We start from the raw sequence: 67,951 nt of genomic DNA on the forward strand, positions 1-67,951 counted from the left end.
CCCGCCAAGAAGGTGGCCGGGCCGCCAAAGCCACCTCTGTCTTCCGTCTCATCGGGGCCTTCATCTTCCTCAGCCCCTACCAGATGCACCATCCACAGGAGGAAGACCAATGAGGGAAAGGACAGGCAGGTCCTTCAGCAGGTCGACCTGGACAACCCTAGCGGCCAGATGAAGCCTGGTGACCCCTGCAATGAGTGTGGTCTTGCCAGGAGGGCGGAGCAGGGCCATGCCTACTATAAGGGCCGGTTCTTCTGCGCCGCTACAGACGGCCCACGTGGTTGGACACGGCAGCGGTGGCTGGAGGTACAGGAGGCACCCGGGGAAGACATACTGGAGGGGACTTACTCCAGGACCACAGCCTGGAGGAAGGAAAAGGAGAGACAAGAGGGTGAGAGCAGCTGCAGAAAAAGAAAACCTAGAAAAACGCCATGTACCATGTGTCAGCTGTGCGGCCAGCCAAAGCTGAAGGACTTTGGACACAGCCAATACGGCTCAGAGCGCTTTTGTGCGATGTACTCGTACAAGTCAGTGGAGCGGTGGCTGGCTGAAAAGAGACAATTTGCTTGTAGGCTTGATGTGTGCGTTTAATGTTTGATTCTTAATATATTTTTGATTTGTGTGTTTGTTTTCTTAAATAATTTATTTCGCCTCCTCGTCCTTTCGTGTTTTGGCTACTCTGCTTACGACTCTGGGAGTTCGATAAACTCATATCCAAGTATTCTTACACCATATATGAGGGAGGTTGCCAACACAAGTGTATGGTAAGTAATAATATCTTATGTACTGTAGGGTTGTTAGAATGCACCGATCTCGCTTTTCTGTTTCGGCCAGTGACTCACAGCACAGGTAACTACATCCACTCCTATTCAAACTGTTGTGATGTGTATTTGATGTACACGAATAATATGGCAATAATGAATTGAGTGCAAATAATACAAGCTTCCCAAACAGTCAGCAGGCACTGCAGGTAATCAAACCCTGTCCTGTTTTCCCAGTGCTTTAATACCAGTGGTTCTCATCTCAACCTATGGATTGGGACCCCCCTGACACAAAAAGATCTTTACTAGTCTACATCAAATGCAATCAACATAGACAGGGCCAGGGGATAGACTATCTACAAGCTCACAACGCCTCGCAGCTTGATCTGCTACATCCACAATATTTATCTGTGAAACCAAATCAAACCAATATGCCTCAACTCCCAACAGTGCTCATCAGGGTGGTGGGGGGTCCCTAGTCCAAATACTATTTTGGAGGGTCACGGCCTGAAAAGGTTGAGAACCACTGCCTTATACCGCACTTTTTCCACACGTAGAACGATGGTTCTCAAATTGGGTCCGGGCACCCCACAGAGTCTTTGATAATAGTATCCCAATAATACTTTTAACCACTTTAGTGTTTTGAATGTTTTCGAAAAAATATCAAATGTTTGGGAAATTTTGAATACCCTTTATTTGCTGAAATACTAAAATGTTCGGAACATTTTGGATAACTTGGACAATTCTTTTAACATAAATCTTCTCTTCTGGGGGTCCTGGCAAGATCTTTTCAGATGGGGGTCCGTGGCCAAATGGAATCAATTTGGGGGTCCTTGACATGAAAAGGTAGTAGGCATACCTGCTCACATTGGACTGGGAAATAAAGGGAGGATTTCTGGGATATCAGCAAATACCCTCAACACCCCCACCCCATATAACCCATACTGCAGATGAATAGAATATAAATACTATATATAGGCTATGAAATAAAGTAACGCATTGTGAGCTTGTAGCTCTGCTATTTTCAACAACAACAAAAAGAATACTTGTGCATTCTGCATAATGAGTATACTTTCTACTTTTGGTGCATTTTGATGCCAATACTTTTGTACTTTTATATGAGTACATTTTGAATTCCAGACTAGTATTTTTACATTGCAGCATGCTTGTAGCTCAGATATTTTCAACAACAAAATAATAATAATACTTGCGAAATGGGACATTCTGCATAATGAGTATAGTATACTTTCTACTTTTGGTACTTTAAGTACATTCTGATACCAATACGTTTGTACTTTTATATATCAGTGTACATTTTGAATTCCTGACTTTTAGTTGTAACAGAGTATTTCTGCATTGCAGTATTGATACTTTTACTTAAGTGACATGATCAATAGGCCTATTGGTAAATTGTTAAGTAGCTAATTGTTTGAGGCACTTCGTAAATTAACTGCAATAAACTTTAAGAAACAACCTTTTTTTTGTGAGTGTTGGCAGGATCAGGGGCTAATAATGGACAATGTCTTAAAAGTACTACCATGCATCATGCACAGGCCTATTCTATTGATTTGATTAGATTCAGCTGGGTTGCTTTTTACATCATCACTGTACTGCAGGTCAGTCTTATATTCAGCCTGCCATTGTTTCCCCCCTGCTGTGGTTTTCCAAATGCACAGCAATGCCCACAACGGCGAGTTTTATTAACCAACAAGGGTTGGAAGTGGGGTGTGCTGCATGGCCATAGATATATATGGGTCAGTGACGTGACGCCCCAAAAAATGTGTTTTTAAAAAAACTTTAAATTGCAGGCATAAAAGTTATTTACTTTTGTTCTACTCACTCTCAACCTTATGGAAATACATTTTGTTTTTAGATATTTTATTGGAATCAGACTTTATTCAGCAGTTTGTTGTACTTGTGCCTAAAATCGTCATATGGTGTGACATGAAAATAATTGTTCATAAAATGAAAATGGAGTACATCTTTCTTAAGTTACTCACTTTATCAAAGTCCTTTATCATAACTAACCAGTGATCCACTATAGTTTTTTGAAAATTAATTATATCTGTATGTTTTTTTCATAATCGACACTCTGTGTGAGGCCCATGTTCATGATCTTACAACATATTTTAAATGTATTCTGTCAAAACTTTCTCTAAAATTACACAAATATTTGTGACTCTTCCTGATAATATTCTCTATGTAATGCATAAACATTTTTTTGGTTTAATCATTAATAAAGGTATGATTTTTCACTATTTGGAATGTCACACCAAATGATTTAGTGTCACACCGTATGATCATATCTTCATGTGTCAAAGCAAACTGTGTTTAACCTACCTATTAGTGAGTACTGAACTTTACTGATTGATTAAACAATTACCCAGGATAACATGGCCTTAATATTTCTGAACAGGATATTATTGTAGGGCTTTAACATGGGATAAGAAAGAATTGTAGTAGTAGATGGATGATGAGGATGTGCACAGGATTGCTACACACACCTAAGTCTTCTGCCGGCCCACGGCAGAAGGATCCTAAAGAGACAATAAGGCGCATAGCCACACTTGGAGCCAAGGCAACATTTTATTAACACCAATTAGTGGAAACAGAACTCAGCATTCAGGTAAATTGCTTTTTTCCGAAGTCTCCTGAACTTGAACACAGCATTTTGTGTTGAACAAATGTAATTAGGAATCATGACATTACACCACATCTCCACAACTCCAAAAATAGCTGATCTACAAGCTCTCGCAGCACAACGTGTTGAGAGCTTGTAGATCAGCTATTTTCGCTAGTTTTGTCTCGGGTCCTACCTTAACACTGTCCACTGTCCAGTCCAGTGAGTGAAAGTACAAAAGTATTAGATCAGATTAGATTATACATTTAGACTGTATTGTACATCAGCCAGTCGTATTTGGTGAGGGTAGCAAACCGGCTGCCTTGTTGTGGTTCTGCTATGCCACAGACAACCTCCTGCTCTTCTTAGAAAATGCAGTCTCGCCCCTTTGGCTCCTCTCTCCTTGCTGGGTCATTGTTTAGTTTCTCCCTGTACTTTCTCGTTCTCTCAGCACTTGTCATTTTCCAGCTGACAAAAGAAAATGGAATGTATAGTTTAAGACAAAGAGAAAATATTGTTTAGATTGAAACAATATGTTAAGGTTTCTGTGAAGGGGTTTCTGCTCTGTCTGATGAATTTGAAGTATCACTGAATGAAGCTAAATTACATTTTATGTAAAAATGTTTAAAACAAATGTTTAAATGTACAAAAGAAACATGGAACTTTGTTATTTATTGTTATATCTGTAGTTAAATACAGTATAAATCATATGGTGTGACAATCAAGTCATATGGCGTGACAAGCAGACATGTCACACCATATGATTAAGTGTCACACCATATTACTGTTTTCTCCATTTAGGTTTACCTTGAGGCTACTATGTACACATTAGCATGCTAACAGCATGCTAGCTATAACAAAGCAGCCTAGATCTACATGGAAATATGACCAAAACTTCAAATAACTTAAGCTTTTTTTAAAGAAAAGGTGTCACACCAAAAGACATCCAGAATGGTGAGTTTGTCAACGTTTCAACAAGATGGCATTTCATGAAAATGTTAAAATCATAACTCACCTCAGACACCTGTCTTGCAGTTGTGCTGGGAGTGCTGAATAGCCTTACAGAAGAAGGACCTCTCTAGCCAATAGGTGTCCAAATAATTGCCTGTTTAATTCTTCCAAACTAGTGTCACACCAAATGATTTTGGGTTGGGGGACAAAATGTTTTTGATCAGAAATGACTGAAAACATTATGCTTTGACTTTGAAAAGATATAGGCTCAAAATAGACATTTTTTTTTGCCTAAATTCATTTTCAAATGATTTTTAGCAATTCTTTTTCTTAGTTTTATTCAAGTTCCCACTTTGAGAAACAAGGTCAGGACAGTCACACCATATGAGTTTTGCCATGTTTGGTTGAAGATTCTGAAGAAATGAGGAATGAAATGTTTTAATCTTGAGTAAGTTCACATAAAGCTTAATGTCCTGCACAATATTCAGAAGGTTTTTGACAAATATATTTTTTATTTATACATGTTTGACACCGAGGACAGCGAAAACGTTACGTCACGTCACCCACCCATATAAAGGCTAGATAGCTCACGCCCGCTGTTGGCCAATGGGGACTGACGACGCTACAGGTCGGCCATCTTGGGACAGGACCGATCGCCCAGTTTAACATTCATTTCTATAGTGCATGAACTATTTAAATGACCAGAGCTTGCTCAATTTTCAACCTATTTTGAAACGGATTGGTTTGTTATAAACCTAAGAAACGTAGCTACGTTACTGTATACTTAGAATAATTATAACCATGGATTTCCATATGAAATAACATTAAGTATATAGGTAAAGTAAAGCAATTAGCTATACACACTGTATTTATATTGTAAATATAACATGTAATAGTTCCATTATTAGTAATATTTATATTATTTAATACATTATGTATTAAATGTATCAATGTATTTATTTAATATAAAAAACTGTCTCATTTGGCTTATATTTATTTCATATAAAATAGTCTCATGTTGCCATTCTGTAAAATATGAGATTAGAGATGGGGCTTCAAGGTTATTTTATTAAGGACATAACAAAACCAAATAAACCTCTTTTTTAACTAAAATAATACATTTTATTTCAGCACTGCAACTGCAAGTCATTTCCCAATCAGTAACATGACCAATCCTCCCCTCCCTCTGAAATCAGACCACTAACAGCTAGACGAGTACATACATAATATATACCAACTATAGTCATAACAGCAATAATCATGATATATAAATAATCTTTTTTTTTTGTGTTAAACCCCATGCTGCACAGGTAGCTTTTGGTGGCCCTTGATATTGAAGTAGGCTACATGCAGTACACCTGTTTGAAGGTTCAATGGACCAATATTGTATTGAACAGCTCAACAATGATCAATGAGGTTGGGGGTTAGACTGGAACTGTTGGGGGCTGTTGAGAGGGCGGTGGTGTGGCAGTGTAGAGAGACAGACAGGATTTACCATCATCAAGTATACCTGTAGCATTAACTGAATAGCAAAATCACAGTGGGTTCCTTTTCTCAGATGGCATTCAGTGCACTACTCATGGGCTCATACGTTCTTGCTTGGAGTCAACTTTAAATGTAAAGCCTAAAAAGGAGGTAAACCAGACTCAAATACATTCATTGGGGGAAAAATGACCCATTATTTAACATCTGCATTACTTACAAGAAGACTACACAATTATAGAATGTAGAAGAATGTTTTATTTGATCATTGTTTGCCTGTTATCTCTCCTATGGTACCAGATCAATACAGCATGGAATTGTGGATGAAATGTTTCCATACATATATATATATGTTACAGTATGTTTGGGTAACTCAGGACGTTCATTGTAAGAGCGCTTGTTTCGTTCACCACACACTAATCACCACCAGATGGCGACGACAGCCCATAGACAGCCATTCACTAGTGCAGGCGCTGACGTCACTCGTTTGCGACTCCCTTTCTTTATTTACTAGCCTAGCTGGGCGGTGTTTAGCCATTAGCTTAGCCATTAGCTTAGCCATTAGCTTACTATGAGCGTTTATCTTGGGCTTGCCCAGGCCTTACGGCCTGGGCATAAATATAACGATTGCATTCACCACGGCTTCGTAACTCGCGCGGCGCTCCGCCGGCCGCGCGGCCCTGGCCCGCTCTTCGCGGCCACTCGCGCCTGCGGCGCTCGGGGGCGAAGAGCAGGACCAAGGTCCGCTGGCCTTCGCGCCGCTTGCAATGTCGTGGACAATCGATGGGCTCCGCCTGGAGGACGTTGTTGTGGGCGACCGCTTGTTCCGCCCCGTGCGGCACCGCGAGTGCTCCGTTTCTCGGCCGTCCTGTTTCTCTAACATCCGGTGACATATATATACACACATATATATATATATATATATATATACAGTATAAACCACTGAGGAACATTGGCTCGAAGCCAAAATTAGGCTTCCGTATGTGCACACAGAGTTTCAGCGAATGGCCTTTAAAAAGGACTGTTTTGGGTAGTCATTTTAGCAATATGGTGCAGCCTCAGCTTAAAAAACAGGGACATAACTAACTTCATCAGTGTATGGTGGTGACTGTCAATGCCTGAGCAAAAACACATCCTCTGAACCTATCCTCCTATCCTATGGGCTGTTTTCATCTGGATTCTGCAGATGCCTGGCGAACGACCCACTCTGCTGCCTTCACCATGCCTTCAGAACAGATGGTATCACCAGACCTCCATTGCTTTTCAGGGTCAGCAGGTGGTAGCTCTTGTCCTTACAGGCAGATTCAGCATCGGTCACAAGGCTGGCCCGGCAGACATCACAGGACAGCTTCTTCAAAGAGCGTCGCACAACAAATCCTGAAATTAGCAGTAGACAGATTATTATAATATTATTAATATTATTATTACCCCAATAAATTTACCCCCATTGATTCCGGAAGGGGACCCAAATGCATTCGTCCCCATCCGGAATCAATGGAGGTAAATTTACTATAATCATTTTTTTGTGAAGAATGTGACAAACACAAAAAGAAATTATTGAACTCAAGTCTCCATGGTGTGAATAATCTATATATAAAAAAGTCGTTTTGGGGGTGAACTACTCCTTTAAGGATTTATGTAGGATGTATGTAGGCCTATGTACACTATGTATGTATGCATGTATGCATTAGCCTATGCAAACTTTGAGAATAAGACAACCACAATAAAAGAGTTAAAAAGTGTGTAAACAGGTGGTAGAAATATTTCTAAAAGCCAGGGTCAACAACACTCTTGCAATGTTATTATCTCACAGCCCTGTTGTTCCTGTGAAGCAGAACTTGTATTGTACATAATGATTATCCTAATTATAATATAATATTGTCATATTTGTGGCAGGTGATCCCACAGGTTCCATTTGGATAGGCCTACTCCTTTCATTGGAGCAGCCATAGGCATTAGGCAGCAAAACAATCAGGCATCTTCACAACAGACTTAAGTTCACATACAGTAGCCTAGGCCTATTTCTGTAAACAAAAAGCCAGCAATTCCCTGTATCAATGTATCTAAATGTAAGATATTTTTAACAAACCAAACCGCTTGGAAATCATGTAATTCTGCCTCTCCCACCATTGTAACTTTGCTGTCAACTTTGTAATAAGATATAGGTCTAGCTCACACTCACAGCCTCTTTCTTGTCTCTTAGCCTGCAGCTAAAAAATACAACAATATCCACACAAAGAAATGTAATTTAGACAAAAGATTAGTTGTCATGAAATCGTTATTGGTCTCAGGAAAACCTGATAATATTTGAAAATCTCGATTGTTGTTGTCTTGATGAACTTGTGCAAGCAGCCATGTCACTTAACTATGCTGCATGCTCTTTTTTCGAAATGAAAAGCTTCAATTTCAACATGTCAACCAGCCTGAGCTCATAGCCACGCTAATAATGTTTGTAATAATCCAAACCGTTAGTAAATCGGTCAAGATTTCAGAGAGTAGAGAGTATTTAAGTGTGCAGATCACTCACCTTACAGGCACAATACAACGGCAGGACGCGGGGGATGGTCCTGTCCTAAGATGGCCGCCAGTGAACGACGCCGCCGACTCCGCCTTGCGCCATCTAGCCTTCTTATATATATCTATGTGCATGGCTGCCACGGCCCACAACACTGATGGGGCTGTTAAGTATGACATCATTTTGTAGGCAGAGGAGAATTTCTGCCCCCAGTTTCCGTGAGTCTTTTTACTATTTACACATTTTTCTTCTCTTTGTTGTTGAAAGTTAAGTGTTAGAATTATACTTTAGTCGTTATTTTTGTCTCGGATCTGTTGAAATAGCGAGGGACAGAAAATGCTCTGGGGGCAGAGTTCTCCTCTGCCTACAAAATGATGTCACGGCTTAAAAGCCCAGGGCTCCGAAGAGGAGAGGAGTAAGTTCCCCAACACCAGGGACGTGCTGGCCATTGGGAAAAGCGGGACAACTCCCGAATGGCCGGTTCATTCCCGGCCGGTCCAGGACGGCCATTAGGAAAAAAATACAAATAAAATGTCGGCCTTCGTTCCATTTTGGGGGCTGGGCGGCCAACAAAGTAAATCGTCACTGTCGGGCAGAAACCTCGTATCTCCAAGTTTCAAATTTGTAATTTTTTTCACAAAGCAAAGCCCTGCTTCATCATACAAGGCTGTTGCACAAAAGTAGTGAAAACAGCCGATCTGCTTGTAGATCGGCTGTTTTCACTAGTTTAAATCATTATTTAAATGATAAATACTAAACATACGGTTTTGGACATACAAGGTTTCCACCCGACAACGATGAAATATAACTCATGTAATTGGCCCACTGGCTTGTCACTTTGTCACAAATCTTTGAGTAGCAGCAGTGCTATAGGGAGAGATCTCTCTTTATAGCGCGCAATGAGGGCCTCTCCAACTCTTTCCTGGGCTGAATCAGGGGCCCAGCACGTCCCTGCATTTGAACTTACCTCTATTACAGACAAAAAGAGTGTAATCCACACATTGTGATACATATAAATCGGGATACTTTATTGAAGTAAAAGGGTGTACAGTGACAAGTCTGAAAAGAGGAAAGAACTACAACAGGCCTGTTTACTGTACTGGGAGAAAAAGAAAATCAACAATTTCATCAGATGCCAAGATAATTCTCTCTAGACATTTTATATTGCTGGCTACCATTTTAGATATAGGCTACTACTGTGTGGTGGTAAAGTTAAGAGAAAGTGGTTTAAAAAAAATCTGACTTTGGAGATGTGTGAGAGTTTGTGGCAAGAAACTCCAATTTTTCAATTAAGTAATCAAGCAGCTTACAATAGCTTAATACACAAAAAGCACAAGTAAATGGTGTCACAAACACAAGTGATACACACAAAAGCAGTTATGTGTACATATCTGACATTTCAGTACAGTACCAATGTGAAAATCCGGTACACAATGTTCAATAGTACCAACGGTGGACTCACTTAAAGGGAATACAGGCCAAACTTAATTTAAATTACAGCCTACTGTAGATTAATTTGAATTTTATATTATTATATTTTTATTGACAGATAAAATTTGACTGAACAGGAAAAAGGTGACAGAACAGGGAAAAATAAAGGATCAATACATTGATCAATAAGTATGTTAACAATGTGTTAACGTTCAATAAACCACAGATTTACAAACAATGTAAATATTGGGAGATAGTGAACACACCATTAGAGTGAGTATTTGGACCTGGTAGTTTGATTTTGCCCATGTGAGTGTCCATCTAGCCTGTATGACATTAACTGCATCAGCATGAAAAGGGGGTGAAATCATGGATAGTGCATTATAAAGTGTAGAATGTTTCCTATTCACAACTGGTACAATTATACTGCACAATGATAAACCAGTAAAGATATATGGAGGTAGAATCAGGAAGAATAGGATGACAAACATAGCTACGTACTGTACTGTATGTACACTAGCTGCACCTGTCGCTGCAGTAGACTGGGCAATTAAAAAAACAAAACAAGGATGAGGCATGAAATTGTCAGCAGCAAAAAACATAACGCCACTGATATGCAAACAATAACATAAGAAGAAATAAGCAAAAGGAATGGCACTGGTGTGCAAATGATGACAAAGAAGTGCAAGAACAGGAATGGCACTGATGTTTAAACAATAAAGAAACGGGGGGGGGGGGGGGGGGGGGGGTGGCACTCATGTGCAAACAGTGACAAAGAAATGTAAAAAGGGAATGGCACTCATGTGCAAAGTAAGTAACAGCGTGCCTTATTTAGTGGTTTGCAGAGTGGTTCCAAAATCAAATCAGGGCAATCACTCCACCATAGGCATGTTATTATTGGCTCATGTAGTATTTGCTGCATTTCCACGTTGAAACTCATTCTGTTAGCAAAGTGTTCAATAAAACATAGCAGATGTCACGCATGGAATATTCATAGAATGGATGGAGATCAATTTACAGTACTATTAAAACCAGAATAAGTATAAAAAAATAAATCAAGAGGAAATAGGAGCATCTCACAGTAAAACAATGGCTTTGTAGATGATCTTTTTTCACTTGACTAGAGCTTTACCATCAATCACGTCTTACAACATTAAGACATCTAAGTTAAGGATGGAATGGGGGATATAACTTGTTTCACATTGGTAAATATCGGAGTGGGGTGCTGAACAAGTGCACTGAATAATACAGGTAAGTACCAAAATAAAGGAAACACCTAAACCAATGTGTAAAACTCCCATGGGACAATACCATATAGTTGTTTCGATATTTGCTATACACTGTACATGGCTTTAGACTCCAATGCCATCAGCAGAGGTACAGTGTGCTTCACCATACATAGTTAAATCCACATTCTGCTAATGTGCATAGCATCCGTCCTTAACCATTGAGTTTCATTTGTTTTGGTATCCACCTGTAATATCAAAGAAAGCTCAGCTCTGCTATGTTCTTTTTAAGGGGAGATATATAGGATGCAATGTGGCATTAGGACGAGGAAAGGGCTCAGGCCTTCAGGACTGAGTCGTACACCTGGTAGACATACTGGGACACCTCAGGGGCCCGGCACTTCAGTGACAACTACAGAGAGACAGAGAGAGAGACGGACAGAGAGAGAGAGACAGAGACAGAGAGAGAGAGAGAGAGAGAGAGAGATCAGAGGATGTGAGAATCCGAAAACGTCTCTTTAAAAAGTAAACTAATGACTTCCTGGAGTTCAATTTGTGCTATTTTTTCACTTTACTGAAAGTACACAATGACCACTTAATAGTAACTTAGTCACATTATAATGCATTATACAATTACTAAAATGTACCACCCCAACTATGATCATTTAAATACAGTATGATGATTGCCAAAAGAAAGAATATACATTCCCCTGAATATTTCCAGATGATCAGTTTCGTAATACTACTAATAGTAATAAATATCTTTCAAATAGAGTTACATAGTACTGCAAAACAGATAAAATGATAAAATCATATGAACATAAAATAAAATACAGGCACAATCAAGCATCAAGTAATTGAAAGGCCAATGGGCTTCGTGAAGTGAGCAACGTAACTGATAAATCTATTGTCCCATGGCATTGTAAGTTATATATTGTCTGTACACTTCTCATAATTGACAGTTGTTGAGAAGATGTCAGCACCCTTACCGTGTAGTTGGGATTGCCGGGCTGAATTCGAAGCTCAGCCAAGATCCAGATGCCATTGGTGAGTTTGAGGGACTGGTAGAGCATGTCCTGTCCCTCCACGTTCCTCTTGGCAATAGTGTAGATATTGCTGCTCTGCAGCTTCCCCGACACAGTATCTACAAGACCAGAGTCAATGATTCAATACTAGCACACTACTGTATATCACCTGGTAAAGTTGAACATTCAGTTCAATGAATACTCAGGATGTTTACAGGGAATGCGAGACTGACACTATTTGGGGACTAGTCTGACTCAACTGGACTGGTCTAGTGGGATTACATGTTACATTACTGTTTTGAGACACATTACTGGTCTAATGGGATTTCAACCACACATGCTACAACTACCAGAAAACCTGACGGTGGAGCCATTGTTGTTCTGCGGTTTATGTGCTATAGCAAGACTTCTAAGAACTGCAGCCATTGCGTTGCCATCCACTCAGCTGTTAGGATAAACACTAGCCGGCTTAACCCATTAGGCCTAGAATTATTGAATGCTTTAACCAGTGAAAAATAGCAGATATACAAGCTCACAGCGCGGCACCGAGTGCCGCGCTGCGAGCTTGTAGATCTGCTATTTTTGAATAAAAGTCGTGAAAATGTGTGAAAATCTTTGAATATATGTATTTTCAAAGCGAACGTTTGTAACTCAAATTTTGCTTCTGGGTGGTCCCTGGAACGAAATATTTTGAGATGGGGGTCCGTGGCGAAATACATATCATCTTGTGGGTCCCTCACATGAAAAAGTTTGAGAACCACTGACATAGTAGTCTCTCAAGAACAGACTAACTGAGCTCCAGTTAAGTGAAAAGGACCTTTTCTTTGACGATGGCTGGCCAGATTGCTGACATAGAAACATAGGTTTTTTTTCCAAAAATCTTAGAAGGATTCAAAAGACACTTATAGAATCGGGTCAAAATTCAAATTTTCACGATTTTTCAAAAATAGCAGATCTACAAGCTCGCAGCGCGGCACTCGGTGCCGCGCTGTGAGCTTGTATATCTGCTATTTTTTTATATTTAAAGCATAAAATATTGCGTCATAATGTGTTCAGGCCTAAATGGGTTAAGAGACGCTTCTGAAAGGAGGGGGTTTGAGGCCTCCTTCAGGCAGAGGAGAAGTGAAAGGTCACCAAGACATGCATGTGGATGGAGAGAGAACAGAAGAAAAACTAAATCAAGATTGTTTTCTGACTACAGCGATCTCTGTGTGTCCATCATTGTTAAAGGGTCACTCCACCACTTTTCAACCTATGTTCATATAATTGGTCCTCACTCAAAAATAGCTTTTCTTTTTTTTCTTTTCACAGAGGAGGGCTGTGGGCAGGTCAGAAACCCATCGTCTTGTGACATCATCGATTGCCAATCCAGCTTATAGAAACTGCAGGCTTTCTATTCCTGAAAAGTTGCAATTTTAAAGTGGAAGCCATTGTTCTCGCGATAATAAAAATCGAAATATTTTTTTCAAAAATATTGATTACATTTTTTTTTTTTGGAAAATGATGATGTCACAAGACGATGGATTCTGAACTTCCCACAGCTCTCCTGGGAGACTTGGACTGAGTAGAAAAAAATTGTGATATTTTATCATGAACATTAGTGAGGACCTATTATATGAAGACAGGTTGAAAAGTGGTGAACTACTCCTTTAAGCACCTCAGCAACAAAACAACTGGTAACACTATAATAACTATTGTTTGTTCAAACAATTGTTAATTAAAATGCTAATAAAACAAGTACTGCATGTACTACAAAGTAAATAGGGCTGCAAGTACATATTCTATCTAGATACTATATTGTTTAGGCCTGCCCTCATAAGATATTTCCTACAAAGACTATAAGTTTTACAGAAAGACATACCTGCATTTAGGTGACACTCCTTAATCTGGTACTGCAGCTCATTTTCATTGGGGATGTCCTTCCAGGTGGCTAGGAACACCTGGCGCTCTGTAAAGGAAAGGGACAACACGATGAGAGCAATGAATGAGGCACAAGCAAAACCCTTTCCCCTGAGTATTAACAAAATAGTAACTGAATTTAGAGTTGGGTTTAATATAGACTTTACAGTGATTAAGAAGGATATCTAGCTCATTCCATCAAAAGATGTAACAAGCGGCATTAAATCTCTCTCTCTCTCTCTCTCTCTCTCTATAATGAGAGAGAGTGAGAGATTAGCAGATAAATAAATAAAATGTTATAGTGAATTTGAATGATAGTGAACATGAACCTTTCGGTTTGGCACAAAGGTTATGGTAAGGATGACTTTTTCTTAACACATGTGATGGTGTGATGGTCAAAATAAAGATGAGACACTGAAAACTCGTCATACCCATTTTTCCATCTTCTACAAAGAATATATTGAGAGGAATAAGCCCACTGAAGTAGAAGACATCTATGTTGTTCTTCACTGCCACCTGTAGATGTGGTAAACAAAACCGTTATATGAAATTGACATTCATAACTAAAGTCTAACCCCATTCCATAGGAATGGTGTTCTGTGTGTGAAAACTAAGTGCATGTTAAAGGCATACCTGAAGATTATTGAGAGGGTCCATCTTCATGACAGGACCGATGGTGTTGAGAGGAAGGGACAGTTCGATGCTCTGACTGGGCATCAGTGGAGTGTGGACGGGCAGAGGGCTGGTGGGTATCATCCCAAAACTAGACACACAGAGCAACCACAACATCAATCAGAGATGGGCTTTCAATCTGCAACCATTGTCGGAGATTGAAGAGGTCAAATTATATTCATGCTTATGCAAGAGGGTTAGGGTTAGGTTTTGTGTTATAATCCTGTCAGCTATTTGTCTACATATAATTTATATGACTTAAGGGGTTAACTACACACTATATGATGATGGAAAATGCTGTTTCAGTTTGTCCCCCAAAATGGTTTGTTTTACATGTAGTTTATATTACTGAAACTTTATGCACACAAACCTATTCTTGTTGAACTGGACAGCGAAGTCAGTCATGTGTTGCAGTGCCTTATTGGTAAAGGTCATGTCCATATACATGTGGCCTTGGCGGCGAGAGAAGGTTCCAGAGATTTCTAGCCCCTTGGCTTTCACTGCTGGCAGCCACACCTAGTAAAAGGGACCAAAGAAATACTCTTAAATCTATCTAGTATCATAACAGGAATTCTGATAAATGTACAACCACACTTTGCTTGCTTAACCACAAGAACCCTAGTGTCCCTATACTGGGAATGTCATAATGGGTGAACATTCGACAAATAGAACATGTTGTGGGCTTTTTTGTAGATGGGCTATGTTTAGCAAAGAGATTTGATGTAGATGGAAATAGACCCCAGAGGTCAGGGAAGTCAAGGAAGTATATGTGTTCAGTGGTTAAACACGTTTACACTTTAGTTTACATTAAAATCCCTTCATGGTCAGCGATTTGTGACGGCCACGGATTCTTATTTGTGCATACCATTTCCCTGCATCATTTAGAAAACATAAATGAAGACCCTAACCAAAGCAAAATTATTTATGTCCCGAGCCGAGATTGCAAAATACATGGCTGACGTGCTATCCAACCAGCCAGCAACACACCCCTGCATTAATGCTGAAAAATATCATGTGACTGTATCATAGTTAACTCACTTACTGCCAATTAAAAATGCCCTCGAGTGGCATTAGTGCCAGCCCTCTCCATAGACTTCCATGTAATTTGTAGTGCACAGATCATGCACACCCATGCACAGATCATGCACCATGTTTGTGCAGGCTATTCACAGCTTTCAAACAAAAAAAAAAGATTGGAAATCCGTTCAGGCATTCTTGAGATAATAGCCATTATGTTTTCCTAAAATGTAAACAAAGATGGCTGCCATGTTTGATAGATGGGGTTGCTATGGGGGTTAAACATGCAATTTCGCGATTTCTATCACGCCTACTACATTTTTTGGGGTCCAAAATTTAAAAAAAAGTAAAAGTCGCCCAAAGTCGCTTGGCAGGGAAGCCCATAGTGAGAAAGTTGCTCTAAAAGTCGCCTGGCACTGTATGAGTTAAGCTGTGTGAACTCACAGTTTTGGGTGCCGTGTAGCCTCCAGTGGTGATGGCCATGCCTGTGGAAAGCTCAAACAGATCGTTGAGACCGCTGCTGCTGACCGCTGCTGCAGGTGCTGGCGTGGGAGAGGGTGCAAATGTGTTGGGGACAGACGAGGGGATAAAGTTCTGTCCCACCTGAATCAACAGACAACACACACCAAATGTCAGCATCAAAAAGTTACCTTCAATGTGCTTGGCTGGCACACCGGAGATTTCAACAAGCTACAGAGAGGATCTGAAATGAAAGTGGATCATTCAAGTTAAAAATCGGCACTGTTGACAAGCGTCTGGTGAGCTACAAATTGTGACTACTTTCACTAATCATCCCAAACTCCAATCCCATACTGACGAGAATAACTTCCCTGTGAGGTCCCCACACCCCAATCAAATGCCGTGGAAGGCCAAAAGGTGCGGCGGCATGCGGAACTGGAGTGACACTACATTAGGTCATTCAGCTCCTAGGGTGGCTGTCTTTGGTGGGTTAAGAGTTCAAGGCTAGCAACTAAAAGCATGCAGCATGCAGAGAGGCGAGCAGGCGGCTAAAGGAAAGGGCTCAACTTACTGCTGGACTTCCCCCAACACCTCCGCCCAGGTCTCCCCCGAGCTACAGGAGAGAGTGAGAAGAGAGGCGCCCATAGCCAGCGTCCAGAACAACAAAAAGACAGGACAGATGGATAACAGAGACAAAGACAGACAGGGAGACGTACTTAGCAACAGCAAACCACCATTAGGAGGGTCCCTCACCTCATGGGAAAACATTACCTCCACATATTGTTAAGACATGAGGATAAGAGTACAAATGTGTCCAAGCTGTTCCATCAGTTTGGAGAAAACAAAACCTGAATGTTAAAGGTGGAAGTGGAAGATTATCAAAATATATTAGTACTGTGGCGTGAGTGAGTGAGCTAGATGTCAAAGGATAGAACTGTCAAAAGGTCTGGAAAATGGCCTGAACGCCCCACCAAAATCCATTTCTGGAGAACAATTCCACCTAGAAAGTAATCCATAACTATTTGTATTAGATGCTTTTTTGTTGTTTATTAAAGTAATCCTAATAGAAACCACATTAAAAAATATTATATTTACTGAATATACCATAGCCTATGATCGCAACACCTGTACACCCTAATCCAGGGGTCTTCAACAGGGGGTCCGGGACCCCTAGGGGGTCCTCAGAGTTACTACAGGGGGTCCTCCAAATCTTTGTGAGATAGAAACTTTTTTTTTCCTGCGAACTTTAGCCAAAAATAGCAGATCTACAAGCTCACAAGGCCTCGCGCTGCGAGGCGTTGTGAGCTTGTAGATCGTCTATTTTAGGCAAAGGGGTTTAGTTTAGAGGGGGGAGAAAACAGACTAAGTACAAAGTGAAAGGTCAGGTTTATATAAGTATTGACGGTTCAAGTGGTTAAATATCTGAAAACTCAAATTGACATGAATCCAAAATACACTGATTGTGCTGTCAAATGATGAAACTATATGGAATATATGAACATGTTGTGGGGGTCCCAGCTTCATCTCTCTCTCAACTAAGGGGTCCTTGGCCTGAAATGTTGCCCTAATCTAATCCTCCCGTAGAGAACCTCCCTGTCCCCTTATCGCCTGACGTCGCACAATATAATGATGTGGAAAGTAAAGAAACACAAGTTAATTCAGTCAAACAGCTGATAAAAGTTTTGTTTGTATTAAAACTTAGTAATGTGTTGTTCATGCATGGGAGCTGTAGATCTTGCTGTGGTGTGCAAGCCATAGGAAATAATGGATTTTAAAGAGAAGAGGTGGACTCGTGAAGCTGGGCACAAAACACCCTATACTAGCCAGCCAGTGCAGAGCACAGCTTGAAAGCAGGCAGGTACTTTGCTTTATGAAAATCTAAACTGAACCATCTGCTGATATTGCTAACATTTGTGACAGATTGCATTTGAACATTTCCAAAAGAGAATAACAATAGAAACAGAATAAAGTAAAAGGATGCTTTTATAAACCCGTTTAGGCCTGAGGCCGATTCTAAAAACACCTTCTAAATCCTGACCTAGGTTTTCTGAAAAAAAAAAAAAAAAAAAGTAATTTCATTAACAAATATTTAAGAAGTAGTGAAAATAGGGGATCTACAAGCTAACAACAAGATTTTACAAGTTGTGAGCTTGTAGATCTGCTATTTATGGTACCGGGCAAACCTCTAATTTCTCCTTTGGGTCTCGACCTGAAAAGTTTGGAAACCACTGCTGTACATAGCAGTCTTGAAAGGAAAAAAAGGTCCTAACTAGTTTAATAAGTTTGTGGTTGTTACATTAGGATCCAATTCTATACAGAGAGAGAGAGTGCGTTCCCGACACCCACCAGGCTGTCGAGGCCTCCTCCCAGAAGGTCCACGGCACCCATCTGCATGGAGGACTGCTGGGGGACGTTGACGGGAGGGCCAAGGTCCAAGTTGAGCAGGTCTCCCAGGAGGTCACCCTGGCTGGGGATGATGGTGGTGGCCTGATGCTCCATGGCCGGGGCGGCTGGCCCTCCACTCACAGGACTCTCACCTGTGTCAATACTGCCGTGGGAGAGAGCGCATCATTTAAGAACATCTCTGCTTAGGGATGGGTGATTATGGATATAGTGCGAAGGTAATATTGTATTGTGACGAATACAGTTATTTAACTTTTTTAATTTTCACACATCTTCCAAAATAGCAAAAATAGACGATCTATAATAGTCTCACAGCATGTCACACTGTGACGCGTTGTGAGCTTGTGGATCGGCTAATTTCGCTAGATACAATCCCAGAAGATATCTGCTCCTGCAGATCTCAGTAATGCTGATATCAAATTCAGGGCTTTTGGAGTATATCAGGATATATTTTTTTCTATTTTTTTTAGGCCACAGAAAAAAAAGGAGGAGCACGCTTTCTGATTCATGGTGGACGAACCCTAACCATTAGAAGGGCTCTATGATGTAGCCTCTAGCACCCCATTCAGGCTTTGGTACACAAAATATTAAATCTAATAGATTCCAGGAAGATCCCTATTGATTTTGGTAATAGTGCCACCTTCAGTGAATATGAAATATGGCCACCCCCTTTCTCTATGAATGGAGTACAAAAGGAATCCAATGTAAACAAGCCATCGCGCTTCCTTGGGTTTAAATCCTATTAGTTGACCTTGTATCTGAACTGTACCCTCCTGTGCTGTTCTTTTCCTATGCAAACTTCTAATAAAGTATTCAATTAATCAATCCACAAATCTGCCTCTATTAATTCATTAATAATTTTACATTTTCTTTAGCTGCAGTAGTGAACGTACTATGGAGGCAATGTCAGCCAGTTCTAAATACATCCGGTATGGTTGTGTCTAAACAGCAGCACAGCCTCCAGGACAGGGCTGTAAAACTAATTGAAGGTTGCGGGCCGGATTGGTCAAAATGCGACTTCATGCAGGCTGGGATACTTTTCGTCAAAGCTAAGAGGCACTCATGCCATGCACACACACAGAAACACTGACATCCATGTTGGTAGTGCATGGTTTTTATATACTGTAATGCTTAATTGTAGAATTATCTAAAACCAAACTGTAAATATTAGTGTTGGGCAAACCTTTCATTCCTCTATTGCTGTATGTCTAGAATCCCTAAACTGGGCAACAAAATTACAACACACTTTAGTGGTATTAGTACAGCCGAAAGATAGGAAAAAGAAAAATACAGAATCCTAGTCAAACCCAGGGCATCCCAGGTAGACCCATGCCTGGTAACGTTACTCACACCTCTTGATCCACCCAGACCTGAGCACAGTAGGAGCGAGATCATTTAGCGACCTACAACCGGGTCGCGACGTGGTCGGTAGTTTTCAGCGACCGGGTCGCTAAATCGAGCGACCGGGTCGCTAAATCACCGACCGCGCCGCTAAATCGAGCGACCCGGTCGCTAAATCTACCGACCTGCCTGCAGTTTTAGGTCGGTAGATTTAGCGACCCGGTCGGAAGATTTTGCGCCCCAGTCGGTCGATTTAGCGACCCGGTCGCTCGCTTTAGCGACGCGGTCGGTGATTTAGCGACCCGGTCGGGAGGTTGCGTGGCAGGTTAGCCTAACTGAGGTAACGGTCGGGAGGTTGCGTGGCAGGTTAGCCTAACTGAGGTAAGGTTACTGAGGTTAGGTTTAGGGTTAGGGTTAGGGTTAGGGTTAGTAGGTCGGTGGAAGCGACCACCGGTCGGTGGATTTACCTACCCGGTCGCTGGATTAGCGTCCCAGTCGGTGGAATTAGCGTCCCGGTCGATGGAATTAGCGTCCCAGTCGGTCGATTTAGCGACCCGGTCGCTCGCTTTAGTGCCGCGGTCGGTGATTTAGCGACCCGGTCGCTCCATTTAGCGACCCGGTCGCTCGCTTTAGTGCCGCGGTCGGTGATTTAGCGACCCGGTCGCTCCATTTAGCGACCCGGTCGCTCGATTTTGCGACCCGGTCGCTGAAAACTACCGACCACGTCGTGACCCGGTTGTAGGTCGCTAAATGATCTCGCCCTCTCTCCCTGAGCAACGTGCAAAATACGCTATGGCAACTGGAGGGGCTGTTTGGCTCATAACAGACACCCCAGGTTTTATGGGCTCAATTGCAGGGTGCACACACTGACACGCATGCACACAGGCTGCTGGGTTAATTTGAAAAAATCCATATTTAATTTCACTGTGTACAACCGTGTCATCCTAACTACCGATCTTAACTCTTATACTGCTTTGAACGTTCCTGTTCGCCCCAATTCTTGAGGTCGAGTAGGGCCAATACGGGCGTTCGTTCGTTTGATGTTTTTTATGGATTATGATAAAAGACGTCCTTGCGCAACTTTTGAATGCATAATTGGTCGTCAGTGTCGTTTTGAGGACAGCCGGAAACCTTTCATAAAAAAAAAAAGTAAACAGACTGTCCTGGCTCCGCCTGCCCAGAGCGACTCTGCACCAGCCTAGCTGCCAGGGGCGTCAATTGGGTATGGCAGGGGTATGCAGCTGCCATACCTTGACAGGGGGAAATAATAAAAAAAATACTTTTCATCGTGCCTGTTGCTAAGGTATGGCAACATGACTGGTGTCTTCACCAGACACCAGTCATGTTGCCATACCTTAGCTTGTTCTGAACTGACGCCACTGCTAGCTGCTAGCAGCGTTGAGGGACTATATTGTTTTATGCATCGGGCTGTTAGTAGAGAAAGAGAGAGAGAAACGTTGGTAAAAGCGATCATTTTGTCGGAAATCAGTTGTTTTATAGTATTAGTAGTATAGTAATTGTAGTAGGTAGTAGTATTTAGCAGTACTAGAATATTGAGATGTATTAGGCCAACTCAGCCTCAACTTGCTGGTATCATTCCGCCGAAGTGCGACCCTCCCCCCCTGGCCGGAGCAGCAGCCAGCAGCAGAGCAGATCCACGGATAGAAACAAACTTTGTTAGAATTAGGATTACAAACCTACCCGCGTTGGTGACTCAGGACCAGGCAGCGCCCACGAATGGTGGTGGTGGTCGTGATGATGATCATGATGATGATGATGATGAAGAAGAGAAAAAGATCTCTGTAGCCGTTGGTATTGAAGATAAAAAGATTGAAGATGGTGCCAGTCGCGAAGAACCGGGGTCCAGAAGTGGATCAAGAGCCTCGTGATATTGTGGAAACCGATCCCGACGGAGCTCGACCCCCGTGTAGGATGGATCCCCCCGCCCGGGGGCTCACATCGCCGCAGCAGCAGAGACCCATGTACCGCCGCCACCGCCGCGAAGAGACAGACGAACTGGGCGATTTGGCCAATGAAGAATGGCTTCCGCGTAGAGACCCCTCGGAGAACAGAGGCCACGATTCTACTGTCCAAAGTAAGACTTCCAATCCAGTGCATGTATGTATTGTATAGTTGTATACTGTATATAGTTGTATACTGTGTGATAACAGAGCATCCGTGTGGAACTGGAAGCCTGGGATGGGGGGATGGTCAGTGATCAGTGAGATAGGGTAACGGTTTTCCATTGCGACGTGTTGCCACTCCGACATTGGGATCCGGTCTAGAGCCCGCCTACTGCATCCGGCTATTTACACGTACACATACATGCAAGAAATGTTTCCGTATCCGGACCGGATCAGTAACTTGATCCAAGCAGTTAGGATCCACGTGCTTGGTTTGTTTTTGTCGCTACTCAGGACACACGTGGAGTTCCTATCACGCGCGTGCACGTACCGCGTGTAGTGTACGTGCACTGCACAGCCTACTAGGATTATTTGATGGGAATTTAGGATTTATTGGCTTAGTTTGTGTGTGCGTGCGTACGATGTGTGTGAGAGAGAGGGAGAGGTTTCTTTTTATCGTCATCATCATCATCATCATCATCATCAGTAGCTGATGATGTAGCTTTTCAGTTCAATTCAAAGGAGCTTTATTGGCATGAGAAAACATACGTTTACATTGCCAAAGCAAGTGTTACAAATAAAAACTGTTGAAAATGGGGAACATATATACAGTTGGAGGGAGTACAGCTTTGTGTAAACAGAGCTATGTTGCATTGTGACATTTTATATAGGTATACAGGGTATAAAGGGAATTTCACTGTGACAGTAAATGCATGGTAACTATTTACTATAACTGCATTTTATGTTATATATGAACTTATTGTAAGTCATTTGCTAAATGTCAAAATTGTAAATTGATTTGTTTAGATATAAACTATTTGATATTTTCCTGGCTATGATTTTAGATGATGAGTCGACGATGATGATGAGCCTACTTCTTCATTTCCACATCGTGGAAAAACAAACTTTTTTCTGTAAATCAGACTTAGCACCATGCACATGCTCACATAGACATCAAAGGGGGCTTGAGCCCCTGCCCTTTTATCCATCTGTAAAAAGTGCCCTCTCCAGACCATGAATGCTGTTTTTACATAATTACTATATATATATATATATATATATATATATATATATATATATTTGTGTGGTAAGCAGGAAGTGCATAGAATGTTAGAGAGGCAGGGGTTGACATTTCTAAAACGGCCTTTTGATGAAAATAGTAGGCCCCCAACCTCCACGCATTCTGCTGTGACGCGTTGTGAGCTTGAAGGTGTACTATTTTTCATGTATTTTATAGTAATTATGTATTTGTATAATTTACAGATCGACCATGGGCTCGTGTACGAGTTCAGCAGACCCGGTGGAGCCCTTCCGGAGGAGCCTGGCTGGAGTGAAACAGAATGGAGCCCCAGGCCCTGTGCAGGCTGAATGACACACACGCACGCACGCACGCACGCACACACACATATACACTCTGTACTGTAGACATGTAGTGTCACAGTAGTGTCACAGTGAGATAAAGAGAACCCTGAAAGCTGAAGCAGGATTCAGGCTGAAGCTCATGTCACTGTGTCAATGTTCTGCACTGCTCTTACTACTGCTCTTACTTCTCTTACACACTAAAAGTGTGTAAAAAGACACTTTTTCTTGTTTTTATTTTTTTGAATTTGTTTGTAAACAACCACTGATCATAGGTGTGATGTTACTGAAGCCAACAATAAAAGGCTAAAGAGAGATTTCTGCCTGAAAATGTATTCTTCACAAAAATGCATTTTTCTCAGCTTTATGTTCTCAAAGAGCTGTTTTTAGGCCACATTCTGCAGCTTCTAGCTAATGAACAGAACAAGATAAAAACTCGAAATCTTTTTCTGTTGCAAAGTAGACATTCTATTCTTCGTTGCCATATAATTGTTGTCTTTATAGTCGAAACCAAATTTCTCCAGTAGGCCTTCAAAGATGAGCGACAATTCTCAATTTAGCTGGCAGTGGATTGAGCTTTTTGTTCAATTCTGTGGCAGTAAAAGAGTTAATAGCACAACACACAACTTGTAGTTCACTACTCACCTGGGATTCCTGTTGTAAAACTTTTTTTGCTTTTAAAATGCAAAGAAAAGAAAACTGTAAATACTACAAGAAAGCGACTGGGTGAATTATCTGTGCTTCCGTCTCAGATGTGTAGAGTAGATTCTATTGCCCCAAATCAATAATCTTATTAAAAGATCGATCCTCTTTTTATAATCTATTAAATTGATTAGTTCGATTAACCGCTGCACCTGGAACGCATTATTACTTTAACCATTATTTTATGCTTTAACTATAAAAAAAAATAGCAGATATACAAGCTCACAGCGCAGCACCGAGTGCTGCGCTTCGAGTGCTGCGCTTCGAGCAAGTAGATCTATTTTTGAAAAATCTTAAAACTTTGTGCAAGTCTTATATTATATATATTATATTTTTGACCCGATTCTATAATGTCTTTAAATCCTTTTAGAAGACATTTTGAAAAACGCCTGTTTCTATGTCAGTGGTTCTCAGACCACCAAAGTTAGGTTTATTTGGCCGTGGACCCCAATCTCAAAATATGTTGTTCCAGGCACCCCCCAGAAGCAAATACTTGATGTTCGCTGTTAAAAAGATAAATTCCAAGATTTGCCAAACAAATCACGATTTTTCCAAAAATAGCAGATCTACAAGCTCACAGCTTGTGAGCTTGTATATGTGCTATTCTTCAATAGTTAAAGCATGACATAATTCCAGATCTCAATGGGTTAACTGGCATGAATGAAAACGAGCCTTTCATAGTATAGAATAGTGACCTGCTGTGCTGTTGTCCTTGTGAAGTTGAATTGCACCTATTGTACATAAATGCATACTGTGAAGTTGAATATATTAATCTGTTGCACATAGAACACTCTGTGAAGATGTTTACAAAAGTTAAGTACAGTACAGTAGCAACTACTGGAAAAATATGCTGTTGGCGTATAGAATATGCCAAACTTTTTGCACATGTACATCTGAGGATGCTCTTTTCTTTTACTGTTGCTCTTTTTGCCTTTTGCACTCCTTTTTAGATTATTATTATTATTATTTTTAGATGTGGTTTGCTGTTATTATATTGTTTTTTTGATATACGACTGCATTGACTGAAGGATGCCAAACAAAAACAAATTTTACTCTTATGTACCTGTACAAAAGACGTAACAATAAAGTACAACCTTGAACCTTGACCTTGACCTTGGATGGGGAGGTGCTTGCGGTGGATGCCGTGGCTGCCTTCCACAAAGGCGTTGGGGGGCTTGTGGTAGACGGAGGCCAGGGAGCCGATGTGGCAGATGAGCTCGTCCAGCAGCGTGGGCTCGATCAGGTCCGTCTCCTCCGAGATGAGGGGCTTCTCAGACAGCACCACCTCCTTGGCCGTCACCGGGTCGGTGGACAGCAGGCGCCAGTAGATGTAGCCCCTGTCGCGCAGGTCAGGGTTGTCGGAGTCCTGCGGGGAAGACAAGAAGCGCATGCGTTGCAAAAGGAGGATTTTTTTTCAAGCTCGCAGCGCGGCACTCTGTGCCGCGCTGTGAGCTTGTATATCTGCTATTTTTCACTGGTTAAAGCATAAAATATTGCGTCATAATGTGTTCAGGCCTAAATGGGTTAATTGGGTGCCCTGACAGGACTTCCTCGGAATGACTGAAGACCCCCGTCAAAGTCACTGGCGGAGTAGACGAGCTTATCAGCAACAGTCAGCATTTCCCTACCCGTTTGTAGGTGCATGTATTTACTGTATGTATTTGAGCGTGTGCGTGTGTGTGTGTGTGTGTGTGTGTGTGTGTGTGTGTGTGTGTGTGTGTGTGTGTGTGTGTGTGTGTGTCTCACCTGAGTGGCAAGGCTGAGGACTTGCTGCACTAGTTCCTGGGTTTCAGATGGCTTCTTGAGGAACAGTTTGACAATGGCAGTGAGAAGTGTGAGCTGGACCTGAAAGTCACAAAAACCCATTTGCAACGTTAGTTAAATTGTCATTTTATAGTATGGACAGTGGTCAATTTGACCAAATTCAATTGAGTATGGATTCAACATAACCAGGCTGACAAGAGGTGACTTCTTAGGTCAGATGGAACAGCTCCACATCCGTGGCTCTCACCTGGGTGCTCTCATCGTGGAAACCCTCCAGGAAGCTCTCCAGCAGCTCGTCTGCGTTGTCGATCCTCTCGGCGTACTCGCCCACGATCCATATCATGGCGGCGCGCGCGTCCGGCTCGTCCAGGGAGTCCAGGTTCTCACACAGCGTGGCGATGATGCTCTCGTATCTGAGGAGAGACAAGAGGTGGTCAGAGTCAGACTGTCCCTAAAGCTCGCCTAGTGTCAACCTGGCCTGAGGCTCATTCTACAAATGCCTTCTAAAATCTTTCCAGATTTTTCAAAAATGTTAAAAAAAATAGCTGATGTACAAGATATCTTTCAAAAATGTTTAAAAAATATTTCAAAAATAGCAGATATACAAGCTCACAGCGTGCCACTTCGTGCCGCGCTGCAAGCTTGTATATCTGCTATTTTTGAATAGCCAACACAAAAATCTAAAACAATTCACGGTTTTAATGGGCTTTGGCGTGTTGCATTCTTGCACATCACAAAAAAGCCTAAGAACTAAGAAGTCTATAATATAATCCCAAAGGCTATCAAGGCGTGTCGGGCAGCTGTTCCACTTACTTGTTGGGGTACTTGCGGAAGATGTCCCTGATGACCACGATGGCCTCCTGGACCACATAGTTGACCTTGGTCTGGATCAGGTCCAGCAGGGTGCTCACACAGCGCTCAGCTGATTGCTGGGTTGGGTGAAAGACAAGTTAGAATGGAAATAACCTTTTGCACCTTTATTTTAAAAAAGGTACACATATTAACCATTCATCAGTTGCTTTTTAGCCAGAGTATTACTAATGTTTTACTTCTATATTTGTCATGTCTCTTTATATTAACTACTTGAACCCTAGTGTCCATATTCTGAGAACCTTAGCCAAAAATAGCAGATCTACAAGCTCACAACGAGCTTGTAGATCGGCTATTTTTGGCAAAGAGGTTCGGTGTAGAGGGGAAAAAGAGCAGACTAAGTACAGAGTGAAAGGTCAACTTTATTAAGTATTCACGGTTCAAGTGGTTAAATATCTGAAAACACAAATTGACATGAATCCAAAATGAACAGATGATTGTGCTGTCAAACGATGACACTATATGGGATCTCTCTCAACTAAGGGGTCCTTGGCCTGAAAACTTTGAAGACCACTGTCTTAGGTGATTTATACTGGTTGTGTCGCACAACTAAGTATGACTGAGGCTTTACCTCCACTTTGATGGCACAGCGCCCGATGGCTCTGACTGCCTTGCGCACAAAGTCCACATCCACCTCAGTAGCATACTCCTTCAGTTCAGCAAGCACCTGGAAGATTAGATGAGAGCACAGCAATGGGCGTTGAGGCTGCAATTCTGGTAACATGTCCTTAGGTCGAACACCCTTTGGTCTAACCCTAACCTCAGTAAAACTATGCCGCAGTGTGATTAGCTAACCTTCCGACGCTGGAGAGTAGCTAAGGCGAATGGGAGTTCGACCTATGGGGCAGTCCCCACAATTCTATGTCCTTTGTCTCCCTCTCCTGATGGAGAGAAGCAATTGCAACAATGACTGAACCATAATATAGATCAGATAGATCTCCATATTCAAACTTTTTGTGTTTGTTTCGTTATAAAATTAATTACACCCTACTTGATCATACAACAGCATCACACAGAAGTATCAAAAGTAGCAGATCCACAAGCTAGAAACACGGCACAATTTGATGCGTAAAAATGTGTATTCATTCAAATAAGTCCTGGATTGTGGCTTCAAGTATGCAAAAACACTAAAAAGATTCATCAGATCATTGGTGAAATGTGTCACATGTCTGTTGTCTATACAGTGTAAGGTACCGACAGAAATAAATCTTCTGGAAGGACAGATTTATTTAGCACTGCAATAAAAGTCAGTGTTTTTCTGTCAATTCTTCCATGGAATCATATTCAAATCCATATTTGCCGTCTTGGAATATGAAGGTTCCTAGTTCCATCTCTGGCTCCTCCTGTCATGTCTAACCCTTAACTGCTCCTCAGTCCTGATGAGCAGGTTGATGCCTTGCATGGTTTCCTCTGCCATCAGTGTGAACGTTGCGTAAATGGGTGAGGTGAAGCTAACACACATTGTAAAGTGCTTTGGTTCTTCATCTTTCGTGTATCATCTTCCTTGATGATTGGTTGACAACATTGTATTTCACAAGTTTTCTTGGAAAGGGGCAATAGAAATGGGCCGTTTACCGCTGCAATTATGAAAACTGTAATACATTTGAATCCTAATGCATCTGATGAAACCTTACCCATTTGTTAGAGTTGACAGAGAATGGACACAAATGGATCATGTGGTTCCATATGTACACTCCGAGTTAAAGGTAGGGTAAGTGATTTCATTTAATTCAAATAACAAAATGGGTCTATGTTCTGATAGTACTATTTATTATAATGTTTGGTCCATATTTGGACTTCAGCCTCATCTCCTGTGAGGAGAAAAAAGCAGTTTCAAAAACTGTTAGATGACAAGTTTTCCTCCAATCAGGATAGAGTGGGGCCTTCCTCCAATCATGGTCGAGTGGGGGCAGGCCTTACCCGCACCAAGGCCTGCCCCCACTTGATCTTGATTGGAAGAAGGCCCCCACCTGTCACCTACATGAAAACTGAAACTTCAGTGAAATCACTTACCCTACCTTTAAAAGAGCTCTATGGGTTTTATTTAAACCTGGGCCGTTATCGGTGTTATCGTGCTGCGTTAACGTGAGACTAAGGTAAAAAGAAATATCGTCGTTAATCGCGGATCAAAGTTGGGTCTGGGAGCTGCATGCGCAATGACATCACACACAGGACACGCTGCCTTGTTTTGTTAGATGCAGTCAACATGTTGTCTAGGCAGAGGCGTTCTAAATTCTGGCTGTATATTTCACAACAATGTGCCTGTTAATTTCACACCGTCATTGGCTGCACCTGTGTGCTGTGCTAGTTTTGATAATGAGACGTCAGCTTTACCTATATTCAGTTGTTATTACTCAAACTCACTGCATGGACATCTCTCCCCGTTCTGTCTCCGAGCTAGAGTGCCCTAAAAGGGTTTTCCAGCCGCCTCCTCCTACCACGTTCTGACTGTCATGATCATTGCCGTCACAAAACAAGCTGCATGTTTAAAGTGCTCCATGTTGTTAAATGCTCCCCTTAGTCCCCTATAAATCACTTGTGCAACTTTGCAAGAAAGAAACGTGTGTAAATCCGTTGATAGAAGTGCAGCAGCAGCTCCGACCACAAGGAAGCACAAAGTAGCCTACACTGTAAAAAACGTTGTGCCTTCTCGTTCTGACCACCGCAAAAACGAGACTGAGTACACTGTCAAAAGTATTTTGTGAATTACGTTTTTTTTTATTTTTATATATAGATAAATAGGCTACAAATAAAATAAACATGCAGCTGTTAATATTATGGGCTCATTGGGCTGTTTGCAGACAAATACATTTACTGCACCCAGCATTTAGCTTGTCAGAGTGGTCTTGTTGGAGCGCCTCAGCCTCGGCTGCAGAGATCATGTGCAACTTCTTCCAGAGAGATTGATTGATTGATTGAAGACTTTATTAGAAGTTTGCATAGGAAAAAGTAGTTTCATGACAGTACAGTTCACTGGTACAAGATCAACTAAAAGGAGATCCTAGTAAGCTTTTCGCCTTATTTACCCAGGAAACCTTTATGTACCTCATATAACATTGAATGACAGACGGACAGAACTCCATCATCATTTGAAAAAGTGCTCCTGCCCCCATCCTTGCAGGGGGGGCCGCGATTTTCAGGGACGCCACTAATTTTGAATGCCTTCGGCAGACTTAAAATGAGCCATTTTAATCGCGATTAATCGCGATTAACTCCAGGATTGAGTGCGATTAATCGCGATTAAAAAAAATTAATCGTTGCCCACCTCTAGTTTTATTGTATACTTGCAATGGTACCTGGGCTATGTTGGCCTGTGAGGCCAGGCGGATCATGATGTCCAGCTTCTCCAGTTTGACGTAGATGGGATCGTTGTACTTGACAAAGAACACCTTGATCTCCTGCTTCAGGATCTCAGGCCTACACAAGAGAGAAACAACCAGGATAATGATGTCATACCATCCAGTTATTGTAATTGATGGAAACTGCACTGTATCTTCAGGGCTGCCTAAAGTTATAGTATTAACCCCTGAAACCCTGCGCTTGGCCACTCCCTTTTCCCCTATATACCAAATCTCTTTGGCGAAAATCTACAACCTCTATAATGTGCTCGTATTTTTGCCCAATGTTTGCCTATTTTTGCTGAACGTTTACCGTTTAAAATGACATGCCTAGCACAGGGACACTAGGGTTCAAATGGCTAAAAAGAAAATTGCATGACAATCTAACCTGGCAAATGTATCTAAGTAGCATTAGATTAAAACCGTCTATTTTCGCTATTTGTGTACACCATCCATTGTTCAACAAAGTATAACACAGGGTTAAGTGGTTAATCTGACTAATTGATTTAGTTGATTATAAAAACATGTTCAAATTTGTATCATGTTGATTCATTGATAATTTAGAAGGAAAAAAACACGCTTATCCATTAATCGATTACAAGTCAGTTATTGGTTCTATTTATTGGTTTCGATACACTTTTCACTTAACACATCTGTTGCCATGGCTTATTTCTGTCTGTACTGTGCTCTTGCCATGTTTTTGACCAACTTCGAAGACAGCCTCAGCATTCAGTTTTATCGTGACAAAATCACACAACACACCGAATGAAAGAGGAGATTCTCTAGTTTCACCCGGTCCAAGAACCATGTTTCTACGATGTTCGCTTCTGTATTTATAGGCCAGACAAAAAAAAAAAAGCGGCCAAAAATGACCCCTTTTTAGACCTTGTTTTGAGAAAAACAGCTTTTAGTGAATGATACTGTATCAGGCTGAAAACTCACTTGATCTTTTTAGCTTTGACTTCAATGACTTCAATATTGTATTTACAGTATTTTTCCTTCAAAGAAATACAAAAGAATAAGACAAATAAGTGTTTTTTATTTTGTTTCTTTACCGTTTTCAATCAAGTGTATTCTTGCTAGTTCAGTGTTTCTCTGGCTTGTTCACATTGTTTCTCACATTGTGCGTGTGCGCGCGTGCATGCGTGCGCCTGTATGTGTGCACGTTCACAGTTCAGAGTCTGCATGCGTGCTCGTGTGCGTGTGCATGTTCACAGTTCAGAGGCTGCGTGCGTGTTCACAGTTCAGAGGCTGCGTGTGTGCACGTGTGAGTTGAGATGAGGCCGGTCAGAAACAGCGGGCAAGGAAAGTTTTCAGTTCTCCAAAGGGAAGTCAGTAGGCTCCTCTGCACGAACCACTACCTATAAATATAGAAAAATAAAATCCATTTACAATACAATGTGTCTCACACGCACGCGCGCACACACACACACACACACACACACACACACAATACATGTTCTCTATCCCTCTCTCTCTCTCACACAATAAAATACATTTCCTCTATCCCACACACACACACACACACACACACACACACACACACACACACACACACACACACACACACACACACACACACACACACACACACACACACACACACACACACACACACACACACACACTACATTTTCTTTCTATCCCTCCCTCCCTCCCTCTCCTTCATTTCTCTCCTCCCTCCCTCTTTCTCTCTCTCACACACACACACACACACACACACACACACACACACACACACACACACACACACACACACACACACACACACACACACACACACACACACACACACACACACACACACACACACACACACACACACACACACACACACACACACCCCAAGAGAAAACATTTTCTCTCTCTCTTCCTCCCCCCTCCTCTCTCTCTCTCACACACACACAAACCACAATAACCGTTTTACTAAACAATAATCTTACCTTCAGGGGCATCACGTGACACATGATGGTCATCATCATTATCTCCAACAGTATCGTCTGATTCTGAGTCTAAATAAATAACAGATGGGAGGGGGAAAAAAGCACAAATCAATTTACACCTTTAGCCTAAAAGTTTTAGGGGTTTAGAAGACACATTTATCCTACCCAGAGCAACTTAGATTATAAAACATACATTGATTCATCTGACGATTATATATAGGCTATATATATATATATATATATATATATTCTGAGAGCTGAATGGACTCTCCGACATCTGTGAATGATTGAATAGATACATTCTAAATGTAATCGTGGATCACTACTATACCGGCAGTTCGCGATACAAATACAACTTCAGAAACAGAAGGGGGGGGGGGAGAAAGAAAGAAACATTTACCTAACGAGCTGCTGGTTTGGCACGTTCACGACGGGGCCTGTGTGTGGGCTGCGGGCCGTCCCCGCAGCCAGCTGGGGAGAAGCGACCGGGTCCGCCTCTGGTGGTTCTGGCTCCGGTTCTGGCTCACAGAAACCTCCGACTCAGTGTCAGGCCTCGGGGCAGAATGCTGTATTGGCTGTATAGGGCTCTCTCATAGGGCTCGATCATCATGTCCACTCGTCCAGGGCTCAGTGGGTCAACCCGCGGTCGCGGTGTTGCGCTGAGTCGGATTACCTCCGTAGTTGAAGTTGGAACCAGACAAGAACGCGATCCACAGTGAGGAGAGGCCGCCGTCCGATGGCTCCACTATGGACGCGTACATATTGCATTCTGCTCCGAGGTCTCTCGCTCTCTCTCTCTCTGTGACAAATGTCCGACTACAACTCGCTCAAACAGGTATGTTTTAGACTCCATTATATAGGTTCAGGCGATGGATTCTTCCTTTGATCGTGGCTGTTTGTTTTGTATTCCAGGGTCGAAGGAACGCAAAAGTAGATTGTCTAGCTGCTGCTGTAGCGCCACCGTCTTTTGACATTGTTGTGATGACTGATGAAGTAGAAAATGTTTGTCACAGTGACCCACTAATGCCAGGACATTCACAGCAGCCCGTGATAGCACTAGAGTTAGTTGTGATGACGATGATTATGAGGAAGAATATGTTGTTTGTCACCGCGACCGACTAATTCCAGGGCTGCATAGCAGCCCGTGATCTAGAGTTATTGTTTTGACCTGGGGGAAACACCCTGGATTCAATCCATTGGTTTCACACAACAGGGCTTCCACTAATCTGACAATAGCGCCATCGTGTGTAATAAAGGTGCAATTGACTAGCCTAATGCACGGAAAGCAGTTCAAAGCAGTGAAATGCATTTCTGGTTTAGAGCGAGTAATGAAGTTAGATATTTGAGCCATTTGAGCCATAGTTTAGCAATATTGTGGTTCATGGGAAGCATTTGTATTTGTTTTTGCTCACATCACTTGTTGAATATGTGATTTCTGACTTTTTTTTAATCACAGAAGCACCAAAATTTGTCACAAGATGGGGGAGAGTGTAATTAACCTAATTAAGTAATTAAACCCAAACTCGGGAAACTCGGGGTTGGCACAGCGGTCTATTTGAAATCAAACTCGGGAAACTCGGGGTTGGCACCATATGTGTTAATTCACCCTTTGTCAAGTTCCGCCCGTTGTCCCGCCCCTCTTCGCACCCATTGGTGTCTTGGTGGGACAAAAGTCCTTTCTCTCCATCCACAACCATTGAAATGCAGTTGCTTCTTATTGTTATTCTGTGTATTCTATTCTCATTTTAAACTTGGTTTCAGTAAAAAGGAGCCTCTCAGGTGCAATATACTGACTTGGCATGTTTTTAAATGTTTTTAAACAATGATGTTTTAGCATAATCAACATAAAAAAGGCAGAACCAGGGCGGGACAACGCAGAAAGAGCCTGCTGGTTGGTCAGTCAGGAACCAATCAGAAGGCTGACAAAGGGTGAATTGTGTTGTGATCAGGGTTCCCACACATTTTTACCAATTAATTTCCAAAACTTTTCCAAAACTTTTCCAGAATATTTAACCTAATTTCCAGGACTATATAACAATAATTCAGCTCAATAACAGGTCGTTTACTCCTATGTGCAATGCCCAAAGACAGGTAGTGTATGCCAGTGGTTCTCAACCTTTTCAGGCCGTGACCCCAGAAATAATCATGTTTCAACTGGGGACCCGGCACCCTGACGAGCACTAAGAGTTGAAGAATTTTGTATTCACGGTTCTATTGTGAAAATAGCAGACCTACATGCTCACAACGCCTCGCAACGTGAGCATGTAGATCGGCTATTTTCACAATTTCTGCCTCTAATATTTGCAATTTGGCCCATGTTTAATTTGTCATTTCAGAGGTATTAGCAAAATCAATAACCAAAGACAATGCATAGCAATTTTTTCCAGGACCTTCCAGGACCCTTCCAAAACTTTTCCAGTACTGGAAAAAATATTTTTCTAATTTCAAAATATTTCCAGGAATTTCATGACCGTGGGAACCCTGTGTGATTTCTGACCTTTTCTGGACGATGAGGTTGATGTTCCTCAGGGCCACGTACTGGACCTCGGGCTCTCCAGAGAGCAGGGTGACCAGCGGCGGGGACAGCTTCTTCAGCAGGGTGTTGTAGTAGTCAGAGTCTTTGGGCAGCAGCTCCAGGAACTTCATCAGCACCTTGACCGCAGACAGCACCACCGCAGAGTTGGCGTGGGACAGCCGAGGGGTCACGCGCTCACAGATGCTTTTTGAGGACGAGGAGGGACAAAGGATATCATTACAATCTATTTTATGCGTCCCTCTCCATAACGGCATTCTCTATTATTAAATGGCAGGTTCGTTAACACAAGAGCCCCGATGTTTGCAATTACGGTAATATCGTCGGATTCGTTGCCATGACCCAGAGGGACTCATCGGCTGCTTAGATCCCATAACCCGGGGGAAATTCTGTATTGTGCAATATACTCAAACTCTGCATCAGCGAGTACTAAAAGAAAAATACATTGGTGCACCCTAAAATGGTGTATCACTGATGTGGCATACCCTGGTAGTTACAAATCGCTATGAGGGGATAACAGTGGATGCGTGAGGTCTTCACGCTGATGAAGACCTGAACGGTCGAAACGCGTCCGTGTTTCATGCTAGAGCCTGTATGAGGTAAATAAAAACTTTTGTAAAAAGGAGATTCCTTTGAGTGCTGGCAACCTTCTTCATTTCATTGTTTGACAGCCCAATTATCAGTGTATGTTAGATTCATGTCAATTTGTGTTTTCAGATATTTAACCACTTGAACCGTCAATACTTAATAAACTTGACCTTTCACTCTGTACTTAGTCTGCTCTTTTTCCCCCAATACACCAAAGCTCTTTGCCAAAAATAGAAGATCTACAAGCTCACAACGCCTCGCAGCGCGAGGCGTTGTGAGCTTGTAGATCTTCTATTTTTGGCTACATTTCTCAGAATATGGACACTAGGGGTCAAGTGGTTTTATAAAGAAATATACAGTATATATATCACTCATAAGATTTCGAGGACCCCATGTAGTAACTCTGATCTAAACGATACCTTTGAGCTTCTCTTTCATCCTTAGGGTTGTAGTTTGACAGGCAGTCCAGGATGAAGATCTGCCCCCACTCCGTGCACTCATTGAGGGCCGTCAACAACTTGTTGATGTTCTGGGGATTCAGGTCCAGGAGGTTGCTGTTAGGGTGGGACTCGCTGATCTCTGACAGCGCTGCCACAGCATTGGCTACAACCTAGAGGACGGAAGCATGCACCAAGTCAGTCCAATCTTCAGGGTTTATTTAACCCATTTAGGCCTAGAATTACTGAATGCTTTAACCAGTGAAAAAATAGCAGATATACAAGCTCACAGCGCGGCACCGAGTGCCGCGCTGCGAGCTTGTAGATCTGCAATTTTTTGAAAAAGTTGTGAAAATGTGTGCAAATCTTTGAATATATGTATTTTTCAAAGCGAACGTTTGTAACTCAAATTTTGCTTCTGGGGGGGTCCCTGGAACTAAATGTTTTGAGATGGGGGTCCGTGGCCAAATAAATATCATTTTGGGGGTCCTTCACATGAAAAGGTTTAAGAACCACTGACATAGTAGTCTCTCAAGAACAGACTAACTGAGCTCCAGTTAAGTGAAAAGGAGCCAGATTGCTGACATAGAAACATAGGTTTTTCAAAAAACCTTAGAAGGATTCAAAAGACACTTATAGAATCGGGTCAAAATTCTAATTTTCACGATTTTTCAAAAATGGCAGATCTACAAGCTCGCAGCGCGGCACCGAGTGCCGTATATCTGCTATTTTGCAATAGTTAAAGCATAAAATAATGATACACAATAATGTGTACCCGTTCTAAATGGTTTAATTGTTCATGGGATAAAAAGCTAATTGAGTCAATTACAATATAAGTGTTCTGCTGGCGTACAGCGTGACTAGAAATCTGGACAGACAGAGACAAACAAACAGAAGAACAGACCCCCTTATAGACGGCTAGACTGAGCCACACATAATAGGCTAACAATCTATTGCCAAAATACATTAATAAAATAAAATACAAAGATTTTAATCACATGGTGAATCTAATGAAATTTAGCACTTTGAAATTTGTATAATAGGCTGTAATTTGTCAACATTGGTCCACCACTCACAGTTCTTCAAAATAATTGACTAATTTCCTACTCTGAGACGCCCGATAAATACAGAATTCCTTTTAATGTACACAGAAGTGTGCATCATCGTACTGCTTTATTATCTGATTTGGACAAAGATCGTATTGGGACTCAGTATCAGCAGATACTCCATATTAAATTACTTGGATCGGGCAAACTCTGAGAATAGAAGGTAGAATCCATTATCCCAGTAACTACACGGCCATAACACTATTGTCGTATAGCAGGGTTCCCCAATTGCAGTTCCCCAAGGGGCGAATCATGTCTAGGGTACCAAGCCGAGGGCCACAACATTGCAGGGGGCGACGGTGGCGTTCCCGCTACTCCAGTGACTGCGACAGTTCAGATATCGTCGTTGTCGGGTGAAAACCATTCGTTTTGCATTTATCATTTTAAAAATTATTCAAACTAGTGAAAACAGCCGATCTACAAGCACACAACGCCTCGCACTGCGAGGCGTTGTGTGCTTGTAGATCTGCTGTTTTCACTACTTTTGTGCGACGGCCTTGTATGATTTGTGAAAGAACATACAAATTTGGAAATAAGAGATTTCCACCCGACAACGACGATATACTAGTGTTGTTGCTGCTCTTATACCAACATTATTACTGGGGTTGGTGGGGGCCAGACAGTAGCCCCCGCGGGCCGCAAATGGCCCGCGGGCCGCCTATTGGGGAACCCTGTCGTATAGCACCATCCTAGTACATACCATGGGGTTGGAGTCAGCAATGAGGTCTCTTAAAGAGTCCAGGAAGCCCTGGTCTTCCACCATCTGGGCATTGATGTCATGGAGTTTGGCCACGCACACAGCTGCCGTCTTCCTCACATACGGGTCCTCGTCCTTCAGACACTTCCTCAGAGGTTCACAGAGGTACTCTGTGATCTTATCCACCCGGATGCAACCCATGGTGCGCACGGCCAGGGCACGGATCAGGGGGTTGGGGTCCTCGCAGTCCTGCGTGTTGGCAGAGAGGACAATGAGTTAGAGAGGCAGGTGCTGAAATTTCAAAAGGGGCCTTTTGTTGAAAATATCGAAAATAGCAGACCTCCAAACTCACAACGCGTCGCAGTGTGACACGTGAGCTCGGCTATTTTCGGTGCTTGATACCACCCTGAACTAAGCATTATCAAGTCAATACTGATAACGGCATGGATTTCTACACAGAGAGGGCATTTTTTTTCAACATAAGATGCTGCATTCAAGTTCAGGAGAGTTTGGATAAGGCAATTCTCTTGAATGCTGCCTTCAGGTATGGCATGGAAAGGGGGCATTTGCATTTCTTTCACCATGGTAAAAACTGCATTCATGGTCTGGAGAGGGCACTTTTTTTTACAGACGGATAAAAGGGCAGGGGCTCAAGTCCCCTTTGATGTCTATGTGTGCACGTGCCTGAATTCACATTCTGGGCAGGCTATGAAGTTCAACCTCAATTGCAATTAAGGCAACAAAAAAAAACAGACACCAGTGCGGGGTCTTGCCTTGACGAAGCTGTTGACAGCCATGATGGCCATATCAGGCTGGCTCTTGGCGTAGTTCATTAAGTAGAGATAGACCAGCTTCTTCAGCTCCAGGTTGTCAGTCTGCATGCAGTTCACCACATCTGGAAACAAGGAGCTGAGGGCAGAGGACGAGGTCTCAGTCAAAAATCACCTTTAAGACATTTCACTAATATATCTTCACTAGGAAGACACTGAGAAATGGAAATTGCCATGGGTGAGTCCAAGGTTATTATAGTAAACGAAAACTAACTAAAAAACGAAAACTAGAATGGAAAAACATTTTAGTTAACTGAAATAAAAATAAAAACTAAGCTTTTTAAAAAAACGAAAACTAACTGAAACGGTATTGTGTGTTTCCAAAACTAACTAAAATAAACTAAAATTATAGAGAAAATCTCCTTAGTTTTCGTCTTTTGTGGAAATAAAAAATAAAAAACACCAGTTGGTGAGGTCAAAGAGAGAAGTTGTATGTCTCAACATTCCTGCCACTCTCAACAATATGATGTGTTGTTGATTTTCTTTATTAGACAATACCTTTTCCGGAGCTTTTTTAATCTCACCCCTGACAAATACCCCATATTACGTAAAAGACTAAAACTAACACTAAAACTAAGCATTTTCAAAAAATAAAAACGAAACGAAACTAGCAACCTCACTTTAAAAACGAATTGAAACTAAACTGTAATTGAAAACAAAACCTCAAAACTAATAAAAATAAAAACTAATGGAAAAATCCAAAACTATTATAACCATGGGTGAGTCTGAAGTACCTGACATCCTTGCCCACAGTCATGGCAGCGATGACCTTTTTTACTGCCTCCTTCCTTTTCTCCTTCTTCTCATTGTTCAGTTCTGCCTTCAGCTCAAAGATCTCCCCTGGAGGTGGAACCCCAGCGTTAAGTACAGTAGAAGTAGTACCAGTAGTATATAGGCTACTAAACAATATACAGTAAACCCGTGTTTATCTGAACCAATTAGGAAAGGGGCATGCATAAAAATACAAACGCTTATGAAATCAAGTAAGAGTTCAACAACTAATGAAATTATTCAAATTATTTTTGGTATAAAATACACTTAGGTGGAAACCTTTTTTTATCCCACAAAAGTTTATAAAATACAGAATATCTACACGCTCACACAATCGGCTAGTCGGAAGCTTGTAGATCGGCTACCGGTATGTTCACTATTTTTGCCTGACACTGTTGTACAACAATTACAAATGATAAAATAAGGCTCATGACCAGACTCATTGATTTAGCCAATTATAAAGAAGAGAGTCTATTAGAATGTTTTTGCATTGATTCATTCATATATATAAATAATGTTTATATTATTAAACAATGTGCTTCAAGATTATTTGATTAATCAAAAAAGTATTTTATTTCAATAATAGCTAATACAATAATTGAGTTGCAGGCCAAGAATCTATGCAACTTGTCTATTTCTGCAAAATTACAGGAATAAAACTGGACTGTTGATTTCACAGACTGTCTAAAGTTCTCGAGTAGCACAATCCTGAAAGAGCCATCTTAAAATGTCCTCAAGTTCATCTAGCATAACAGAAAATCTGATTCATGATCCAAGAAGTGCAGAAGTATTGTCTCTACAAATATATCATTGTCTTTAACAAGTATTCATCCTTTACAGCTTAAATGTAGACTGTGTATGTAAGAAAATACACAACCTCTTTGGCTTGTGCAGGTGGAGGATGTGATCAATCATTGACAGTGTGTTGTACCACTGAGAATGGTTCTTTTAATATCCTTCACGATCACCTGATCCCTGCACAGCACACTTTACACAGCTCCCCCTTTTTGTTTACTTTAAAACCCAAATAAAGCTGAAATCAGGACTGCCTTGTACCATCTAAAGACATTGTGTGAAATCACATGCCCTGCACAGTCCAAAAAAGTACTATGTATGCCTGGTGTGCATATGAGGTACCGATAAACACAGTCACAGTAATATTATGCTATAGGCTTTTTTCCAAGCCATTCCCTGCAACTAGGTGAGAATGGTTATTGCCCTGACTTCTAAAAACAATGTATGGTTGCTTACGGTGGAAAACTTTTACTGTAATTATTATTATAATTATTATTTTACAGTAGTCACAAGCACTAATGCAGGGGTCTTCGACATTTTCAGGCCAAGGACCCCTTGGTTAAGAGAGATGAAGCAGGAACGCCCACAACCTTGTTTGACAGCACAATTGTCAGGGTATTTTGGATTCATGTCAATTTGTTTTCAGATATTTACCCACTTGAACCGTCAATACTTAATAAACTTGACCTTTCACTCTGTACTTAGTCTGCTCTTTTTCCCCTCTACACCAGAGCTCTTTGCCAAAAATAGCCGATGTACAAGTAGGTCGGCTATTTTTGGCTTAAGTTCTCAGAATATGGATGCTAGGGTTCAAGTGGTTAATATAAAAAAGGAGAAAAAAGGTTTCTTTGCTCAAAGATTTGGAGGAACCCCTGTTGTAACTCTGAGGAACCCCTAGGGGTCCCGGACCCCCTGTTGAAGACCCCTGCTCTAATGCAAGCATTTCATTGGTTAACCACTAATGGCATGTCATTATAGGTGACATTTTCAAGAATAGCAAAAATAGCAGATCTACAAAAGAAGATTCCACCCAACAGTGATGATATACAAAACTGACTGATCAACTGGTAGGTTTGGATGGTTCTATTGTACCTGCTTTTGGCTTTGGCGTGAAATTATCTCTCTCATGGCACTGACTAACAAGTTGCGTGCCAGAAAATGGCAGATCACGACGCTGTGACGTGTAGTCTGTGCTGAGCTGTAGTTCGGATATTTTCGGTGTGTGACACTGGTTTGCAACTGGTGTGTATAATTCTCCCATAATAATATTGTACTAGGTTAGCATGCCAACATTCTGTCCTTCCATCCAAAGTGCTCACCTTTTTTGTTTGTCGTGAAGTATTTGGAGTCAGTCATGACTGTGGACCTTCAAATCTGTTCAATAGAAATGTACATAATTAATACAGTATGGAACACAAACCTTGTGCATTTAAAGGACAACTTTGTTTTTTTTACAACAAGGGTTCATATTATAGATAGTCATTAGAGAGAAGAAAAGATGAGTGTTAAAATGTTTTCATTTTCTTCTTTCTATCGTTTTAGTGATTTTAACCATTTTGATTTGCATTCATGCCCCATGAAAGTGGCTAAATATGTCTTTTTAGACACAATAAGCCCATTCCCAAGATGCACCGCAATCTTTCATGGGCAGATGTGACTTATGGTGGCTAGTGTAAATAGTAACAAAGAAATTACCGTCTTATTGTGTCTAGTAAGACATATTTAGCCACTTGTACACATGCCCCCACCCACTGAAATCAAAATACTAAAATCGCTAAAACAATAGAAAGCAGTAAATGAAAACATTTTAACACCCATATTTTCTTTTCTCTATTTACAATCTAAAATATGAATCCATGTCGTAAAAAACAAAAACAAAGTTGTCCTTTAACAGAAGAACTGAAATTAAACAGTGGACCATGTATATAAAACTGATGATCTTCAACAGACTCAGGGTGGACTAGCATGCACAGCATCCAAAACAAAACAAATCCCAATACAGGGCATCCTGAAGTCTAATATTGCATGAAACCGAGCCATTTGGTCATTCAATATCATGCAGTAAATTTGGTGCATATACAAAATAGCAGGCAGAAGCCGCCCTGTTGAGAGCACTGTGTTAGCTAAAAACGGATTATTTGACAGGCCATGCTCAGGCAAGCACCACCACACCAATCACAATAAAATACAACTTGACCAATTTTGAATTTTCACGATAATTGAGCAGATCAACTGATCAAGTTACACATTTTGACCATGGGTGTTCATCTGGCTTTACTGGATGAATATTAGGTTACTTAAAATGCTATAACTATGCAATTATTATGACATTTAGTTGGTCCAAAAGACAATATAGAACAGAGGTGGGAAATCATGCGTTTCTTTTTGTACTGGTAGATCAGGGGACAAATTAAGAAATCCAGACAAAGACTTCTGTACTGTACTGTACTGAAGATCCTTGCAGTCTTCGAACAGTCAAAGTAGATCACATGCCCGTAAAACGTTGCCTGATCTATAATAGATATGCAGCCAAGAGTTCCAAGACCTAATGCCAACAAGCATGGGACTGACTGCTTGTGGGGAACTTATTACATTTGGATTGTTGTTGTTATTTGTGGTGTTGATGATTATGATCATTATTTATTCAGAGATAAGCCACAGCTATACAGTGAGTATACTATACACACATAAAACATAAGGCCAGACATGCCAAAGAAACAGAAAGAGCATATACAACCAATGAATCAATCCAGAGTTCCATAATCCTTTAAACACCCCCAAAACAGATCCATTATAGCCAACAGAAACCAAAGACCTTCAGCTGACAAAAAGACTCCTCCTCATTTCTATTTCCTACATGCACATTGCTTCTCTTGACATAAAGCAAAAGGGTAGCCTACATTTCAATCAGATAGGACATTTCATTCAAAGTATTGATTAGATCACACCTGCACTATCATATGTACAGCTTTCTATTTGCTCCCATTACTTTTTTTTCTATTATGAAACATTTGAAATTGTGCATTGTACCCGGGATGAATAACCAACAAGCATAGGTCTAAATTACTGTAGTGTAAATAAGGCTGTTGCCATTCTCCCCAAAGGAATGTGTCCATCAATTACCACATTATAACACAAATCACTGTTATCTAAAGACTATTATGATCTTAGCCTTGGATCAAGAAGACTATCATAGACTCATTGTATCGAATCTGACTTTTACTTTCGTATCATAGCAAATGTCTAAATCGCTTATAACTATGATAGTCATAGCAAATGTCAAAATCGCTTAAATATAACTATGATAGTCTTGATCCAAGGCTTATTATGAATGTATGATCTTAGCCGCCCTCAAGGTAGTTTGACAATAATTTTACTATGAAGTATGACTAGGATAGGATAGTAGTAGTAACTGATTTCACAATTCCTGGCTGCCTTGATTGAGTATCCAAGCACTCCATCGCTTGGCAAGCGACGCGGATGTTAGCTGACGCTAGCCTGCGGTAAAAGGCGCCAGGGGTGCATTGACTGAACGGGGGAAGGAAGAACTAAACATGTTAAATGACGCCGATATACACACTCAATCATTGTGGCAACGACACCAACGTTACCCAGCGTTTATCAGCGGGTCGTGCCCAGTGTCCTTTCGGGGTAAATGTCACCCTATGATGCGCTGCTGTCTGTCAAGCAGCGGCCTCCACCTCCTCCTGCCTGTTCAGATGCTGCTCTGCTGCTGGGTTAACGTTAGCCTGTCAGCTAGCACAGCAAATCGCCATTCACTGTGAATGGCCGTGGCGGTCACGGTGGCACATACTTACTTTGTTTATAGTCTCAACGCTAAACTGCCGCAGAAGATGCCGCGAGTGTGCCTTGGTCGACTGGTTTTCTGAGGAAAGTGTTGGTTGGTTGGACGTGACGTTTTGCCGCAAAAAGGAGAGAACTGTAGAAAGATGGAGAACGGGAGAATTCCAAGGTCTACAATGATGGTGCGTTCGGGTTAACCTCGGAAATTCCGTATTACTTCCTAGTTTCTTGTGCAGTTTTCAATGGGGGCCCAATGTGCTACTTTTTCTAGTCACATGTTCAAATACTGGATTCTGATTGGTTTAAAACAGTGGTAAATAGGCCAACAACCTTGAGTTGGCTCATGGACCCCGCCCACCCACTGAGCACGCCGTCTAAAAGTGGTCTAATAGACGTATAGATTTGGAAATTTATTAGTGGTCTAAACTTAGACTAGACGACTAATAGACTTCTAATAGTCGTCTAAATGTAGACGGTCTACATTTAGACGACTATTAGAAGTCTATTAGTCGTCTAGTCTAAGTTTAGACCACTAATAAATTTCCAAATCTATACGTCTATTAGACCACTTTTAGACGGCGTGCTCAGTGGGCACTGAAACAATTTGATTGTAACTAAAGATCCTTGCAAGTTACAACTGTGTTGTTGTCTTTCATTTATATGGAAAAAGTGGTAGAAAAGCAATTTACCATTCAAGGTTTGTTTACCATTGTTTGCAACCCTGAAACAGTGGTAAATCAGCCAACAACCCACTCCCTCTCATGGTAAATGGCTTACTTTTACGTAATTGAATGCTTTATTTGGTGTCACCTGTAGACATTGCCATATAGCCTAAGTTGAGGAGCTCTTAAACACCGGCAGTAATAAAGTAGCCAGTAGGTTAATGTTACGGACGGTTACCCGATAGATAGATAACATTACTTAATTAAGTTATGAACTTAAATTTTCCTGCCCAATTCCTAACGTTATTAAATCGCAGGCGTTGTGTTGATGAATGATGTAAAAAAAAACTTCACTTACTGACTTCTGTTCTGGAATGTCGGACTCTGTAGTTTCTGATTTACCAGGGCAACATAAACGCACCATGTATAGAAAGAGGCGAGGTCCTGCCCTGTTAACTTGTTTTGATTGGGTGAGTCACAGTGTGGCGACTGCCGCTTGCCCAAGGAAGGTCTAGGCGCTTGCCATGGATGTGGGCAAATCTGGGCATGGATGATGTGGTGGGTACCCACCTCTGCCCTGGATGTAATGTATTGTTATTACCAGTGGTGTAAAAAATAATCGATTGATTGTCACTCAAAAGAGAAATTAGACATTCGCCAGGACCTAAACTAGTGAAAATATAGACAAGCTCATAACGCGTTGCTTCGCGCCTTGTTGAGAGCAGCTTGTTTGTGTTTGTAAAATATATAAAATTCTTTATATTTCTAAAAATAAAATGATATATTTCAAAAGGTTTTACATCTCGTGACCCATACAAAATGTATCTCTGTGACCCACAAATGGGTCGCGATCCAGTCTTTGGTAAACAGTGGTACATACATTGGTTCCTGTGTAAATAAGCCGAAAAGCATACTAGGATCTCCTTATAGTTGACCTTGTTGTAACATTGATTTGTACTGTCATGAAACATTGTCATTTTTTCCTATGCAACTAATACTTTCTTCAATCAATAAATCTTCCAATTGTCACTTCACTGTCATCTGGGGACCCCCAAAAAATAGGGGTCCCGACCCACAGGTTGAGAACCACTGCCCTTTGGGAAAATGGAACAAATTAAATACAATGATATTTTATTAAAAAGAAATGAAAAAAGTTATTGAAAAAACACGGCCTGCTCACGTATTAGGAGGGTAATATGAGTCACCAGAAAAAAATAATGGGTGTTTTTAATGAATCTATCATGGTTAAAATGAAGTTTGAAGTTACAATGGGTGTGTGTGGGGAGAGGCCCTGAGCCTGGAGGGCCAGATAACAATTACCTCAAATATCTAAATATTGAATGAAGCAAATTAAAAACTGTTCAGGGTGTTCATAAAAGCCTGATTAGACGATAACATTTGCAAAGTTTTTTTGAAAGTGGAATATCCCTTTAAGTAGGCCTTTTAATACAGTCAGAGGTTCCATCCAGAAATATGTTAAAGTCTGGCAACCATTTGTATATTATTTTGAGGCTGTGTCTTGCCATTAATGCAATATGGCCATCCTCCACGGCTCCACCCATTTTGATCATAGTTGGTAAGGGACTCTCCTCATGATTTACATTTGTGTAAACAGTTAAAGTAGGTTACTGAAACCACAAGTCACATGCTAGCTAGCTGACACTTACTCTCTCATAGTTGCTTCTTGTCAAACATAACATTGTCCACATTCTCTAGCTGGTTGGGGCCTGCGCCTGTTCAAGGCAGGACAAGTGCACATTGCTTGCCACTAGTACTAGAAGGCTGTGGTACTAGAAGGCTGTGATACAGTAGTAGGTCTACTAGACAGCTCCTACAGGTAGGTGGGATTTTGTGTAAAATTGTATCAATTAGTCTTTAGGCCTAGCAGCCTGTTGCGTTATGTACAAGGCTTGTCCCACATCCCACATCGGTCTTATTGCATGCTCACACATATCTTGTTTAGGTGTCTTGTTGTCTGTGTGTGCTTATTTTTATTTATTTTGTTCAGCCTAACCCAGGCTGTGAATTAAATAAAGGTTGATTGATATATTTTACAGAACTGGTTTATCATTGGTTGCTCTAATGTTTCCCATTGTCCACTTCATAGTTAAAGTCAATATTCACCTGAGAGCAATTCAAGAATGTAGGCTGTGTATGCTTGGTTCAGCCATTTTGCATGTAATGACTTGCATGCAAAAAACACCCAGATGTTTTGGGGATAGGACTGGGCCTATTCAACTGTTCAAAATAATGGCAATAGCCTAGTTCCAGACCCTGAATCGCTAGCCACACCCCTTTATTTTTTTTGTTATGGCTGAGTGTCAGGCTAAAGCAATTTCCCATTATTTTGAACAAATTGCAAATGCTTTGTCACGTTCATGCAAATAATGGAGAATATCTTCTGTTTCCCAGCCTACATAATCAATTGCTAATCTTTTGCATGTTATGATGCATATGTGGCTAGGCAATAAATTGATGAGGTGGCTCTATTTACTTGTGGTCTGTATATTTACACATCGGGGTGAGTATTTGGGTAAGAATTCAATGCATTTCTTCATAAAGAATTTAGGTAGATTTACTGTATTTCTTTCAGGGAGCCAAACAGAACAGAAGAACCAGACAGTCCATAGAGGTAATGGTACAATCCAGCAGATGGTGGTAATGCAACACTTATGGATGGCACCACATAAAGCCAAATTTATGCTCCGTCGCACGACGGTGTCGCGCGTCGATAATAGCAAACCTACAAGCTCACAGCGTGTTTCATCCACCATAGAGCGTCGCGATGCGATCCACTGTGAGCTTGTAGATCTGCTATTTAAACAAATAGGTCTATATAAATTTGAAAACTTGTGAAATGGGTAATTCTGTATAATGACTACTTTCTACTTTTGTACTAATTAAATTACATTTTGATACCAACCATTTTGTACTTTTACTCAAGTAAATGCTGAATTCCGGTCTTTTTGTAAGTTTTTCTAGAGTATTTCTACATTGATTGATTGATTGAAGACTTTATTAGAAGTTTGCATAGGAAAAGGTACAGTTTCATGACGGTACAGTTCACTGGTACAAGGTCTACTAAAAGGAGATCCATGAAAAGACTAAGCTTATTTCCACAGGAAACCATTTAAGTATCTCATATAACATTGAATGACAGACGAATAGAACACAGTACTATGCAGTAGATATGTAAAGAAAAAAAATGATATAACAAAAAAAGAAAACAGTAAGTCTAAACAAACATATACATTATATTACATATATACATGCACTCTGCAGTATATTGATACTTACTTGAGTAAAGAAATGTGAGTACTCTTTCCCACCACTGAAGACGAGGCGCGTAAGGCGGAAGTTGATGAACACAAACAGTGCAGTCGTGTTCTTGCCTTCTTGCGTGGCTTTGGCTTCTTCTGTCTGTGCCTTTAATAATTATTGAATCATTTCAATTAATTCGTATGCAATTCAACGGGGTGTTTTCTGCAGTCGAGGTAAGATCATGTAACATGTAGCGTCTGAATAGATAACATCGTGACACACAAACCTCAGGCGAAGCAATTACGCCACCGTGTTAATTAGTTTAATAAGTCAGAGTCTGTCTGTAAACAGCTGGAAGGGAGGACGTCTTATTTGTTTATGTCACTTGTTCGCGTGCGAATGATGCTATCTATAGTTATAGTATAGCGGTGATGATTTTGGAACCAATTACGTTACAGAACTTGCGTTCACGCTAATGGTAGCTTCATAATAACTCAGCCGGGCTCCCGCCGATAAGTTAATTCATCATGTAAGACGCGGTAATAATGACGAGCTGTCGGGGAAATGCCAGCGAGACTGTAGTCTGTACCGGTGTTGCACCGAAGTTGGTGACCCATTTAATTCCCTTGACGACAGAGGGTGCTGCTGACTGTTACTGCATAGGGGCACATTCGTTCGTTGCTATGTTGCTATTTTTATTTATTTTATTTCTCCCGATCACGAGAAGTAAGGCCTGGAGAAAATACAGCATCTAAATATTACACAACACATCCCACGCATTTCCAGGGGGTGATTTGCCTTTGTGAAATTGTGGCCCATTTGCTTTAATTGCAAAACAGTGACCTCTGGCGTCACTTAATTCGATAAGACGCAAATACCGGTGTTCCTTCGTGCAAGCAGGACTTTACCAAACACGACTCTCATTTATTTCTGTTAGTAAGATGACTACCGACTAGAAGCTTGTAGTCCTAATGACTTGTTGGCAAGCTAAATTTATACTGACCAGCGTTGGCAGTAGACCAGCAGTTTTCACTTCCATATGTGTTTCTGTCTAGTCTTTCTATTAGGCTAATGCAGTCTGTGGTGACATAAGCTATTGGCTGAGCACTGGGTTCTGTTTTAATAGTCACACGATATGTAGTAGACTAGCCTGATTGATGCTCTGACACGGCTGCTGTCCCACAAACCTGGAGCTAAGTCAGATTTTATTATTTTATTTTATTATGGGATACGATTATCTTTTAAAGTTACCAAAATAACATTTAAATTTAATAATAATAATACTGAACAACATTGTGATAAAAGCTTTGTTATACAGTCACATTGGTGTACGATCTGCAAGCTCTCTATGAGCTTGTATCGGCTATTTTCAATGTATATTAGGTTAAAGTGGTAAAATTATCTACGCTATATTAACTCATGTTGTTGGGAAGTGGGGACTCCCTGGAACTCCCTCTCAAGGACACCACTGTGAGAACCACTGGCTGGTGGGACTAGCCTGGTTCCAGACCCTGAATCACTAGCCACACCCCTTTAAAAAAATGCAATTCAGGCTGAGTGTCAGGCTGGGACAAAACCTTTACTGAATCTCCTGTTAAATCCCACCCTGTCTTGCCCACACTAGTCTCCATGTCCAGTGAGCTAAATGTGCCCATGGGCTCGCCGGCCCCCGGAGGAGGCTCAGAGAGGATGCAGGATGGCGGCGGGATGGACTACCGGGATTGGGTCCGTCGTAGCTACTTGGAGCTGGTCAGCTCCAACCACCACTCTGTCCAGGCCCTGTCCTGGAGGAAGCTCTACCTGAGCAGAGCCAAGCTCAAGGCCTCCAGCAGGACGTCAGCTCTCCTCTCCGGCTTTGCAATGGTGGGTCACACATTATGTTACTGTGGGTGCCTTCAGCGTGAGACCTAGGGAGATTTGGGGCGTTGTGACTGCAGAAATCAAATGTTCAAGGTTCAACGTGGTCTTTATTGTTACATCTTGGCACATGGAACATATTTTTGTTTGGCTTCTTCAGACATTCAGCTTAATTGTGGGCTCGCCTGAAAGGCGAGAACACTATGTTATCTTCATTATGTATTTACCGAGTTCTATTGCAGACAGTACAAAGGCAGGGCCCTTAGCCAATGAGGTGAAATTGAGGTGCGGAAAAACATCTGGGAGTGGTGTTAGCTGGAGTATTGGCTGAGCTTCACATGACAGTTGGCACGCTGCAGAATATAGTCATGAGCGAGCCCACACTGTTTCGTAGGAACAGTATTTCTAGTCTAGTTAATAATGGTAACTATAAAGATGCAATTGCAGGAAATTGCAAGTGTGGTTGCCGTGACGTGAGTCACGAGGAAGCTGCTGGGAAATGAATTCCGTCTTACCGTTTATTTTATATATTGTGATGTCAAGTGAAACATGACCAAAACCTTCACTTTTCTGTTTTGCAGCCGCCCAACACGGATTACATTATTCAGAAAGTTTACAAAACACAGGTTCACTTTACTGGACAAAAGATTCTCAGACAGAATACAATAGTGTGTTGCCTACAGCATCCACACTAATTAAAGAAAACGATAAGACAGTAGGCTAATAATAATAATGGATTAAAACATATATATCAACGTGTATACAACATGCTCAGGTGGGCAAGGGGGGGCAACATGTACATTTTATACAGTGACGGCAACGGCTGAGACAACTGAGCTACACAACGTTTTCACACAATAATGGAATGAAGTGAAGTGATGTAACAGGATTAATTTGACCTGAGTAGGTTGTGTAATTACCTATTAGTCAAGTTATTTTAGTCACATTAGAATATGCCATGCCAATAATCTTTTAGTCACATTCGAATCTGCCATGCCTATAATCTTTTTAGTCACATTAGAATCTGCCATGCCAATAATCTTTACTTGACTGGAAAGTAAAAAGTCCAGATTGAATTATCTACTGATCTTTGGAAACTGAGATTCACTGGTAATACTAGTTCTGTATTTACACTATAGCCACTTAGGAAAAAGAATTGCCTGGAGTAAGTCGGTTACTAAATAATTTGTCTGAGCTGGTTTACTAAATAATTTGTCTGAGCTGGTTTAGGCAAAAACACAAATTTCCTAAAAAGGAAAAAAAAGGAAAAGCCATTCACAGCCATGGAAAAAGTATCCAGCATGTTGTATGTTTGATGTTGAGATCTTCCCTCAATCCACGTCATATTACTAGAATAGGTTAATTAGGTCATAACCTTTTAGTCATGGCAAAGTCAGGGCATGTTACATTGGATCATGGGATGCACTCTGGCATGTAGATATTTGGAGGTAATGTTTTGGCCATTATTTTGTCCACGAGTTGGCCTTTCAGCATCTACAATGTATTATATTAAGAAGAGACAATGGAGTGCTGTGTTTAACTCTCCTAAACGCATGAGTAATGCTCTGTTTACTCATGCTTTGTTCATGCTTGTCTCGTAAAAACAGTGCTCACAAGCAGCAGGACCGGTGCTTGCAAGGCTTGAAAATAAATGTATTGCTTCGTAGCACTCAGTATTTCCAACTCATTGAACTCAAAAAGTGAGAGAATTGTTAGTACCGATGCTTCCAACTCTGAAAGTTAGGAGCACCAGCAACACTTTGGGATCACCCACCAAAATGTAAGGAGCACCAACAATATGATATATTTTGTATTTATTTATTTATATATTATATACTTTAGTGTGTGAAATGACTGAGGGCTTGCAATTTGAAATGACTGAAGGCTGTGACCACACTGTGCCAAGTGATGAGTTACACCGGATATATATTTTCCTGAGGACGTAATTGAAGACCCCTGCAGGTGTAACTGTTCATGCACTGTACAGTAAGTGTAAATGACTTCTAAAGTCATAATTGACGACGCTTGCTGACTTACTGTTGTGTAGACTGTGCACAGATCGGCCGGCCGAGTGGTGTAACTTCATAAGTCAATGAGTGAGTGAGTGAGTCAGCCAGCCAGACAGACAGTCAAGTCCACAGATATAAAAAGCTAGATACCTCATTCGCCTCTCCAGTTCATTGGAGCGACGTGCAACAGTTAGTCCGGACATCCTGGAAAAACCAAGGGATCGCTGCCAGTCAAAGTGACTTCTGGCCAATCACAGCGTGTCTTTTCCGGTACTTATCAATCCATCCATTTCCTGATGTTGCACGGCTCAGCTGTTCTTACAGGCTGCGTACGTAAAGACCCGCCCCCACCTGCGAAGCGATGCACACGGATTCCTTTGGTCAACCGATGCATATGCACCAGAGCCGAAGGAGGCGTCTACCTTTCTATGTCTATGGTCAAGTCAGTTGGCAACATTTGCATTTATAGGACTGGGCCCACTGTTGTGGTCCAGCCAAAATCAAATTACAGGATGTCATTGAAATAGGTTTTATGTATTGTAATACATCTGCAATTTAGACAAGGATAACGGCAGTGAGTGGAGTTTATTATTCCTGGGCATAATACAATTTCTTGTTGAAACCATGTTTAGCTTGGAGTAAATTAGTGAGAAACTGGACTGGACATTGGCAGGGAAGTCTGTTCCCTCACTCCCAGATTGATATAAATAGCATAATAGTCCTTGGCAGGAAGTACATGTTGACATAAATGCTCTAACAGTATGCCTCCCACGACTCTTGAGTCTTTAGTATGGTTGTCTCGTTTAGTGTGGCAGAGGCAGACGCCGGCTGAAACAATATTCAATTCCCGATGTTTTTAGGGGTGGATATTGGCAAGAATCTCGCGATGCAATACGTATCACGATACTTGGGTCACGATGCAATAGTATCACGATATATTGCGAGTCTTTGCGATACGATACTATTGCGATATATCAGCTTTAAAAGCTGAAGGCGCTGCTCTAATTATGTTGTTTTCGTCGTTCGCAGCCATTTTCTCGAGAGACCTCACTCACTGAACGTGGGAAGGGGAAGTAGCTTCTATAGTACAGCGACATCTAGAGGCAGCGGAGTGTCAGGACCGGAGTTCTACCACTGGTCCCTAAGCATGGGAACATATTTTATTTTCCTCAAAGTATTGCGAAACTATGGCCTAAAGTATCGATACAGTATTGTCAAATAAACTATCGCGATGTATTGCCATATCGATTATATTGCCCACCCCTAGTTTTCGCACCCTTGAGTTAAATGAACACTCGTGCACGAACCACAGTGCTGATGTGGGTTGGTCTGATGTCCGTTTCCAGGTGGCCATGGTGGAGGTCCAGCTGGAGATGGACTACAACTACCCACGCGTGCTCCTCATCGCCTTCAGCGTGTGCACCACGGTGCTGGTGGCCGTGCACCTCTTTGCCCTGCTGATCAGCACCTGCATCCTGCCCAACGTGGAGGCCGTCAGCAACATCCACAACCTCAACTCGGTCAGCGAGTCCCCGCACGAGCGCATGCACCACTACATCGAGCTGGCCTGGGGCTTCTCCACCGCGCTGGGCATCCTGCTGTTCCTGGCCGAGGTGGTGCTCCTCTGCTGGATCAAGTTCCTGCCCGTGGACTCAGGCAAGCAGCCGAGGCCGACCGCCGCGCCGCAGCACAGCGGCTGGCAGGCGGCGCTGGCCTCCACCATCATCATGGTGCCGGTAGGCGTGATCTTCGTGGTGTTCACCATCCACTTCTACCGCTCGCTGGTGCGCCACAAGACGGACCGCCACCACCAGGAGATCGAGGAGCTGCACAAGATCAAGGTGCAGCTGGACGGTCAGGAGAGAGGCCTCATACACCAAGTATGACCCTTATGCGACCCTGCTGACCAACTGGTTTTGTATCCCATGTTTTTTCAAGCCATCTCTCCTTTTCTAAGATCAGTTCCTGTCATTGTTAATGCCTTCCTTGGACTCTCTGATGCTCCGGAGATCGTCATGTTACAGCAAGAGGGCCAATAAGCTGGAAAATACTTACTTATTTATTGAGGTCAGAAAAGAATGTATGATTCTTTGGACTGTGTTTTATGTCGTTTAGGCTTAGGATTTATGTTTGTTAATTGATGTTATGCTAGACGGATAGTTTAAAAAGGATGATGGCAGGTTTACACAATGAGTATTATTGTTTTCCAGGTGTGCATTTTGCACTGAGGAAGTGGTGAAGGCCTGAGCGAGACTGTTAAAACCACACTGTCTGGGCTTGGCCCTCTTCATGTCTTAATGACAAGCCAAAATGTGCTTATGGATTGTGAGCTTGCCAGACTCTTTAAGTTTACGCAATCAGTGAGGAGCACTTTATCCTTGTTTTTTGTCTTGAGAGAGAGGGTTGGAGAGAAAAAAAAATCTATGTAGCATTTTTATACTCATCCCACAGGAGCCTTAAACTATTTTTATTTATAATGTTTGCCTTCTTGAAACAGTTTGCGTCAAATACTGTGCTCATGCCTCTGTTGGGGGACTGTTGGGAGATATTTTCAAAGGCCGTTCTTTTACTGTGTATACAGTATGTTCCAAGTTTGTACCAGTGGTTTAACAAGTCATTACAGGTCCAGATCATACTGCAGCTGCCATGCAATGTGCAAAGGTGACTTTCAGTTTGTTAGGGTTTACGTTTTTTGTTAATTTCACAAAAAAAAAAAAACAATACACCAAACTTCGTAGCATGAGGTGGATTGTCCATTCTTTATGATATGCAATGTGGTTGATATCACATATAGACAAATCCACAGAGTGGCAATCATAACTGCGGTGTCAGCAGCAACTGCTTTGCACCGTGAGACCACAAACTACACGGCTGCGCTCCATGGATTTGTCTATAGATAGCCAGCCCATTGGGGGATTGTTTGTGTCCTTGTTGCTGCACTATTGACTCTTACTGGGTCGCCTGTTCAGGCTCAGCAGGTAAGGGAGATGGCACAACAAATGCCTGACCCTGGTGAAAAGAAGCAGCTTGACTCAGCTCACGATTTTCAATATACTTGAAAAACCTTTACAGTTTTGTGCTGTGTATGATCTGCGAGTACTTTTCATCCATCTGTGGTGGATACTCTTCATCCCAGTCCACCAAATCATCATCAGTAAGCACTACAATGTGACACTCCCTTTCTCCACTCTGGACACTAGCCACCATCAGAGGTAGAACCTTATCTTCAAGATAAAACTCAAATTGCTGACGTGCACCATCATTAGACAGTTCATCATTAGACAGTTCATGCTTCAGGGCACTTGATGGTGCCGTAGTCAAACGAGATGCACAGATGGTTCCATGCCTACCTGTGTGACTTTCTCTATGCCTATCTGTGTGACTATCTCTCCATGGCGGGGGCGGGGGGGGGCAAGAACATGGAAAATGGTCAATAATCTGTGACAAACTGTTACCTTTGCACTTACACAACTTAAAAAAAGACATGTAGCAAGAAAGCTTGCTACATATTTATCTTGAATGTGCAGAGCAAAAATAACAGGTCTTCAGTGGTGAGGTTTTGAGTAACTACGAGTGGACTTTCCTCTTTTACTTCACGGGAACTGCCGGTGGAAACAGATAAATATTCTGCCTTTTCTTTTTACAGTGAAATTTGGTAGCAAAAACAATTTTGTCATTTTGACATTATGTATGAATATCTTGTTTTGACCTCTTCCAATGGAAACAATAAAATGGGTCAGGACAGGTGACCCAATCAAGGCCACCCGAGTTAAGCATTTTACAGCCAGCATAGCTGATGTTAGGTGGTGAGAGATCTTTATTGATCCTACAAGGGGAATTCAGTTGTTATGGCAGTACAACAATATGAAATACAGAACAAAGAGATAAAAACTGGTAGTAAAGTACATGGATTAGCAGTACAAAAAAAGAAATTGAGGCGATTTGTTGTCGCTGCTTGGCCCTCCAGACTGGGACTTGCATTCAAACTAACAGGTATAAATGTAAATGAGTGGCAATCTATTTCCAGCTGTGGCTATATGAAGAGTCAATCCGCAGTCTGCAGTATGCTATGAGATCATACATAGAATTGTATAGCTCTGTATATATAATCGGTTTATATTTCAGCAGATAACTTTGAAAGGTGATTATTCTCTCATCAGCAGAAAGGAACAAACTATTGTAATTGCAGTAAAATGTAGTTTTCACTCTCAAACCACTGCCAAAATGTTTCATCTTTCTCTTAATGTTTATGCGCTGTAGTCAATGAAAAGTGATTATAATATTCAATTCCAATAGCATGTTAGTCTTATTCTAAATATGTTTACTGTGACATTGTTACATAAAAAATACTGTGCTGCTTGGTCAAATGACGAGGTTGAATTGGAAGTAACTTAACACACGTACAATAACCCCTTGCTATGCTGGGTTTTGGTTTATAGCGACATAACATTTTCAGTTGCAATTGTGTGTGTGAAGCTTTTTTGCTAGTTGCTAGCCACCATGTTATAAAAGCAATAATGCATGAGAGGCCATGGTATATTGTGATTTGGGATCTGGATTAACAGATTATAATAGTTTTGACCGGTTAATATCAGTTTGATAGTATTATGGATCAGGACATTAACAAGCTGTGCATTTGAAAACAATGTATTTTTGCAGAATAGTCATGTTTTGCAATACCAAAATGTGAAACTATTTTAGCTTTGCATCGATCAAACATCAAAAGTTTGATGCCTGAGGCAAATGTGTTACAATGTACAATGACACTCAATATGGCAGATCTATAGTACATTGAGACCAACCTCTTCAGCACGTTAAGGAATTCATTTCTTTGAAAATTCAACTACATCTAGCGATCTTTGACAATTGGGTTCCTGTAGCAGTTTGAAGACCACAAAGGCAGTTCTGGTGGGTGGGTGTTTGAGTGAGTCACAGACATTTGTCCATTCTTATGGTAGTACATTAGTACAGTCTAACCACTTTAAACCCTATATTAATTTGTTGTACGTTAAATAGCGAAAATAGGCGATGTACAAGTTCGCAATACGATGCATTGTGAGCTTGTAGATGTTCCTTTTTTCGCAAATAACAATTGTTCACCAAATAGTGGTCTATTATGACTAGAATAGGGATGCTAGGGTTCATGTGGTATTCTCATTGATTAATATTTAATGTCCTTAACAGTCAGTTATCGGTCGTACTCATTTGTTTTTGTTTTCAATATTCACATCTCTATTGTGATTACCGGTACTGTACCATGGTTACTGGTGTTTGTAACACCTATAGTCCTAGACATGATATACAGTACCACAGCTTCTCATGTATTATTGGTGTTTTATTGGAACAAGCATGTTTGTGAAATTCAAATCCATCAGTCCATCTTGTCCATCGTTTTCTTTGCGAGCTGAAGTGCCAATGACGACACATATGGTCATTCCTTAAGAGTTGGCCTAAATATTCAACTGGCCCAAGAAAGGAAATATAAGAGCATATCATAACATTCCAAACATGATTAATGACCAAAGTGTTGTCCAGTTCTTTCCTCTTGGATTTCAGAAAATACTAAAAGTGCACTTGTTTTAGTTATGCAAATAAGTTGGATTTGTTATAAAATATCTTGTATATGTGTAAAGGTCAAATCTGTATTAACCTGTAACCCACATCCTGTAAGCAACTGTATTCTGCCAAAGGAAATGAAACAAATTATAAAAATAAAAGTTCACTAAACCTTGAACCTGTTCATTAGATAGCCTGTACACCTGCGCCAATGGTCTGTATGCCACAGATTTACATACGTTTTTTTATATCCCACATTGTGATCATTTTTGCTCAACAAATCTGATACATGCTTTTGTCATTTACATCTTTAATTATATTAAATCCATTTCCTCTTCTGTCCTCTTTGCCGTGTTTTCACTTGTCCAGAATGTCCACATTGTCTTATCGTGTGGATTTTAACTTAAAGGACGACGTCACCCATTTTCAACCTATCTTCATATAATTGGAGACACTATTGTTGTCATAGTAATTATGTTACCCCTTTTTTTTTCTTCTCTGAGGAAGGCTGTGGACCGTTATGAAACCCGCCTACCAGTGATATAATCGATGGGGAATCCAAGCCAATAGAAACTGCAGGCTTTCTATTCCTTCAAAGTTAGCAACCAACCTATAATGGAAGCCATTGTTCTCAAGTTTATAAAATAAATATTTAAATCTTGTTTGTGCCTAATGATGATGTCACTGGTAGGCGGGTTTCTGAACTGTCCACAGCCGTCTTCTGAGACAGACCGAGTAGAACGAAATGGCACAATATCATCAGCAGTAGTGAGTGCCATTATATGAAGCTGAAATTGGGTGAAGTAGTCCTTTAACTTTTGCAATGGTGGCCCTATTATCAACTTTCCTGGTGGCACAAGTATAGCATTCTTTCGGTGCGCACACACACATCCATTGGTCAAAGTCTTCAATGGAAATTATGTTTATTTAAACAACTGAGGTTCTTATAAGCACATGGCAGATGTACTTTGACTGTGACATCCTGTATTGGGCCTTCAGTTTATTGATAAAGGATAGGCTACATAAGTTGTCAGAAAGTCACAGCTTAACCACTTATTTTGTATACGTTGTCAAAATCACAATTATGCCTTTTCTTTAATGTTATTGCTATAACGACATGCCCAAAACCAGGACACCAGGTTGAAAGTGGTTTAAGAGTGATTAAGTACTGTATATTATATGATTATGTTCAGATACTAGGACGTCAGGTCAAGTCTTGTGCATGTTCCAACAACCATTGGCAGTCAAGCTCCTGACTGTGAAAGCCATGCAGGCAGGCTTCTTCCCAACTTCAACCTTTTGTAGGAGAAGAGCACATCTGTGCAGTCAAATGATTACTCTTTTGTCAACCTTCACCACACAAGAGCCCTTACAGAAGATTCAACACTGGGACAAAAGCACCAGAATTCAAAAGGCTTGTACTGTACAGTACATTACATGTTTGAGAGGAAGTGTGTGCCATTTCTGTATCCTGTGTGTGTGTGTGGGTGTATGTATGAGTTATTTTGCAGGGTGGGACGAGGGGTTATAATGCTAATGTGTGGATGGCTGGGGCTTATCTTTTTACAATTGTATCTGTGGTTGGGAGCATATAAATATGTTTGTGTATATTTCATTCTTTGTTTGTTTGTTCTCCTTTAACGTGAAGCACATGAGTTTGATGTGTATGAAATGTGCTACATCTATCTATAAATGTGACAAATCTCTGTCTGCTTGCGTGCGTGTGTGTCTGTATGTAATCTGCGTATCTCGAGAACCGTACGTCCCACAGATTCGGCACGCGCGTTCCGCGGCGCGGAGTGTAGTGCCGAGCCTCGACCCGACCCGACCCGACACGTGGTTTTCCCGAACCGGCGCAAAGTGTTCGGAATCTCTTTATGCGGAGCTGATTGTTGACATCAGGCTGTTCCGGAGGAAATCGGCTCAAGCGCTGACTCATTGTGACATCACTTCATAAAAGGCTCTGACATCACGTACACCACATGACCCCACACTCCTATGACAACAGGTATAATGGGGTTTGCATTAAAGGGGGAACCGGCACTAGAGATCTCCATAATGGGCATAAAGGGACATAGACAAACAGGCATACAGATGGTCATAACGGGTCCTACAGAGATCTCCATATATGGGCATATTTACATTGTTCCCGAGTTGGCCAGGGCGCCGACTAGACGCTCGGCCGCGGCGGCGGGCCGCCCATCTCCATATTCAATTCAATTCAATTCAATTCAATTTTATTAAAGTGTCAAATCATAACAAGTTATCTCAAGACACTTTACAAAGGCTAAAGAGCCATGAGAGGAGAGAGGGAGAAACAAGGGAGAGACAAACAAGGGGCACACACATACACAGGTCCTGCATGCGTATGTACAAGAACGAACGAAGCAACGAACGCACACACACACACACAGGCGCTGCATGCGCATGCGTGTGTAGGGGGAGGGGAAGGGGAGGTAAGGGTAGGGGGGGGTGGGGGGGAGGAGAGAGAGAACCCGAGCAGAACCTGTACCCGTGAGGTACCCCCTCGAGAGAACCCGAGCGGATACCTCACAGGTCTGAGGCCCCCACCCTGAGCAAGCAATTTGCGACAATGGTAACGAAAAAACCCCTCTTAAGGAGGAGGAAACGTCAGGCAGATCCTGACTCTGGGGTGAACAGCCGTGCTGCCTCGACCGAGTCGGGGGGACAGTAAGGAACAAAGAGAGAGCAAGAGATAGACACAGGGAGATCCAGGCAGGTCCACAGGCGTGCTTCATGGAGGCCTGGTCCGGAGTCACACTCTTGGTCTGCAGCTGAGTAGTCGAGTTTTAGTAGCAATCCCAGCAGCTGAGTTGTCGAGTTTTAGGTTTTTAGGTTGTTGAGTTTCCAGGAACTGGAACTGTGGAGTGGGAGACAGAAAAGAAAACTCCGGGGATGATCCCCGGAGTTCGAATTAGTGGCAGGCCTTATAGTGGCAGGCACAGTGCTAGTTGTCTCCACCAGCCGAAGGCTTGGGGGAGAGTATGTTTTCCCCTTCGTCCGTCCGTCCGTGTGTGCGTGCGTCCGTCCGTCCGTCCGTCCGTGTGTCCTCGCAGTTTGTGTGCAGCTAATCTCAGTCGCCGTTGGCCCGGTCGCTGCCAAAGTGAGCACACACATTCCCTGGATGCCAATCTAGAACCTCTGCCCTAAAGTTTTCAAATGGGCCTTTTCTAGCGCCACCTAGTGGCCGATGTTCGCAAAACACATTTCTGTGCACTACTCTTACAGATTTTGTCCAAAAATCCTACAAATCGGTAGGCAGTATCTCGACAGTCATGTGATCGACACAGATCTGTCCGATTTTGCATATTCCTTCCTGATTGGCTAAGATTGGCTTCCAAAGTTTGTAGGATTGAGCCGTTTTGAACAAAATGCCTCAAATCCCAAACGCAAAGTGCAATTATCATGAAATCGCGCACACACATTCCCACTAGGCCGAGGAAGAAATGCCACTTAATTTTTTTTAAATCAGCCTCATGGTGGCGCTATAACAGGCCGATTTGTGGTTTTACCTATAACTCCACCGATCAGTTTCAAACTTTGTAAGCGCACTCCCTAGAGGCTAAGGATAAACCTTTGCCCTGCATTTTTCACATCAGCCTTTTATAGCGCCACCTTTGGGCCGACTTATGTAAAACACATTTTTGCATATTACTCCTTGAGATGTTATCCAAAAATCACGCAAATCGGTACACAGTATCTCTATAGTCATGTGATCAAGTCCGATCGGTCTGATATTTCATATTCCATCCTGATTGGCTAATATTAGCTTCCAAAGTTTGCAGGATTGCTCCGTTTTTGAACAAAATGCTTCAAATCATCAACGCAGCTTGCGATTACCGTGAAATTTGCCACACATATTCCCACTAGGTCAAGGAACAAATGCTACCTTTTTTCACATTGGCCTGTTATAGCGCCACCAGCAGGTAGAGTTTAGCAAAACACATTTTTGGAACACAATGCTTCAAATCATGCATGCAGCGTCCGATTTCCATGAAAGATCTATGGTGAAGAACATATGCCACCCTTTTTACATTGGCCTATTATACAGGAGCACCACCAGGACACACGGCCTGGTGGAGACCTGTGCTCGGAAGAGCACTGCTTCTAGTTACAATTGCACCGATGTGACACAAACCCACACAACCAAAAGGGAAGAGAGGAAGGAGGGTTCCCCCTCCCCTCTGACCCATTATTCAGCCCAACCCAGTAACTTTGTAGGTTGGGATTAGGAGTGACTGTACAGCCCAACATGCACCCGGACAGTATATCTAGCCCATCGATCGAACGAACGGACGGACGGACGGACGAGGCAACGGACGAACGAACAAACCTAATTATAGGCTTTATCATAGAGAAAGGTTTTTAATTTACTCTTAAAAACACAAAGTGTGTCTGCCGTGCGGACAGAGACGGGGAGGAGGTTCCACAACTGAGGTGCCTGATACTTAAATGCTTAAATATATGGGCATAAATGGACGTATATGGGCATAAAAGGGACATTGTTGACATCAGGCTGTTCCGGAGGAAATCGGCGCAAGCGCTGACTCATTGTGACATAAAATGGACACAATCTCCGTATATGGGCATAAAGGGGACACAGATACAGAGATCTCCATATATGGGCATTCTGACATCACTTCTGCTGACTCATTCTGACATCACTCCTGTACTTTGCACGTGTTGAATCTCTATGGAGATAACCGACTCATCTCACAAGCCTATATTTGGACCCGGACAACCTATAACTCCATATATGGAGACATCTAGCTGCTGACATCAGTATGACATCACACTGCTGACCATTATATTGAATGTCATCAGTATGACGTGTTCTGATGTTCATATATGGGCTTAAATGGACACAGGCAAACATAATATGGCCTGTGTCCATATATGACAACAGGTATAATGGGGTTTGCATTAAAGGGGAAACCGGCACTGTGTCTGCAACACAGTCGGAGGCACAGACAGATACAGAGATCTCCATGGGAATAAAGGGACACAGACAAACAGATACAGAGATCTCCATATGGGCATAAAATGGATGCAGACAGATACAATATCTCCATATATGAGCATAAATGGACACAGACAGATGGTCAATACGGGTCCTACAGAGATCTCCATATATCGGCATAAAATGGACGCTTAGAGATAGATAACTCCATATATGGGCATAAATGGACAATACGGGTCCTATAGAGATCTCCATATATGGGCATAAAATGGACGCTTAGAGACAGATAACTCCATATATGGGCATAAATGGACACAGGCAAACAGATGGTCAAAACGGGTCCTACAGAGATCTCCATATATGGGCATAAAATGGACGACAGATATCTCCATATATGGGCATAAATGGACACACGCAAACACATGGTCAAAACGGATCCTATGACAACAGGTATAATGGGGTTTGCATTAAAGGGCGGGGCATTCATTCCCTATTTACATCGTTCCTGAGTTGGCCAGGTCGCCGACGGGCGGCCGAGCTTCTAGTTTACTATAATTGATTTGACTTAAAAATCCCAGTTCAGACTGTGTTTTTTTTCATCAGCACTGCCTTGATACACATGCCTGAGATTCTTGTTCTCAGCCACACTTTGAACATGGGTGTGGTTTTCCTTCCCTTGCATAGGATTCTCTTCCCATCAACAATGCTCTTCAGGAACCACCTGCAGCCATTCGTCTCATACTGTATGGGGCCTTTTCCACCGGCAAAGAACCGGTTCTGGTTCTTTCTCCCGCCTATGGGATGAACCAGAGGTGAGCTTTTCCACAGAGAACCGGAGTTGTTTCCGAACCGTAAAAGTTGGTTCGGAACTGGTACCACAAAATCCTTGGTTTTTGGTTCAATCTGGTGGAAACGCAAGTCGGTTCGCAAAAATGAACCAAGGTTCCCTATAAAGTTGAACCGGCACTGGTTCTGGAACCGGTTCTTTGCCGGTGGAAAAGGCCCCTCAGTGTGAAAGACTAGTATCCACTGCCTATGCCTGCTATTTTGTTTTTCATCCAGCAATGTTATGGATTCCCTGTGGGGAAAGTAGCTATAATGACTAAAGCCTTGGTGTCACTTTCCACAGTTTGTCTGGCTTATTATCCTCAGGTCTTGTCAGATTGTTTACACAGTGTAATGTGACCAATGGAGCTTAAAACCGGCTGCGTGACATCCTGTCTACTGTGTGTCTGCAGCAGACACATTTGAATCTGTCTGGCTCTTTCTCCTTTAAGGATGGTTAAAGAGCATGCTGTGTAGAATACACAATGCTGCTCTTTGTATTTGACATTCTGAAATGCAAAATAAGTGTCAGTCAAACTGGGAATTATTGGATAATGTACAAACTCCCCCTCCTTAGTTTGAGAGCGCGTTCCTGATTAAAAGACTGCTAAGAAGGCCATCCGTCAGAATGCCCATGAGCTAGCTAGATGTAAATACACTCAAATGTCATTACACTCACTGGCATTTCACTCCTTTTTCGGGGAGTGACTGTGTTAAACAAGACTAGACAGGCCTAGTTCAGCACGCCCGTGGATACAGTTAGGAACTATGTCTGTCAAAACTGAAACCATCCCTCTAATTTGTGATCTAATCTCTGTTCTGTTCTGTTCTGTTCTGTTGTCCTTGTGATAGGACTGGTGAACTGGAAGTTGAGTCATTCCTTTGAAATCAAAACATCTAGGTGTGAATAAGATTGTCTTGCCATGAAGAACCTCATGAATTTGGCTTCTCTGTTGGCACAATTACCTAGACTTCTCGCAGTAAATGTTATCTATATCTGGATATCTTATCTGGATAGTTTACTTTCATTGAGTTTGACCTCCTTAAGTGGTCTGGCAACTCACATTCATATTTACACTTGAATTATTGTACAGCTTTCCTGATACGGATCACACAAATGCAAGGTCATAGATTTGTGTAGGCAACAGTAAGAAAAGGCAACTAAAGAAAACATTTACTGACACCATTGGGAAAACAAACCACAAAATAAGACCAAGTGAACACATTCCATAGCCCCCCCTGTCTCTATTTTGTCTGTTGCAACTGCTTGGGATACTTTCTGTGCTATTACTTGATAGCCAAATTAGCCAAAACATTACACAGGCTGTGGTATAATGAAGATGCATACCTATTCATGTTTGTCTGCTGGGAAGCATAACAAGGAAATGAGAAACCAGCACATCGCTATGCATGAGCACCAGGGGCGTCACAAGGGGTAGGAAAGTGGGACTGAGTTACTGGGGCCCAAGGTGGAGGGGCCCTAATAACTTTATCTATTGAAAAATAGCAGATATACAAGCTCACAGCGCGGCACCGAGTGCCGCGCTGCGAGCTTGTAGATCTGCTATTTTTGAAAAGTTGTGAAAATGTGTGAAAATCTTTGAATATATGTATTTTTTAAGCAAACATTTCTAACTCAAATTTTGCTTCTGGGGGGTCCCTGGAACTAAATATTTTGAGATCGGGGTCCGTGGCCAAATACATATCATCTTGGGGGTCCTTGACATAGGTTTCTTGCACACATTTTCACGATTTTTTCAAAAATAGCAGATATACAAGCTCACAGCGCGGCACTCGGTGCCGCGCTGTGAGCTTGTATATCTTCTATTTTTCAATAGTTAACATTCATGGGGGGCCCGCAGTGAATCCTTGTACCCAGGGCCCAGAATTTGGTGTGACGCCCCTGCATGAGCACACAATGTTATTGTTCCTACGCGTGTTTCAACAATGGGGAGTCAGTCGGACGATCATAAACATCTTCTAGGCCAGCTCCAGGTCAGGCACAAATGAGGTCTGTATGAAGGTTATTAATGGGGGTTGTACCAGGGCAAGGCAAGGCTACCATTGAATCACTCCGAGAATGTAGAGCATCACTCCCTTTTATTTCTATTAGACTTTATTTGACATGTACAATGGAGAGAGACAGCCAAAGTATAGGGGAGACTTCCATTCCGTTATAAAGGGTATCAAAAAAAGTGCAAAAATGAGGTGGAGAACATAGAAAGGATCCAAGCCATCTCTGTTTAGTTCAAAGTAGAAAATATTTCATTTTTTAATTTCATAGCAAGGAAATAAAAAATCAAACCTCGGTTCGAAGTGAAGCGGTGAACTTTTATTCTATGTGCTCTAGAGCTATGAACTCTGTATATACATTCGGTTCGAAGTGAAGCGGTATGTGTTCTAGAGCTTCAGAATTCCCTAACCCAGAATTCTGAATGAATGAATGATTTTATCTGGAGGGCCGAATTGGCATGTGAAGCTTGACCAATCCTCAAAGTATTGGACATTTTTAATCATCCAATCATCAGACCGGGACGGACACTACACACATATTCTGGACGTACGGGACAGATAAAACCTGTTCATTCTGGACTGAAATGACCATATATGGACGTGGGGGACACACATGGGACACACATTTAACGGACAGATAAAACCTGTTCATTCTGGACTGAAATGACCATATGTGGACGTGGGGGACACACATTTACGGACAGATAAAACCTGTTCATTCTGGACTGAAATGACCATATATGGACGTGGGGGACACACATGGGACACACAAAGCCACTCCTTGGAAGCGGCTTTCACCGCTTCAAAAAATAATAAAAAGTCATGTCATGACGATCGCTTGGTACAGAGCTGTTGGGTAGGCGGCAAACTTCTGATTACCAGACGCCCTCTCTACCCACTCGGCCAGCAGTTTGAACCTGGATACCATCAGACTGTTGAATAAGTGCTGAGCATGCAGGGACTGCTTCACTGACTTTGTTTACACACTGACAATGTCTGATATCCGCTGCTAAATGTCTCTCACCTGCACCTGCACGTACGACTGTTTCCATATCTGGTGTTTTATTGTTCTTTAAATTATGCACCTTATGTAGGCTATAGGCTATATCATGAACTATATCTGCTGCTATTTTCCCCATCCCAAAGCCATTTTTCTTTTCTTTTAACCATACACGATGAGAGCTTGTACAATAAAGCAGGGGCCTTCAACGTTTTCTGGCCAAGGACCCCTTAGTTGAGAGAGAGATGAAGGAGGGACCCCCACAACCTTCTCATAGATTCCATAATCATGTGTATTTTGGATTCATGTTAATTTGTATTTTCAGATATTTAACCACTTGAGCTGTCATTACTTAATAAACCTGACCTTTTACTTTGTAGGCCTACTTAGTCTGCTCTTTTCCCCCTCTACACCAAACCTCTTTGCCGAAAATAGCCAATCTACAAGCTCCCGAGGCGTTGTGAGCTTGTAGATCTGCTATTTTTGGCTACAGTCCTCAGAATATGGACACGAGGGTTCAAGTTGTTAATAAAAAAGGATTGGAAGATTTGGAAGACCCCCTATATTAACTCTGAGGACCCCTTAGGGGTCCTGGACCCCCTGTTGAAGACCCCTGCAATATGATGAAGTTGAGTATGTTCAAGTTGAGTTGAGTGAAATAACATGGCTTGATTTACTAGGAAGCCATTGGATAATTTCAGTGTGACTGAAAAATGTGTCCTAGTATATAGGAAAGCATGGGTAAAGGGATGCCAAGGGTTCTCAACAGATCTTGGAGCATGACAGCTCCGGGAGGGGAGCCCAAAGTTCAATTTACACTTTGGGCGACAAAAGTACAACAATAGCGTGGGGGAAGGAAATAAAACAACAACAACCCCAGCCAAGCAGGACCATTGCATTTTGATGAACTGTAGGAATTTGGTCTCTTGTGCAACAGAGATCTGTGTTCGAAATCAGACATGAAACATGTCAGGTTTAATGTACAGCACAAAATTACGCCGGACCTGCTCAAATTTGCCTTTTATATTGTAATCTCTAGAAGCTGAGTATTCAAATGAAGCCATTTCAGTCATAAATTGAACGCATTCAGTGAGTTCTGGTGTGTTGGTGTTCTTCCTGTTCCACAATACAAGTCTTGCTTTGCTGCAATAATGAAACCTGCCAGCCAGTAGGCTATGAATCCCAACAGAGCTTTGCTGACATCCTCTGGTAAAAGTGTTTCATCACCAAGGAGGTGTGTGTGTGTGTGTGTGTGTGTGTGTGTGTGTGTGTGTGTGCGTGCGTGCGTGCGTGTGCGTGCTTGTGTGTGCGCGCACGCGTGATAAATATAACATGTGATTATTGATTAAGCTATTTGTGAAATGTCAAAAAAGAAATAAAGATAAATAAAAAAGAAATGCAATATGCACAATAAGTCATTGAAACATTGACAACTGAACTTGAGAGAAAGAAGACCATGCAATTAACAAAGGTTGTGTTGCATATTTCAGTAGATGTCGGGGGTTCCCTTCTACCACTGTAAGAGGATAAAGAAACTGCTTTTCAGCTTGACCCAGCTGATGTGATCATATATCGTCACTGTCTGGCCAAAACCTCTTAACTCCATTTTTGAAGTTTTAGATTTTTCTTTGCATAAATCAGGGCTATTGGTTATTGGTTAAAATAATATTGAACCGATGGAAAGTAGTAAAAAGTGCTTGGGGCCAAACCAGCTAACTCCACACAATTGGCCCTCTCTTTTTTTTCATAAATATGTGCTATTGAACACCCTTTACGTGTGTTGGTTAAAATTATATTGAACCAATGAAAAGTAGTAAAAAGCCCTTCGGTCAAAACTCCACTTGAGCTCATTTTCCTGAAAATGAACATTTTGGAGTTGGGAGGTAATTAGGGGTTAAAACCCAGATGCATGGACAACTCAACCCATTGTCGGAACCTTTGGACTCATAGGGCCCTATTTTTGTCCATGCTAAAACCCTAAACTTCTTCTGTCGATGTAGATCAGTTATTTGAAAATGTTTTTAAAAATAGTAAAAAAAGGCAAAGAAGATTAGGAGTTTAAGGTTTAGCATGGGCTAATAGGCACCCTAATGGCATGTGTTAATGACCATAAACTCTTTCTAACCAAGCCCCTGTTTCACTAACTACTCTAGATTACGTGGTTCACAAACCTTTAACTAATAGAGAAATGTGAAACTAGTTAAAATAGCCAATCTATAAGCTCACAACACGTTTCTATCCAAAAAGTTGTGAGATTGTAGACTGGCTATTTTTGACAAATGTCATACATTGAAAATAATTACTATCAAAAAAGCATTTCATGTTATC

At 41.7% G+C, this 67,951-nt stretch overlaps 2 protein-coding genes across 3 annotated transcripts; one reads left to right on the forward strand and one right to left on the reverse strand.

Annotated features, from left to right (window-relative positions):
- Window positions 1-9,349: 9,349 nt before the first annotated feature.
- On the reverse strand, window positions 9,350-43,613 carry ap2b1 (adaptor related protein complex 2 subunit beta 1). 2 transcript variants are annotated; one of them, XM_080749002.1, is made up of 22 exons: window positions 43,474-43,613; window positions 40,975-41,029; window positions 38,824-38,929; window positions 38,033-38,168; window positions 37,263-37,508; window positions 35,439-35,629; window positions 34,396-34,617; window positions 29,914-30,034; window positions 27,189-27,284; window positions 26,561-26,676; window positions 25,995-26,160; window positions 25,730-25,828; window positions 25,078-25,349; window positions 18,402-18,603; window positions 16,627-16,668; window positions 16,041-16,199; window positions 14,950-15,095; window positions 14,541-14,670; window positions 14,339-14,423; window positions 13,870-13,956; window positions 11,973-12,127; window positions 9,350-11,395 (listed from the first exon to the last, which is right to left on the reverse strand). In XM_080749002.1, exons 2-22 carry the CDS (start codon window positions 41,009-41,011, stop codon window positions 11,321-11,323), a joined length of 2,889 nt encoding a protein of 962 aa, XP_080605128.1. In that variant the 5' UTR covers window positions 41,012-41,029; window positions 43,474-43,613; the 3' UTR covers window positions 9,350-11,320. The 2 variants fall into 2 exon arrangements, with proteins under 2 accessions (XP_080605128.1, XP_080605129.1); XM_080749003.1 differs by lacking the exon at window positions 16,627-16,668.
- A 3,872-nt stretch (window positions 43,614-47,485) lies between these two features.
- Window positions 47,486-55,535, forward strand: orai2 (ORAI calcium release-activated calcium modulator 2). Its single transcript, XM_080748515.1, has 3 exons — window positions 47,486-47,615; window positions 49,007-49,245; window positions 52,595-55,535. Exons 2-3 carry the CDS (start codon window positions 49,012-49,014, stop codon window positions 53,132-53,134), a joined length of 774 nt encoding a protein of 257 aa, XP_080604641.1. The 5' UTR covers window positions 47,486-47,615; window positions 49,007-49,011; the 3' UTR covers window positions 53,135-55,535.
- The last annotated feature ends 12,416 nt before the right edge of the window (window positions 55,536-67,951 follow it).

This window comes from Nannobrachium achirus (genome assembly GCF_963921795.1).
Source record: "Nannobrachium achirus genome assembly, chromosome: 19".
NCBI classification, from domain to species: Eukaryota; Metazoa; Chordata; class Actinopteri; order Myctophiformes; family Myctophidae; genus Nannobrachium; species Nannobrachium achirus.

Excerpts from the sequence above, each read along its gene's own strand:
- ap2b1 (XM_080749002.1), bottom strand. The coding sequence starts at position 41,011 with ATGACTGACTCCAAATACTTCACGACAAACAAAAAAG. Across the intron at positions 27,285-29,913 it reads CACAGGCCAACATAGCCCAG|GTGCTTGCTGAACTGAAGGA; the intron begins GTACCATTGCAA and ends CTAATCTTCCAG. Across the intron at positions 11,396-11,972 it reads CCGGCAATCCCAACTACACG|TTGTCACTGAAGTGCCGGGC; the intron begins GTAAGGGTGCTG and ends GTCTCTCTGTAG.
- orai2 (XM_080748515.1), top strand. The coding sequence starts at position 49,012 with ATGTCCAGTGAGCTAAATGTGCCCATGGGCTCGCCGGCCCCCGGAGGA. Across the intron at positions 49,246-52,594 it reads TCCTCTCCGGCTTTGCAATG|GTGGCCATGGTGGAGGTCCA; the intron begins GTGGGTCACACA and ends GTCCGTTTCCAG.